Source organism: Schistocerca nitens, chromosome 4, assembly GCF_023898315.1.
Source record: "Schistocerca nitens isolate TAMUIC-IGC-003100 chromosome 4, iqSchNite1.1, whole genome shotgun sequence".
NCBI lineage: Eukaryota > Metazoa > Arthropoda > Insecta > Orthoptera > Acrididae > Schistocerca > Schistocerca nitens.
The window spans coordinates 206,231,855-206,303,943 of record NC_064617.1 but is presented as its reverse complement, the minus strand read 5'-3'; the positions used below and the strand labels follow the sequence as shown (position 1 = coordinate 206,303,943).

The window sequence follows — 72,089 nt, the reverse complement described above, 5'->3', positions numbered from 1 at the left end:
AGCATCCTCCTTTGTAGACTGATTGCATTTCCCCAATATTCTACTAATAAACTGAAGTCTACTGCCCACTTTACACATGACTGAACCTATGTGGTCATTCCATTTCATATTCCTACAAAGTGTTACTTCCAAGTATTTGTGTGATTGGCCAATTCCAACAGTGAATCATTGATATTATACTCATAGGATACTACATTTTTTTGTTTTGTGAAGAGTAAATTTTACATTTTTGAATATTTGGAGCAACTTGCCAATACCTGCACCACGTTGAAATCTTATCAAGATCTGACTGAATATTTATGCAGCTTCTTTCAGATTGTATGTCATTATAGATAACTGCATCATCTGCAGAAAGGCTGATTTTACTATTAATATTGTCTGCAAGATCATTAATATACAATACAAACACTGAGGGCCCCAACGCACTTCCCTGGGGCACACCAAAAGTTACTTCTACATCTGCCAATGACTCTCCATCGAAGATAACATGCTTTGTCCTCCCTACCAAAAAGTCCTCGATTCAGTCACAAATCTCACTATATACTGCATATGATCATACTTTTGAGAATAAGCATAGGTGCAGCACTTTTTGGAAATCAAGAAACTCTGCATCTACCTGGTTCCTTTGATCCAAAGCTTTCAGTATGCCATGCGAAAAAAGTGTGAGTTGGTTTTTACATTATAAATGTTTTTGAAATCCATGCTGGTTGGCATTCTGTTCAAGATATTTCATTATGTTTGAGCTCGGAATATATTCTAAGGTTCTACGACAAATTGATGTCAAGGATATTGGACAGTAGTTTTGTGAATCACTTCTACTGCCCTTCCTGTAGATGGTGTGACCTGTGCCTTTTTCCAAGAACTGGGTACAGATCTTTGTTCAAGGAATCTAAAATAGAATATAGTTAGAAAAGGCGCTAACTCAGCCACGAATTCAGTATAGAATCTGACAGGGATTCCGTCGGGGCGTGGAGCTTTGTTCAATTTTAATAGTTTCAGCTGTTTCTGAACATCACTGACACTAATACTTATTTCACTAATCTTTTCAGTGGTATGAGGATTAAATTGAGGCAATTCTCCAGGGTTTTCCTTTGTAAAGGAACATTTGAAAACAGAGTTAAGCATTTCAGCTTTTTCTTTGCTACCCTCAATTTCAGTTCCTGTCTCTTTCACTAGGGATTGGACACCAACTTTGGTGCCACTAACAGCCTTTATATATGACCAGAATTTCTTTGGGTTCTGTGAGTCACATGTAGTCCAAACAGAAATGTTTGATTGTCATGGACGGCTGATCTGCTACTGCAGAAGTAATGACATAGCATCTGAATCAAAACCAACAACTAAAGAATTCAGGATCATTAATGAGCAAAATATCAACATCTTTAGAACAGTATTAAGTAGAGAAATCTGGAATGAAACTCTACAGGTGCAGAATGTAAGTGAGAAGTATGGTTCATTTATTACAATAATTATATACCATTTTAATGCAGCATTCCCTAGGGTAAAGAGATAAGAAAAGCTTCAGGATCAAACACAGTGGATTACGAGATAATAAATGAAGGCTGTATGGAATGCAATTAATAGTGAAAGAAAGGAAAAAGATGGATCAAACAAAGAAATAGAAATAAGATCAATGAAAATAGACAACACAGTGATTGTTCAAAGAGATTTCAGGATTGCAGCTGGTCATCGTAAACTTCATTCCATGATGTTTCGGCTGGACAACTGCCAGCCATCTTCAGGTGAGCAGAATGAGGATTGACAAAGACGTTCTCTGCTCCGTCTTATGTAGTGCACTGATGATACTGCCACGCATGTGTTGAAGTCGCAGAGACAGAAGAGTGATGGCTTGGTGGGACATTCCGTTTGTCGTAATCCCACTCACACTGATTTGTACTTGCATTCTTCAAGTTGCCATCAGCCATCCCAAACCATGAGTGTGCTGAAAACCCTTGTGCACAGGACTCATACACTGTCAGAGATCAGAGAATTTGCCTAAGGAACTTGTACATTTAAGGATGGTGTTCAGAGACAATGGATACTCGACCCAGCAAATTAATAGGTCCTTCTCAACTAAAGCCAGGAACCGGGAAGTGGATAAAGAGGAGAACGCACCAACCAAGTCCCTAGCTTTTCTTCCCTTCGTTGGAAATACCTCCTTCAAAACAGTGAGGATTCTTAATAATTTTCATGTGAAAGTGGTTTTTCATCCACCTTCTAAGATTTTGGATCTGCTGGGATTGGTGAAGGCTGATTTGTTTCTGGGGAAGGCTGGAATTTATAAAATACCATGTCAATGTGGTATGGCCTATATAGGACAGACAACGCATACAGCGGAAGAGCGTACTACGGAACAGCAACGTTGCACTCGCTTACTTCAACCCAGTAAGTCTGCAGTTGCAGAACATTGTATTTCCAATGGACATTCAATGGAGTATGACAAAACTTTGATTTTCACCACAGCAACAACCTTTTGGGACTCCATTATCAAAGAATCAGTTGAAATACACATTGTGGAAAATCTAATGACCCGTGACAGTGGTTACCAACTGAATAACGTGTGGAATCCCATCATCTCCGAAATTTGCTTGAGACGAAGATGCCAGAAGACTTTGATAGCTGCGGCCAGTGACAATACTAATGGCAGCTGAGTCTTGCAGATCCACCAGCGAGGGCGCTGCCGCTGGGCGGTGTGGTCCTTCTGTCTCTGAGACTTCAACACATGCGTGGCAGTACCATCAGCACACTATATAAGACGGAGCAGAGAACGTCTTTGTCAGTCCTCATTTGGCTTACCTAAAGATGGCTGGCAGTTGTCCAGCCGAAACATCATGGAATGAATTTTACAATGACCGGCTGCAATCCTGAAATCTTTTTGAATAGTTGATTTGCCGGGAAAATTTTAAATTTTACAACACGGTGATTAGAGATGATAGAGAAATAGTAAACATACTCAATAATAACATATAAATGTGGCAGAGAATTTAAAATTGGAAAGAAATAATTCAGAAAGGAGGTTTACTAAGGTATCAAAAAATTGGGCAGAACCATGTTTTTGAAACCAGTCTTAGAAGATAAACTGAGGATAAATGTACAGAAACTGCAGTCCTAGATATCAGCTGGTGGTGATGAAACACTGAATCACATACTAATTATAGTAAGTGAGCAAATAATTACACCATTGCAAGAACAGCTCTTGTAGAGATGGGATTTTTCCAGAAAAACGGATGATAGCAAGATAGCAGAGTGGAGTAGTGATCAATAAAGGGGATAAGGATGACTCCAAAAATTACAGACCATCTTCACTGATATCAGGTTTCTCAGGAATCCTGTATATGCTTGTGTATAATTGGTTAGTTGGTTGTGTGGACAAACATAACATTTTTGCACCATTACAACATGGTTTTGGAAATGGTAAATCTACAGAAACAGCAACTGTGAGTCTGACAGAATATATTATAGAGTTCTTAGATGGAAAAAAAGTTGTATCTGAAGCGTTTCTGGATCCCTCCAAAACATTCAACACCAGTGACCATGAAATACTGATTTGAAAATTGGTTAACTATGACATTCGAGGGCAAGCAGGGGAGTGGATAGACTCATGCTCATTCAACAGGAAATCATCAGTTAGCCCTGCTCCAGAAACCAGCATCGCTTTAATTTCACAAAATGTGTAAGTTGTTGTCCAATTATCACAGTAAGTGCACATATGACACTGCAGTGCTTGTTGAGTTCTATTGTTGTTATAAACAGCCCTACCATTCTTACCAGGCTTGGGCGGCCAAACTCCATCGGCTCAGTCACAAATGACAGTTTGTAATGGATGCTAATCAGGATTTCTATGCTGATTCTATGATCTGTGATGCTATCATTCAGTTGGCTCTGGACAAGTAAGTGTGTCAACACTACAGTGCAAGAATCCATCTTTGGCTGAAGTGTTGAATATTGCTCAATCTTTTGATGTATCTCATGCTGCTGGTGATCAGATTGAGGATTGGTGTGATGTTGGTGCAGTGGCTCCTGTTCCTGGTCATCACATATCAGTTAGTTCTCAGGAGGAGGATGACATGGCAGCTGTACGAACATGGCCTCCACACTGTGCCGGACAGCAACATGTCAAACAACAACCATAGCAGCAGCAGTGCTCGGTGCTCCCATCTTGCCCATACTGTTTTGTGCAACAATACAGGGCTGCATGCCCTAAGTGCTGGGTGACTTGCAACAACTGCAGGAAAAAGTACCTATAGCATCTGTGTGTCATTCCCAGCCTTCTCCTGCAGATATGGATGTTAATTGTACGCCTCCAATGTTTACAAATAACAAAAAACTGTTTATTGGAGTGCAAGTGGTGGTCAAGGAGGTCAAACTACATGTGGACTCTGGTGCAGCTTTGATATTGCTAAACTCACTAACCTGTTTGTTCTTGGGATATCCAGCATTGCCTCCAGTTACTCAACATTTGATGAGTTGCAACAAGCAATATATTCCAGTTTTGAGGCAATTTACAGTTCAAACAGTGTATAAATCTGTGATTCATTCCTTATCTTTTCTGGTACTGGATGACTTTGGTGCTGACAATTTGTTTGGTCTGGATGCTTTCAATGTGTTTGGTTTTTCCATTGTGGATCCAGTGCACCTCGTTTCCGACCAGTTCCCTTACCAGTAGTTAGATCCCCTGTGTTCTGAGTTCTCACCTCTTTTTTTGTGTGTTAGGTTGTGCCATTAATTTTATGGCCGGCATTATCATGCAACCTACAGTGCAGCCATGCTTTACCCTTGCGCACCTTATTCCCATGGCTTTGCACATACAAGTGAAATCAGAATTGGACAGGCAGACATTGTTGTGGGTCATACAACATATTACATCAAATGAACAGTCCACTACCCTTGTGATTGTTAAAAACCTGAACTGTCAGCTTTGCCTCTGTGGTGACTTTAAAGTTTCCATTAATGCTCAATTTATAATTGACACCTACCCTTTGCCCCATCAGGACAAGTTGTTGGTCAGACTCACAGGGGGCCAGTTTTTCTCTAAAACTGATTTATCTGGAGCCTATTTACGGTTTCCGTTGGATGCGGCTCCTTGTGATTAATATCCTCTTTGGGTTGTACCAATATCAGCATCTCCTGTTTGGTGTGGCAAGTGCCCACACAATATTTTAGCAACAACTAATGATTTCTGTTCTGTTGTTCATCAACTGCCTTGATGATATCACTGTGATGGGTTCATCTATGGAAGAGTATTTATGCAACTTACACTCCTTGTTGAAGGTCCTACAAGTGCAGGGTTGAAATGCAACTTGACCAAGTCTCAGTTTTCTCACCTGCCCATTACGTATTTGGGGTTTGAGGTTTCTCAGGAAGGTGTAAAGCCTTTACATCATGATGTTGCCACTATCACAGCTCTGCCTTGCCCTTCCAGTGTCAAAGAACTCCAAACATTTTAAAGGAAAATTGCCACTATCACAAATTCATTCCAGGTGTGGCCCATCCTCTCCACAAATTGCTCTAGAAGAACTCTCTTTGTCAGTGGATGCCAGCCTGCGAGTGCACGTTCATGCTTTTGAAAGGTAAATTATATTCTGCTCCTTGTTTGGCTACCTTCCATCATGGCCACCACTTTGTCTTGGTTACAGATGGCCTCCAGTATGACCTTGGGCCATTCTCACACATCACTGTGGGGATGGTTCGAACATCCGATAGCTTATGCCTCAGAAATGCTCAACTCCACTCAGCAGTGCTTCACCCAAGTTGAAAAGGAAGTGTTTGCTATCATCTACACCCTCAAAAAGTTTCATGTCTTCTTGTATGGGTCTAAGTTCCAATTCATTACTGACCACACACCCAACTATGAGACACATTTTTGACAGACTGTGCAGCATGCCAATGCCTGTGCACTGTCCCAGCTTCTGATGTGACCGGATCCTAGTTTTGATCAGATGAGCTCCTTTTTTTCACTTAGATGTTGAGGTGCAACTTACAGTGAAAGATTCATTATTCACAATGTTGATAACGGCTGTTATGTTGGGTCTGAGTGGGGTACTGTCAAGTGGGGAGTTCCCCAGGGATCAGTGTTGGGGCCACTCCTTATTTATATAAATGATATGCCCTCTAGTATTACGGGTAACTCTAAAATGTTTCTGTTCGCTGATGACACTAACTTGGTAGTAAAGGATGTTGTGGGCAACATTGGCTCGGTTTCAAAAAGTGCAGTACATGACCTAAGTTCATGGCTTGTAGAAAATAAACTATCACTAAATCACAGTAAGACTCAGTTTTTACAGTTTCTAACACACAATTCAACAAAACCTGATGTTTTACTTTCACAGAACAGGTATATGATTAGTGAAACTGAACAGTTAAAATTCATATGTGTTAAGATAGATATTAAGCTGTCATGGAAAGCCCACATTCAGGATCTTGCTCAAATACTTAATACTGCCATTTTTACTATTCAAACAGTATCAGAAGTGAGTGATCGTTCAACATGAAAGTTAGTCTACTTTGCTCATTTTCATTCACTTATGTCTTATGGTATTATATTTTGGAGTAACTCTTCCCCTTTCTAAAATGATATTTTTGGCTCAGAAACGGGCAGTTCGGGCAATAAGTGGTGTAAGTTCACAAACCTCTTGCCGACCCCTGTTCACGAGTCTGGGTATTTTGACATTGGTCTCTCAATATATATATTCCTTACTGTCATTTTTTGTTAACAATATGAACTTATTCCCAAGAATAAGCAGCTTTCACTCGGTTAATACTTGGCAGAAATAAAACCTGCATTTGGATTGGATTTCCTTAACTCTTGTGCAGAAAGGTGTGCAGTATACTGCTGCATCAATTTTCAATAAGCTACCACTCAAATTAAAAAATCTTAGCAGTGATCCACTCACTTTCAAATCAGAACTGAAGAGTTTCCTCATGGGTCACTCCTTCTATTTTGTCGAGGAGTTCCTTGAAAACTCAAGCTGGTTCTTATTGTATTGTTGATTACATTTACTTAAACTTATGGACTGACTTTCTTTGGGTTCATGAACATTTATTTTTATCTGTTATTACTTTTATGTTGTAGTTCCAAGTACTGACACGTTCCATAATCTTGGAGATTTGCTCCTCAATTTGGTCCTATGGAACTTGACGTGTAAATAAATAAATAAAATTCTCATGTTATTGGCTCCCAGATCACAGCTACTGTTACTGCTGATCTGGTTTCACCTAGTTCAGCATGGTTGGCCAGACAGGCCTCTGGGCAGGGCTTCTGATCCTCTGCGCAACTGTTTTGCCCTCTGTCACCACCTTTCGGTGTTTTATGGTGTTGTTCCTTTAGCTGGGGATGGGCTGTCGCCCAGGGTTGTGATCCCAGCTGACCTATGGTGGGATGTGCTTTAGCTCCTATATCTGAGACAAGTCATTGGCCTGCTAACACCTGTTTTGGTCTGGAATTGACAGTGACATTGTGTATCTTGTCGCGGCCTGTTCTCAATGTGCTACAGGTAGCACCATGGGTGCGGCATGCGCCCATCCTCAGATTGTGTTCTACAGCTTAGTGTACCATTTCTATGTTTGTCATTTACTTGAAAGTGGATGAAAAAAGCTTTTGTTGTTTTTGGATGCACTAGTGTTTGTGTCTAGCATTATGACATTTTTGTTTTGTTTTTGACTTGTCCTATTTTACATATTACACACCCATGTACTGTACACCATGGAATCCTACCATATCAAATAAAATTCAGTTCAATTCAGTATGAATGTATTAGCATGTATGGTGCACACATCAAAAAAGTTTTGCATCACCTTGGTTCTGAGAGTTGCAGAATCTGTACAGAAAATTGGAATAGAGATCTACATAAACATCATTTGTGCCCTTTCTATTGCTCATGAAAACTACACACTGCATGTTGTACTACTGTACAGCGAGACCTTCAAGAGTGGTGGTCTAGATTGCAGTACACTCCAGTACCTCTAATGCCCAGTAGCACGTCCTGTTGCATTGATGCATGCCTGTATTCGTCGTGGCATACTATCCACAAGTTCATCAAGGCATTGTTGATTCAGATTGTCCCACTCCTCAACGGCGATCCAGTGTAGATCCCTCAGAGTGGTTGGTAGGTCACATCGTCCATAAACAGCCCTTTTCAGTCTATCCCAGGCATGTTCGATAGGGTTCATGTCTGGAGAACATGCTTGCCACCCTAGTTGAGCGATGTCATTATTCAGAGGGAAGTCATTCATAAGGTATGCATGAAAGGGGGGGGGGGGGCAAATTGTCATCCATGAAGATGAATGCCTCGCCAATATGCTGCCTGTATGGTTGCACTATTGGTCTGAGGATGGCATTGACGTATTGTACAGCTGCTACGGCACATTCCAGGACCACCAGCAGCATTCCCAAAACAGCACGGAACCTCCACCTTGCTGCACTCGCTGGACATTGTGTCTAAGGCGTTCAGCCTGACCGGGTTGCCTACAAACACATCTCCAACGATTGTCTGATTGAAGGCATATGTGATACTCATCGGTGAAGAGAACGTGGTGCCAATCCTGAGCGGTCCATTTGGCATGTTGTTGGGCCCATTTGTACTTGCCTGGTGTTGTGGTTGCAAAAATGGACCTCACCATGGATGTCGGGAGTGAAGCTGCACATCATGCAGCCTATTGCACACAGTTTGAGTCATAACACAACGTCCTGTGGCTGCACAAAAAGCATTACTCAACAAGGTAGCATTGCTGTCAGGGTTCCTCTTGGCCATAATCCCTAGGTAGCAGTCATCCACTGCAGTAGCCTTTGGATGGCCTGAGCGAGGCATGTCATTGACAGTTCCTGTCTATCTGTATCCCCTCTGTGTCTGAACATCATCACTTTGGTTCACTCCGAGATGCCTGGACACTGCCCTTGTTGAGAGCCCTTCCTGGCACAAAGTAACAATGTGGATGTGATCGAACCATGGTACTAACTGTCTAGGCATGGTTGAACTACAGACAACACAAGCCGTGTACCTCTTTCCTGGTGGAATGACTGGAACTGATCGGCTGTCGGACTCCCTCTATCTAATAGGCACTGCTCATGCATGGTTGTTTACATCATTGGGCAGGTTTAGTGACATATCTGAACAGTCAAAGAGACTGTGTCTGTGATACAACATCCACAGTCATCGTCTATCTTCAGGAGTTCTGGGTGATGCAAAACATTTTTTTTTGATGTGTGTATATACAGTACCTTTGTGTATTAACATAGCCACAATGTGTTTTGTCATTTCTTTATCACACAGCTGCTGTTAATTTTGCCACAACATATGTGCTGAATTTTAATGTCTATTTTCATTTATTTGCCTGCTTAGGGTAAATGATACTTTATGTTTGCAAACACTAGACATTTTCTGTTGTTGGAAACGTTATATTTTTATGAAAAAATGCTTTTTTCTGTATTTAACATTTTGTTCTCATCAGTCCCATGTCTTTGTGGAAACACAGTATAAGATTTCTGGAATTAAGTAAATCAATAAAAGTCACATTTCAATCTCCCCTACAAGGTTGTAACAAGGCTGCTTTTCGCTGTCCCATGATTTTTATAGATGAGTCATCACTACTATGTAACATTGTTATAACATCACAACTACCTACAAAAATGCTACAGAAGAGAAAGTTGTAGAAGACATCTACTACTAAATGATGTGCATGACGTGGTTTTTTTCACAACAGTGCACGAATCTTTAAAGTTTGAGAAGTTTTCTCTTTGTTGTATTTGATCTGACTGAAGCTCGAGGACTGAGTGCAATAAAATTACAGTGCTTAAAGATGTATGATGGCTAAATGCATAAAGGCTCTAAACTCAACATATTTTCCTACTTAGACAAGACTGTGGACAAGACAAAGTGGATCTGAGAAATGTGTAAGTGCTATTTTCAGCCAACAAATAATTCCAGACAAATTACAGAGGTTTGACAGAATACATTGTTCAAAATACTAAGTTGAATAGACTTGTGAAAGTATGTAGTACTGCGAAGGTCAATAATAAACAACTAGATATGCTATCAAATACATCTTTATTCATTACACATACAGTACAAAACAAAACGTGTCCTCATGACAACTTACGACACTAACAATTACTGCACATTGATTTCAGAACTCACCTTACACTATAGTGTGGAGGCTTGAGACTAATTATGATGTGCTGTTACATACAGCATATGCTGAATAACCAGTGGTATAAGTTGAAGTTGTGCAGTAATGTTGCTGGTTAATATTTCAAACTCAAGACAGAGTTAACACACCAGACTCTTCAGGTATTCCATCAATATGGGGTATCTGTAAGATTCAAATACAGGAAGTTTCTCAGAATGGAGGATAAAGAGCTAATAGCGCCAGGTCATCATTATATGACCTAAGAGCTGCACTAGAAACAACTGAGGTGGGTCGGAATTTATAGGCAAGTACTGTCAAATAAGTGAGCAACAAAAGACCATGTAATGTCTATGATGATTGGTAACAGATAAGTTATAACAGGTCAGCTTAATATATGTGGCATTTTAACTGTACAGTGACACATACATAAGTGAGCAGCTGCTTGCAGTGTTCTTCTATTACCTTGGTGTAATCTGCTTGGAATACCACTCTGGTGTGCTAACCTAATGGAATGTGATTTTCACATTTCATATTGGGTGCAATGTCACTGTAAATGCAGCCTGAAGCTGAAACACTTCCACCATCTATAGTGGCTCTGTAATTTTTCTCTCCGACTAGAATATATTTTATGTGCATGTGAAGGGAGGAGCTAGAAAGGTGTTCTAGTCAATTGTGGATAATCCATTAGATAAGGGTGTGTCTAAGCCTTCTTCTCAGTGTCCAGCAGGGATAGCATCAGTGATCCTTATATTCTTGAATTGGTGACTACGACAGAGTTGTCTATGACGTTCAGCTGAAATACAGGGCTTAAGAATGACATATGAAGAGAGGTCCTGTCCATGTTGGTCTTGAACAGTTTGTGTCACATTCTGCAAGCTTACAGTGGTGTCAAGATAATAAATGCTAGTAGAATTTAAGGTATGGTGACATTGCAGTGGAACAAATAGACAAGTCATTCCACAGAAGCATCGAAGATCTCCACCTTAATCATAGGCCAGTAACATGCAGAAGCTGCAAGGCTAAAATACAACAGCAGACATATGAACCCAAATGTGCAGACCCAGATTATAGTGTACATGGTAGCACTGGATGAGGTCTTGATCTGTCACATGTACCAGATTATGAATAGTGTGATAAGAGTACTCAGGGAGGATTTCCACAAACTTTCAGTCTCCCAGCATAATACCATGTGTACTACTCAAAAACAGCAAGCTCTGATGTGGAATCTTGCAGTGCATCTGCATCTTGAACTATTGGACTTTGGATGGAAAAAGAGCATTAATAATGTGGTGGCCACTATTTTTTATGTAGAATCCAGGGAAATGATGTGACAAACTATAGCTGACAAGTATGAGAGGTTCTAAATCACAAAGACTTGCATCAACAACCTTATCCAGCTAGGACAAACAAAGATACCAAAAGGAAAATCTGACAATGTATTCACCACAGGAAACCACATTTATGCCTTGGAAAACTGAAGCCCAAGTGCTCCTCTGATGACATTTTTGACTGACATCAGTCCCTTTCCAATAAGCATGAAGTGTGGCTATAGCTTTCATTCTGGCCATTTCCCAATGACAATTGCGAAGAAGCGCCAGCACGCAAGTGGGCAGAGATTGAGGAATGATCAGTCCCTTCCACTGATCCACACTTTGTACATCAGTTTTAGGTGATGGCAGTGACTCTGTCTAGCAGCAATCGGGTAACTCCAGTGCTGTGGGTTGGACTATCTTGTTTGATAGAAACTAAATAACACTGAATCTAACTGAGGAATCTGAATAAGGTAATTGACATTCTTGGTTTGAACAAATTTATACTTGCAACTAACATCACATACATCAACAAGCCACATTTAATATCACAGTGACCTTAATACAACTGTGTTGGTAGTTTCACACTCTAATTAAATTTCAGATGAGTTGTATTTGATGTGAAATATTCATCATGTTGCAGATTCAGCATTTTTGCAAGGATCTACCAATAACGTTTTGTGTCGCTGCCCTTCTCTCCATTGTTTCCATCAGGTGTGGATCCACCAAATGTTCAGTTCTTAAGAGGGGGGGCACATTTTTTCACCGTCCCTCTCTGACCCCTCCCACAAAAGACATAATGCCTCTTATAACACGTTGTAATATAATCATAATAATTTGTTTATATTAGTGATTAGTTCAGTGATTTTTCTTCCCTTTTTTGGGAGGGGGGTGGGGAAGGGTCATCAGACCCCCCTCCCCCCCATCCCCCCCGTCAAGCTCCCTCGCCAAACACTTGGATCTGAGCGTGCGTTCAATTCATTTAATTTCAGAGAATTTAATTTGATTAAAGTTCACTTGTATGATAGGGTAAGCCATGGTCCCCAGTCATTACCATTCCTCTGGTGATGTTATTCCTTAACGGAGAACCTCTGGTTGTTTGTTCAGGAAACATAAGTGATGCAAAATGTTTAAATTGGTCCTGAAAGCATTCTTGGGTGACATAATTGGTCAATTGGTTAAGTTGCCTGCAGTAAAGAGGAAATCCAGCTTCAAATCTGAATCTGGCACAAATTTCCAACAGTCAGTCAGTCACAGTCAGCACGGATTGAGTGATGGAAATTATGGAATGAAAATATTTGTAGTAAGGATACTACCACCGTCTTCAAAGTCATATGAATGCAAATAAGAAGCTTTGATGATAAAAGTAGCATAAAACCTGGATTATAAACCACCTGAAAAACATAATTTGATTCAGTAGGCCTCTGATTACTTTGTTTTTTTCCTGTAGAACTTTATGCAAGAGAGTACTGGAAAAATATAGAACACAGGCAGTGAACTTGTCACTGTGAGGCATGTTGAAAATTTTGTAGCTATCTAGTTAGTTTAATGTTTCATACTCCATTTTCATAATTTGTATGAAAATGTTATGTAACAAAACAGGTTTAAATGCTAGCTGATATGATTTGTTTGTGTGTATTCATGATTGGTAGCCATTTGGAGAATAGTAAATAGCATAATATTTAAAGTTAATACGAAGAGTGAACATACTAATCTTTTAGAATACTTGGACATCTGCTGGCCTGGCTGTGTGTCAGACATTTTATGTTGTGTAGTTCATGTAATATGCATGCTGCACACCTTTCTGAAACGTGTGAAACTTCAATGATACCTAATGAAGGATTCTTTTCTTCTAGTGTTACAGATTTAAAGTCATGATGTACTACTCTCATCACTCACTCTCTTTCTTTGTAAGTGTTTTGGCAGTCATAACATGGTGCCCACTAGGTCCTACGCTTACATAGATAGTTAGTTCATCAATGACGAAAGACGAATAAGTGTAAGCAATGGATTGTGCTTTCCAAAATGATAATGTTCCAAATCATATGACTGAAAATTACAAAGCATGTTTATACTGCAATGAAATAACGCTGCCACCAGATTTGAATATTATTATATTATTGAATCAGTGTGGTCTGTATCTCAAAAAGGTCAGTAGCAGTGGTAGTGGCGGTGGTAGTGCTAACAGCAGCAGTCACCAATGGAAATCCGTGCGTTACTTCAAATGTCCCGCCCAACTTTGACGGGACCTAACCAAGACTATACCAACGATGTATGTACAAAGATCAAAGATATACCACTTCGGGGTAGACACAATTATTATCATAGTTGAGAATATCATCTTAGTTGTTTACACTCGTGATTATCAACTGTAGCGCCGGGAAGAATTTGTTTCCGTCAGAGCTGTGTTTATTTATGCGAGCGGGAGAAGGAAATGTAATATATTAACAAATTATTATAAAAGAAAAACAAATGGCAAGTATTCGTTATGGTACCACATTATCATATTTTTTGTAGCCATATGAAAATATAATGTTTTAGTTTTCACAGCGCGAAACGAAGTTAGTACGTGTTATTAGTTGTTACGCATTTATGTGTATTGTTTTATGTAATAGAAGCAACAGGATTCGTGATAGCGGTAGTGAGAATGTTCTGCTCGACATTTTTTTTGTTAAGGACGCATAATAATGGACCTTAGTAGTCCAATTTTTTGATCTTCGATAAAGGTAGTGCATTGTCTGACGTACTGCACTCACGCTCAGCCAGTTGGATTGTTTGATTTGAAGACTAATGGCGATATGGTTTTTACAGTAAGAACATAGCTAATTCTTCTGCCCTTGTCAACCGAGATTGTGCTCCGCCACAAAGCAGACCTACCTAGCTGTCAACAGAGCGCTAATTTGACTTTATTTTTGCGGACTATATATGATATGTGTTCATACAGTTATCAAATGTTTACAAGACACTGAAGTTTTACATAGATTTTATTGCTTAATGTTTTAATCCTCATCTCTCATGCTTCCTCCACTTTCTGATTTCACCACCAGGAAGCAGTCATGTAGGCCTATCTAACTGGATTGAAGCAGTTGCTTGTAGGTGATAAGTAATTCACTCTTTAACTCCACTATATTACTCAAAGACATTGCATATGCTCTGGGAGATTGTGGAATTCATTTATGTGACTTCTCTCTGTACTAAAATTAAACTCTCAAAGTCAATCTAGAGATTTTCTTTCGTCCTAGAAGGAGCATTTATTATGAAACTTTTTTCCCAGACACAGTCACATTTTACGTTGCAGTCACAACCAACTATGTGTATGAAATAAGAGGAAGTTCACTATATGTCAATCACTGATCTCCTCTGAGTGCAGAGGCACAGTGGTTAAGCACACTGGACTCGCATTCAGGAGGATAATGGTTCAAACCTGCATCCTGATTAACATTTTCTGTGATTTCCTTAAATAGCCCCAAGCAAATGCTGGGATGGTTCCTTTGGAAGGGTACAGCCTATTTCCCTCCACATCCTTCTCTAATCTGAGCATATGCTACCTCTAATGGCTCGTTATTGATGGGATGTTAAATGCTGATCTCCTCCTCCTCCTGCTGCTCCTCCTCCACTGATGTCCTTTGATGAAACGACATTTTTCCAAAAGATTACAGAACAATTGTCAAAATGCTAAGCTTTTTAAAGAGAAATCTGCAAGATTTTTGACACAAGGTAGATTCTTGTAACATTCTTCTGTATTCCTAAACTGGTGTCTCCGTCAGTTAAGTTTCCCCAAATAGTAATTCTGTACCTAACTAGTGACTAGAAATATATGTGGAGTGTTCATTGATTTCTTCCTTTTTAATCACCTGTAGTTGTTGTCATGAATATTGCAAATATAACAACTGAGATGCTTCATTAAGTCTTGGGTGATGGATTTATAGATGAGGTAATGAATGATCTGTTAATAGTCCCTAAACTGAGCTCAGTAAAAGAAATGTTTCTTTTATTTCATTGTTTGAATAGGTAAGTTAGACAGTCTGGTATCGTATGAGAAGTGTTGCACTGTGTGTATTAGTCTTTTCATGGTATAATACTTCACTATTTACCTTGACACAGTTGATATCAGACGTTTCAGGGGCTGCTCATTCTGTAAGAGGACTATTACTGCTTTTTATTTTTGTACTTCTGGCATCTGCAAGGAGGACAAAATTTTGCATAATGTAAATTGAAGTAATCTGCTGTGTTGACTCCTTCATAATGTTATATAACCATCATAATGAGGATACTGTGGCTCACAGTATCTCATGCAGGTCTACAATAAAGAATACAAGATATTAGTAAAGAATTACCAGTGCCCCTCACCATGCCAGTTCTTTTGTAAAGGCGTGTAGTGCAGAAAAACCCAATAAACCAAGACTCCTTATCTTTTGAAGTGATTTCTGATTTGTAAACTACACTACTGGCCATTAAAATTGCTACACCATGAAGAAATGCAGATGATAAATGGGTATTCATTGGACAAATATATCATACTAGAACTGACATGTGATTACATTTTCACACAGTGTGGGTGCATAGATCCTGAGAAATTCGTACCCAGAACGACAACCTCTGGCCTTAATAATGGCCTTGATACGCTTGGTCATTGAGTCAAACAGAGCTTGGATGGCATGTACAGGTACAGTTGCCCATGCAGCTTCAATACGATACCACAGTTCATCAAGAGTAGTGACTGGCGTATTGTGACAAGCCAGTTGCTTGGCCACCATTGACCAGATGTTAGCAGTTGGTGAGAGATATGGAGAATGTGCTGGACAGGGCAGCAGTTGAACATTTTCTGTATCCAGAAAGGCCCGTACAGGACCTGCAACGTGCGGTTCTGCATTATCCTGCTGAAATGTAGGGTTTTGCAGGGACTGAATGAAGGGTAGAGCCACGGGTCGTAACACATCTGAAATGTAACATCCACTGTTCAGTGTGCTGTCAGTGCGAACAAGAGGTTACCGAGACGTGTAACCAATGGCACCCCATACCATCACACCGGGTGATACGCCAGTATGGCGATGACGAATACACGCTTCCAATGTGCGTTCACCGCGATGTTTACAAACACGGATGCGACCATCATGATACTGTAAACAGAACCTGGATTCATCTGAAGAAATGACTTTTGCCATTTATGCACCCAGGTTCGTCATTGAGTACACCATCGCAGGCGCTCCTGTCTGTGAGGCAGCGTCAAGGGTAACCGCAGCCATGGTCTCCGAGCTGATAGTCCTTGCTGCAGCAAATGTCGTTGAACTGTTGCTGCAGATGGTTGTTGTCTTGCAAACATCCCCATCTATTGACTCAGGGATCGAGACGTGGCTGCACGAACCGTTACAGCCATGCAGATAAGATGCCTATCATCTCGACTGCTAGTGATAAGAGGCCATTGGGATCCAGCACGGCGTTCTGTATTACCCTCCTGAACTCACCGATTCCATGTTCTGCTAACAGTCATTGGATCTCGACCAACCGAGCAGCAATGTTGTTATACGACAAACCCCAATCGCAATAGGCTACTATCTGACCTTTATCAAAGTCGGAAACGTGTTGATACGCATATCTCCTGTTTAGACGAGGCATCACAACGACGTTTCACCATTCAACACCGGTCAACTACTGTTTGTGTATGAGCAATCGGTTGGAAACTTTCCTCATGTTAGTATGTTGTAGGTGTCGCCAACCTTGTGTGAATGCTCTGAAAAGCTAATGATTTGCATATCGCAGCATCTTCTTCCTGTCGGTTAAATTTCACGTCTGTAGCATGTCACCTTCATGGTGTAGCAATTTTAATGGCCAGTAGTGTATGATGTCCTCACACAAAAGTTAAATATAATGGAACAGTAGACTCAGTTGGTCATGATTTTTATCCTGTGTGCAGATAACAGTGTGTATAGGGTCCATGTCAGTCAGTTAAGTATAAGCATTTAATCGTTTGACATATTTAGACATACTCTTCCATGGTTCTATTTGGAATACTCTACTGTTTCAAATATACATAAATGATATTCCACTTGCTCTGTCAGAATATGAAAGTTTTGTCATTTAAGATGAAGGTTTTGCCCTTTTTGCTGATTATACAAGTATGGGAAAAAAAATAAATCCCCTTACCGAAATGGCAGCTAGTAAAATATTTGGAAAATCAACAGATGGTTCAAGACAAAGGGACTGAATTTTGACAAGCCATGGTGCATAAAATGCGGATTTTTCACAGAACTAGCTCCACAAGCCAGAAAAATAGCTTACTCCTAGAATGAAATACAAGAAGTAAAACATGTTACACTTTTGACACTTGATTGAGAATCATTATCAAATTTTTCAAAACAAAGGGAATGAATTTTGACAAGCATCAGTACACAAAATGTAGTTCTTATCAAAGAACTATACAAGCTTTGAAAATAGTTGGGTCAGCTGAAAGTTGTGATTCCACCCATCCACTTGACCCTTGATGTAACTGTGTTGTACTCTGTTGTGGTTTGGTGCTTTTGATTTGGGTTGTTTTTGTAGTTATGGCGTGTTGTAGTATTTAACGCTGCTCACTTGTGTTGTATGTTTCCGTTGCTTGGTAGGTAATTTAGTGAGTCATTTAAAGTTGGGACCTGGATGTATCAAAAGGATAAAATGTGCAATTGCATTGGAGGAGTTAGTGCCAGTTTGCTAATCAGTTATTCTGACTTTGGGTATTGTGGCTACTGGATTCATATGTGTGTTTGGAATTAGTAATGCCACATGTATTTTATGGTTGGAGATATATATTGTTTATTTCTTTTTGTCAGTCATGGCATGAACATAAATTTATTAGGGTTGGGTTGTTTGGGGGAGGAGACCATCGGTCTCATCGGATTAGGGAAGGACGGGGAAGGAAGTCGACCGTGCCCTTTCAAAGGAACCGTCCCAGTATTTGCCTGGAGCGATTTAGGGAAATCACGGAAAACCTAAATCAGGATGGCCGGACACTGGATTGAACCGACGTCCTCCCAAATGCGAGTCCAGTGTGCTAGCCACTGCGCCACCTTGCTCGGTCATACATTTATGAGAAGGCCAATGGGCAAAGGTATGTTCTCTATGATCAAGTTCCTACAGTTATTTGGAATGATTGTGAATAGTTTTGTTTTCTTTTGTTTTTTGGTGTTTGAGTGCTTTTTTTGGGGGGGGGGGGGGTTGGGGGGTGTACATGTGTGTACGTGTGTATTTGACTAACCCAGGTATATGTAATGGTGCCTGTAGTTGGTAAGTATTTTTTTGTTTTTTTTATCTGTTTTGTATTTTGATAGGTATGGTATGTGTGTTCATGTTTATAATTGTTTGTGTATGCCAAAATTGGTGGTGATGCAAATTTTCATGAATTTCAGGGTTTTTCTTGTTAGTATTTGGTAATTGTGTTGGATTATGGTTGGTAGGTATTGTGGGTAAACTGTGGTTGATTAGGTTACATTTTTTATATTTGTTGTGTACATGAGTTTTGGTTTGGAACTTCCTGGCACATTGTACTGTGGATTTCATTTTAGATAGACAGGATAATTGAACGTTTGGATAATGTGTAATGGAGTTGAAGATTTGAATGTGTTGTGTTTTGGTGCTACTGGCTTCATTTTAACTGCCATATAGGCTAGTGAAATTTGTGGTTTTGGAGCTATTTGTGTGTCCATGGTATGGAGGGCTTCTTGTGAACTATACAGCAAATGAAATTTGCGGTACTTGGTTTTTAAGTTGTGAGGGGGTTACTGCTATTGTGGTCTTCATCTGATCTATGTAGGTGATCCAAAATTTATGATGCCAGTGGTGTTCCTTAAAAAGAGAGAGAGAATTTTATGTTCTTGAGCTTTGGGTTAATATTTGTTTTGGAAAGGTATTATTCTCATCATCATATATTTAGTTATGGGTCAAAGGAGACAGGTGGACTCACAACTTTCATTTTTGCCAAATAGAGTATATACAAGAAGGAAAAGGTGTTAAGTTTTGAGACTGCAGATAGATTACCTTAATTGAAAGACCTCCTGCAGAGAAGCAGTGATGTGCTGTAATTCAGTTATGTTCGCAGTACCCATGGTTATTGCTATAGCTGACTTAAACAGTGGATGAACTAGTTTATAATGCTCTTTTCCATTACTTACAAGTTATGGAATTATCTTTTATGGGAAACTCAACTTATAGGGATAGTATTTTTGGAATACCAAAGTGTAAATGTAACACAAGGGCCGAAACATCTTCTACAAAGACTTCAGGTTGTTAACATTAGTGCAGAAAGGAATCGGGTAAATGGGTACACATGTAGGCCTGCTGAGTATCTTGCCAAAACATATTGAATGGCATGTAAGTAATGTGGTAGACTTTAACACTTATAGAACTTCTTGGCAACCCCTCCTACTCCATCAAAGAGTATCATCAGAAACCTTCTTCAAATTTATTTTATGAGCATTAACACTGTAATACAATGACATTTTGTAATGTTATGTCATTTTATTGTATTACACTTCGATCAAGTCTACATCTTCGAATTCTTCACACATCCCAGAGACCCTTCCACATCTGATCCAGGGAATAAGACTAACGTAATGTATCATAATTGATTGCCTTACATTATTTATTAATCTGAAAGTTGCTTGTTCATGGGGCAGAATTTTAAAAAATACCAACTGTTTGCTACTTAATGTGTTTGATGGTGAGCTTCCAGATGTTCAGCCATTTTATGCATAAAATCCAGAAGTGCACTATCAGTCAAATATGCAAAGAAAACCTGAGAGATTGCTTACAATATTTTCAACAGTGAGTTTTTATAAGTTATGAGATTGGTCAGTAGTGGTCAGTAGTCCTTTACTGTTGCTGCATCTTCCTTGTGTGAGATTGTTTGACGACAGCGTACTTAAGTCCATCTGAGTTCCTAGTCTCCCTGATTTGTTTTTACTTTTTTTTCTTGGAATATGTACATTCCAATATACATTAAATTTTTAATTTACATCTGGCAGATTGTGTGCTTCTTTCCTGTCTATATTTCACAAATTCTTCCAAAGTGAAATTTCTTTTATATTTATTGGGCTTGCGGCTGTCCACTTCTCATTATTTGTGTAGCAGCAGTAGTAGTAGTTTATTCATCTGTGGATCACTTTTGCAGGGATATTGGACATTCCATGAAATTACAGTTGCAGAAAGAAAAAAAAAGTAAAAATCATAAATAGGCTAACAGAAATTAAACTTGTACAGATCTTGCTAAAAATCGTCTTATTTAAAAGAAAGCGACAGATATTTCAGGCTTCTTTACAAAATAAGTTGTTGTTTTATCACAGAAGTTTTCCGTTATCTTTGTTGCTTTATGTAATGTATCAAATTTAATTTTGTTTCTATCCTGGAGTTTCCAATGTTTAATTGTGTTTTAGCATACTAAAATAAAGTCACATGTAATAGTGAGGCTTTGTGTGTGTATAAAAAAGAATAGGAAAGCTTCATGCAAAATGGGTTTATCATGATTTGGCTGACATAAAATTAAGTATGTAATCTGAAATTTTCTGAAAGCTACACAGAGCTGATACTTTTGGGATTCTAGCTTAATAATGTGTTGTTGCAGCAAAATTTTCTGTAAACTGGTGTGAACTTGCGTGTCTCCACTCATTGATTTTTGAATATATCCTAATATAATTATATATTCTATAATATCAGTTATCCTCAGAAATTCAGACAGATATGTAATGCAATATTATAGATATATTTCACTTATGCCAGGATTCACACCCTACTTGGAATGAATATTCTGACACTTACAGATTTTATGCCCATGTAATTGTTGTTACTCTTGATAAGCATCTTGTCTGGATTGTACTCAACAAAATTCTTATTGTACGTTATAAGGGTCAAGAGGAAAACAGAACATAAGTTATCTCAGTTTTGACTATTGACATAATGTTAATGGCTGCTGTGATGTAATGCATATATTCACAGTTTTGCTGTTAGTTGGTGAAGCCGACGAATGTGAAAGCATAAATACGGGGTTGTGACGGACTGATGTGTAGCTTAGCCTGAGGTCTAGGTTAGTTTGGAAGGTGACAGTTTGGCTGTGAGTTGGTAAATCAATGAATGTGAAAGTAATAAAAAAGCCTGATTGTGGTGACAGACTGACATGTAGCTTTCTGTTTGAAAAAATCACCACTGCTATCACATTATAGTCACCATATTATTTATGGTGTTTGTCGTATGTTTCTGATGACTTGTATCAAATATTCCTCTTTATCCCATTATAAACTATACGAACTTTTCTGATGATGATTTTCTCAGATCTCACTAGGCCCACCAATTACGTACCCAATAAAATATTAGCTAGCATGATCTACTTTCTCATCTATCCCCCTACTTTTCAACCTCTCCAACTTTCATTTATAAGTGCCAGTGTTGTTAGTTACAGTTCTGTTTGTTACTGTAAATTTCTAGAAGCTTCTACAAACTTGTTTTCATTCTACTTGAATAATTTTGCATGTAAATGTCCTATCATCCATTAGCTTAGCAATACCAAAGACTGGACTCTACAACAATATTGACATTTCTATTATTATTTTCATCTCCCTTCCACCCTATAGTCCCTAATGGTAACTTACTCCATACCCCAAAAACATTATTTTGTGTGTAGGAAGCCGTGTGTGTATATAGTTTGAATTATTTGTGTACTGACTTTAAACTAAAATGTGTGTAATATTTCACAGTGCCAAGATGGATTTTAAACTAAGATAGACTCTTCATATTTCTATTTTATTGATGAAATTCTGCTTCAGCTTATTTTGCACTTAAATGCCCACTGCACTGGTTTGTTATATTTCAAAAGTACTAGCATATAGATAAATGACAATAATATGTTGAATAATGTTTTAGGACAGTACAGCATAAGCTGCAAGATAATATGTTCTGTGAAGTAGCTGTAGTAAAAAATAAGTTGTGTCATTATATTGAGTTTAATGAACAAATTCCTTTTGTGTTCTTCGCTTTTGTGCATTTATAAACGGTCCATTTACTTGAGAATGGTGGTTTTGGTGTGAAAATAAAAAATACTGAAGTAGCCAGGATACAAGAAAGGTTTTCATTGAGAATTTTCATTCCTTTCTAGGTTGCTGAAAATAAGTATTATTCTGGCACAAACAACCTGGCAACTAATTTGAAGACACAGTTTAAAAACTTGATGTATATAAAAATAAATGAAAAAGTATACCTGATTAGCAACAGATAACAGCCAAAGATTCAGCAAATGATTTTTTTTTAAATTCCTTACTATGAAACTTTGGCTTGCTAACAGTGTGTGCAACTGAACAAAAAACTAAGTATAGTATTATTTAAGAAGACCACACTCCACATTTTTAATACTATGATCTCTCCTTTTAGAGTGTTGTCTAAAAACAAGCAAACACTGAAGATGCTTCAATAATGGTATCATATAAGAGAAAATTGTATATTATTGCACAATGTATCTCATGCCCATTGCTTAATAAGCTTACCCATATGCACAAGTTGATCTTTGCTAGTGCTGCGTATACTGCATTACAAATGTGACCACAAGGATTGATGCTCATCTGCTTGACAGGAGATTCCTTTTTCTTATTCTACCGAAGTATTCTACCCATGAAAGGATGACAAGTGATCTAGTGCTCTACCTTTTGCTTTTGTTTGAATTGCAGCATTGTTGCTTATCATGGCTGGTTTGGAAACTGAAAGTTTGCATTTTACCCAGCTACAGCCAGTGTGGCAGACCCTATTCTGTGCGAACATTGCCCACGTGTGGAGTATACAATATCAAAGGACATTCACTGACCTTGGCTAGTAACATGTGCAGTTGAACTTCATAAGCTGCTTTTCTTGGTTCAGATATCCTCTGTGATGTTCAAGTTGCATGTCTTTACATACTAAACAAATAGTTTGATTTAACCTTGCTCAAGATGCAAAGCCGTAATACATTTACGGGTATAGATCAGTGAACAATCTCGCTGAAATTAGATTGCATACTGTCACACAGGGTAAAATGCGTGCTCCACAATACTGTATGTGCCATACTAATAGGCATTGAGGATATGGTTAACATAATGAATTATTTTTATACAATAGGTTATTTCCTGAATAAAAACAGTAGTTGGGGTTGCAGCTCTCTTAAGTATAACAACATATTAATTTAATGTCACTTACAAATATACGTATTATTATTATTAGAAGGTAATATTATTTGTAATTTAAGTCGCATAAAGGCAGACAGGATTTTTACTGATGCATTACCAATTTGGTACAACCATTCTCTCTCTCTCCCGTAGGAGACCTATATGTGGAAGTTTTTCGAAATCTGTACTAGGGTGCAAATTGATGATATTTATGTGTATAGGGCATTGCCAAATGTGGAAGTTATGGTAAGTGGAAAAGGCAGGTTATTGACTGCCGAACTTTCGAGATAAAACTGTAAATAGCAAAGAGTCAAAAATTTGTTAGTTGAACTTGTTGTAAGTGTGCGTATGATTGCTTACTAAATAGTGTAAATTATTATAAAATACGTGGGTAGCTTCACAGAATACCTTTCCACATAGGTAATGTTGGATAAGCTATATTACTTTTTTTATCACATGAAGTATGAACAGACAATTCATACGTTATGTTTTTTCATGTTGCATATAGGGTTTGCTTTCAATTCTTCGGAAGCTCAAGTCCTCTCCTGAGAAGGAACTCCGCTTATTGTTGTTAGGCCTTGATAATGCTGGAAAAACAACGCTACTCAAAAAACTTGCATCTGAAGATATATCACACATCACTCCAACACAAGGTTTCAACATAAAGAGCGTTCAGTCAGAAGGCTTTAAGTTAAATGTTTGGGACATTGGTGGACAACGAAAGATTAGGCCATATTGGCGAAACTACTTTGAAAATACAGATGTTTTGGTGAGTAATATATTTAGATATTTATACATAAACTATGAAATATAAATGTGCATGTGCAGACTTACAAGTGTATGTACATTCACAATATGCAATTGACTTCAGCCTAAAATTTCAGCTAAATTTTCGTCGGCAAATTATCCTTACCAGTGCAGTGTTTCTTCCAGATGTACACCCTCCTATTGTAAGAAAACACACATACTTGAGAGTTAATCAATAAAAGTCCTGAACATTTAATGAAATATATTTCTCATAGCAGAGTACTGACACATAGCTGTATGATTTCTCTGCAGGCTGTCATTCTTTATGGAAGTCTTCCAGCGTTTACACTGCACACAAATTCCTGTGTATTGATCCATGATTTTTACATAAGAAAGGAATATCTGTCCTTACAGTGTCTCATTGAGTGGCTCAGACGTATAACAGATGGTGGAATTGAGATTTGCTTAGTATAGTGAACAATGAACAGTCACATAATATATGTCTTTTGTGATTGTGATTCTTACAGTGTTAACTTAAGGCTAAAGACAAGTGTTGGCATTCTGTAGATCAACAAATTATGCTAGTAGATTTCTTGATTTTTCTTTGTTCTTATTTCCATTACCAAGCACGAAATCAGAATTGTATAGTACTTACTTCCTGTGTATTTAGCTCTTCCATAAGAAGACTGCTTCATTCTAAGAGAGACTTTGTGAGGTGGAATGGTGAATTACCTATTCACACCATATTATTATTATTATTATTATTATTATTAAAGCCTTCTTCGTGTGTGCTTTTATTTCCCCTCTTCCAAATCATTATGACAGTTTGCTGTTGTCAATTGGTCTTTCGAGTCTCAACTTCTCAACACCTCTGAAAGTAGCTGTTGTTATTTGGAGTCTGACTGCCTCTCTGGACCATGATGATATGTAGCAAAAGCTTTTGAAGTGGAATGTAGCTCAGGGGAAAACTCAAATGTGGTACATGAAGTTGGACCAGTCCCTGGGTTCACATACGTCATTGGTATTCCCAGTTTTGAGGATGTGATTCTTACTTTTGTAAATACCCCCTCTCCTGAAAAGGAACAGGACTGCTACCCACATATAAATTATTACTTTCCTTGCTGGTACCTCAGGCATCAAAATTTCTACAGAATCATTTCATGATGAGTGCCAAGTGTTCAGCCATATCCTTCAAATCTCGTGCAGAGGAATCATCCCTGGGGAATGATGATTTGGGATAGTGGAATGCTGTGTTTCTGTCTTGTGTGATTCATTTTTGGGGAAGGTAGTTCTTGATACCAATGGTGGTGATTAGTATAGATGGGTCCTGTTGCAGAAATCCTCAGTTAGATTTCCAGTGACCACTTCTGATTTCCACTTAGCCTTGTGAGACCATATGAGAATCTGCATAAATGAAATAAGCAAAAAATTATTACATAAACTGACAGTCTATTACATGAGATCCCGTTTTGATCAAGGTGGGGAGGGTAATAGTGATCTACAAATGCCTCAGCAAGATTGATGCGCAAGTGTGATTTTCTGAGAATGGATTGATGATTGTGGTATGGATCTGTTGGGGTTCTGGATTTTCTTAGGTTGTGCATGTAAGTTTTTAGGCCTGACAGTTTGAGCAGGTTAGCAAGATGGGATTTGACAGCTGAGAACCAATGATGATGTTTGCTGGAGGCTTTTGTAGCCATTGTGAGAAGAGTTATTCCAAAGCAGAAGTATGAGGCAAAACAAGTAGCATTGTGTTTGTTGGAGGACAAAGACTTCATTTTGGGAGATGGGCTGCAGTAATTTTGAATGGCAGAGCAAGAATATCTTATCAAGAGAATGGAGTTAGTTCATAGATTGCATGTGCTTTATTGATGATGTGAATTTGTAGCTCTAGGTTAATGAGAACTTTGAACTGATGGAACTCAATTGGATCATCCACTTATGTAGCATGCTGCCTAACATAGAGCAGTTGATTGTTACAGCTGGTTTACAACCATGATATATGAGTTCTTCTCTACAACATTAGTTTCTCTAAACTGTGCAGACAGAAACTTTGCCTCCAACAGATCTGTGTCTGCTCACACAATGTTGACCTTGCTCCTGTCATCAGCCTGCCTTTACTCCCACTCCTCTTTTCACCTCATTTAAACATGACCAAATAATTTGCTACAAGTAGTTATCCTCAGAAATTGTAGTATTAGTAATAGTTTTAAAGTGAAAAAACTGTTCCTACCTTTTGTAACTGTTATGAGGCATACATGAAAGGTAAGAAGTGTCCAGTTCCAAAGTAGATATATTCATTAGAAATAGCTCTTATTGGTAGTTTTAGTTACGTACAAAGCTGTGTATGTCTACATGATTGTCATTCACTTCTTAACACTTTCCATGTGTGGTAATAGCGTCTGCATCAAAGTCCCTATGATTAAGCTTGTTGTCAATGGTGGTCTTGATATCATCATCTTCAAACCATTGTCCACTGAGCAATTGTGTGAAGTGCAGAAAGAGGTAATAGTTGCTAGCCACGAGGCTGGGGCTGTAGAATGAATGATCAAAAATTACCCAATGGAAATCTGTGTTACAGTGGTACAGGCAGTGAAGCAGTATGTGACTGCACATTATCATGGAGGAGGATTATTGTGGACAACAGTTTCCAGTGCTGCTGATTTAGGATGGAGATGCCAGTTTAGCGAGTATTTTGCCACAAAACGCAAGCTGTAATGTCGATATCAATTATATCACCATTTTTTGTCCACTTACTGCACAATTTTAGGGAACTGGATGTTATGAGAGGGACCCACCTGTTGTTAGGACAAGAGGAGACAAAGGTGAATGAAGAGGGATGTCCAAAAAAGTAGCTGCTCAAATATAGTATGTTGGTAATCAATATGTCGGCTTCAGTCCAGAGATGACAGAACAGAATGTGAATTGAAGACGGACTGATGCGAAGATGAATGAGTAGGAGAATCCAAAGTACTGTGAAGAATTAAAAAGGAAAATAAAAAAATCAAAAAGGGGGGAGGGGAGAGAGAGAGATATGAAGATATTAAAAAACCTCAGAGGCACCCTGTTTGCCACTTGGGTGTCAAATGGTTCAGACCATTACATTGCCAAGGCTATGACTTTCTTGAGTTAAACCTTGAAATATGATCATCTATCCCACTTTTGTTTTTAGCTGCCTGTCTTACCTCCATAACACTCTTGTCAACCGATGTGACATTCCCACACCATTATCTGTCCACCCCAAATTTCATACCGCTACTATTGTTCCAACCAGTCCCACTGTAAGACCTGCTCCATGCATCCACCCACTACCACTTAAACTCCAACCCCACCCCAGGTAAATTGTATAACATCAAAGGCAGGATAATACATGAAACTAAACATTCTGTGTACCAACTAATGTGTTCACAACATGGCTTTTTATTTGGTAATATTTACCAGTAAACAGTGAGTACATGAATGGACGCAGAGCAACTATCTGCCTTTTTGTATGTCCGTCCTTGTGCCTGGAGGTCTGGGGAAGTATGGCTGTTCACTATTTCAAGAAAATGAAACACCTACAGCCGCCGTTATGATGTCATTTATTGTGTAGCTACCAGTTTCAGCACTTCAATGCAACATTCTCGGCCTACGTTGATGCTGAAGGGGTTTTCACGATTGAACACCTGGTTTACGCAGACTACTACAGACATCACAGTTACAGGTAGTCCGCGTAAATCAGTTGGTGGCCACTGATGCATCGTATATATGAATCGTGATAACCCCTTCGGCGTCAACTAAAGCCAGAAGATAGTGCATTCAAGTGCCGAAACTGGTAGCTACACAAAAAATGGCATCATAAGGACAACTGTAGATGTTTCATTTTTTTACTGTCTGCTTGGCTGCTGAGCATGCTCTACAGCAGCGGTTCTCAACCTTCTCAACTTTGTAAAGAACAACTAAAGATAATAAGAAGAGGGTGTGACATAGTTCGTGAACTCCATCAGTGGATTCATATCCGCAAGTCAATATGGTAAGCTGATTGGAGAATGTCCAGGTGACATTCATGAACACAAAAAAAACCTGTAAAAGTTCAGAGGTGTCTCGTAACAACACCAGGAGGTATTGCATGAACAATTGTAGACTTCATATGGCTATTATGGCTGACTGCAGCCAGGATTGAGGTGTCCATTAATATCAGGTGATGCATGAGAGGGGTGTTTGCGATTGGGATTTCAGTTCCAGGGGTACTGAGGAATACAACCACTCCTTATCTCTATGTGAGCTTCTCCATGCTCAAATTGTATGCTAAAACATTCAAAGAGACTTCTCCTTTAGAAGTTTTACTAAATTTGACTAACCAGCATTCAGGGTTATTGAAAAAGATTGACCCAATTTAATTGATTTGTATTTCATTATGTGTAAATTGTACATGAACAGTGCACATACCAGTCAAAAGAGGAAGTTTTAGACAAAAGAAAAAAGCCCACAAACCACAGGTTATAAATATTCAATGCCGCCCTCCCACCTTTGCTGCCGGGCAAATATCTAAGCGGTAACCAGACTCGTCCACCATGCGAGGAAGCATGTCTCGTGTTACTGAGTTCACCAGCAACAGTGACACGGTTCCATGGGTTGTTAGTAAAGGTGGGACATAAACAGCTCCTTGACAGTATAAATGTGTGAGCCTCCATCTTTTTAAGCATCACCACAAAATTTAGTACGCTATTGTTTGTCATTCTCAGGGAGGGCCTACCCCAGTTGTAAGCAATAGGGCTTGTGCAGTATTGTAAACACTGTCTTACAACTCCCCATACAGTTGGTTGATGTATTCCTAGTTCCATACTAGCTCTATTGATTGACTTACATGGACTATGAACAAAACTGTCTTGTATTCAGCTGATGTTATACTCTGAGACACCCTTGTCAGCCAGGACTTTTTTCCTTTGCAGAGCTTTGTTGAAATTGCTTAAACAATGGCTTATGCATTTCCTAGTTGGTGGTTCAGTACCGAATCGGAGAAAAAAATGCCCACTCCACTGCAGCTGCCAACTCACTTCTTGCAAACTTAAGAACACAGAAAACTTCCTGCGGCATTATAGCCTCTTGTTCACAGCTACCTATTGCCACGAATACCCTAGTTTACACAACTATCACAGCTCTTGCAGCCATTTACGCAGCTAGTGGTTAACAAAACAAATCTTTGACCTTCCTCTTTCCTTTGGTATGTAGGCTGTTCATGTTATTTTCATATGATGTGAAATGCAAATTAATTAAACTGTGTCTGTCTTTTGGAATAGCCTCGTATTGTCTAACAACTGGAAAGAAGACATCTTAATAGCAATTTTAAAATCAGTAGTGAACCTTACTTCTCCCAGTAGTTATTGTAGATCCATTCTCTCTGGCTTTGTAGTAAAGATCCAGGAGTGCACAATCAGTTGACATCTAGTTCTCTCTTGCACAAAATAGATAGAGCACTGTGGCATTGCTTTATTAAAATATTAAGATTTTGTTTATCACTTGACTGCTTTGTTACTTGGTAAAAATACATACCATTATTAATACCTTTCTACTCTCCAGATATATGTCATTGACAGTGCCGATCGTAAACGCCTAGAAGAAACTGGACAGGAATTAGAAGAGCTGCTGATGGAAGAAAAGCTTTGTGGTGTACCATTACTTGTCTATGCCAATAAGCAAGATCTCCTCCATGCATTACCAGCATCAGAAATTGCTGAAGGCCTAGGACTGCATACTATTAAAGATCGTCCTTGGCAGATTCAAGCTTGCTCTGCCACTACTGGCGAGGGGATAAAGGTGCGCATATGATGTTTTTCCATCTCTTTGTGCTCGAGGCCAGTATCTGCGTCTTTCAGTCAATATTCTATTTACTGAGCAAGAAATTGCAGCAACCACTTATTAATGTTGTCAAATTTATTTTATTACCCTTTACAGTTTTCAGGTGTTTTCATGTCTATGTATGGAAAGTGCACATCTAGATTGTTACTATGAACAAATAGCAGGTCTGATATTTGTTCTCAGCTCTCACATTTTCAGCACCTTTTTCAGAAGTGTGTCTGCCAGAATTTTAATAGAATGCATCATAATCACGGTCTGCACATCTTTTACTAGTGAGATTTCTATGGAGTAACTTCTGTCTGATTGGAACAGGATGCCACAACCAGTTTTGTTTCACATTATCGCCTTGCACAACGTTTACTGACAGGTTGCATTCAATTTTGCGCAGTATTAAGTTGTTTGTAAATAAACTTAATTTTAGAAACAACAAGCTACAAAACAGCTTTATACATTCACAAAGTATTATGTTGTTCATAGATAAACTTAATTTTATAAATTAGAGAATACAAAACAGATGCATACATATGATTAGTAAACAAGTATATTGCATAATATTTCAGTAACTATACGTATGGAAAGTGTGGCGGCGTAGAGCGTTTTCAAAGTTCCACTCACTTTGTGGTGAATCTCTTCCCAAATGCATGCCTCCTTAAAGTTACTGAATTGCAGTTCTCAGCCAGAAAAAGCTATAGGAAAAATGCAGCTGTACACCTTGTAACCACAAGTCGCACTAAAAATTATTTTGTCGGTGGAAGGAATAGTTAAATGAAACTATTTATGTGCGTAACATTTCACTCTATTACAGTAAGCTTGCATACACCAGTTACTACCAGGCCTTATTCTAAGCTGTACAAAGTCTAAAAAGCACACATAATTCATAACTGTAGCCAGTTTATGGTAATTATTAATGATATTTCCCAGAAAGTTTACAAACAGATTGTTTCTGTTAGAATAGCTCACTCAAAGGTTGCTATAATCAATCTCATGTAACAAAATGTTCATGTTCGCAAGTAAGCAACATACCACATGAATTTAATTATTTAAAATGTCTCCAAAAGCTTCTGAATTTCTCTCTGTGCATTAAATCAAACTCTCTTCAACTCTTGACAGCACTTCTCAAACATTTTGGTACCAAAATGTCACAATATTAATAATTTTCATCAGAGCACATATCAGTAGGTCTGATTACAATGAGATCCAAGCCCCGACTCTACTCATCTCTCTCCACAAAAGAAGTTTCTAGTTCCCCAAAATACACAAGAATATGCTTATTTCTGATTGGCAGAGAAACGGCGCAGCCACTTGGAAAGCAGCTTCAATTCCACTCAGTCCTGCACATATATACAGAACTGATCAAAATAAAGTTTGAAAACCCACAAATATAAAATTAACTCCCTTTTAAGAATACTACTATACCAACACCATAATCTCATTTCCCAGTACCATAATCTGACAAAATAATTTATAACAAATTCCTCGGTACGATTTAGTAACACAAACATTGTTCTCGAATATTCCTCACATGACCAATTACTTCAGTGTACAGCATAATAACTTTACATAAAACATTATTTCACATTCACATCTTCATTCACTCTCATAACTAAGCACAATATTAGTACTAATTAATAGACAATTTGAAAATTAAACAAACAGAATTGCAAATAAAAATGACAGTATTTTGACTGCAGCTCAGAGAATGTCAGTCAGCTTGTGACCTGTACCAGATTGCATAGAAACTACATACTCAAGCATCTGACTCCACCAGTCCTGCGCATGACTCATACTGCATGTCTGTTCACTGTTGTAATGTCCCATCTAAATAGGTAAGGTACTATGCCTCAAAAGAAAGAAGAAAATGCCAGTGTTGAGAACAATCATTAACCTGGGCATATAGTATTGGTGCAGGGCAGGAAGCTAGGTCAGCACACAGTAGGGCAGGGCAGCACAGCACGACACAGTACATACTGGGGCACAGACAGCCAACACAGCTACCGTAGGCCCTTACATGCAACATGTACGGGCAGCTGCTGGTCTGTAAAGGAGTCTCACTATACAGTTGTAATTTGCACTCGCTGGTTTTTTGTTCTAGGGCAGGGGAAGCCAAGAATTTGGCTAGTGCCAAAGTGCTCAGGCTTGCTTCACATTTCCCCCACCGCCAAATCACACTGTCTGAGCACAAGAAGGGAGAAGAGGGGAAAACTGTGAACACACCACATTTAAATGGTAGCTGCATATGAGTTGGTTTTATATTTCACATTTCTCAACAATATAGATCACAAACAAAATAAATTTTTAATTATTTTTGGCATGCTGAAGACATAATTAATTTTTATGTTATACAAACTATCGACATATGGACAGACGAAGACAATTTCACAAATTTTTGCAGTCAAGCTGCCACATTATGGTGACTGATGTAGTTTCACAATTGAAAAAAAAGTCTTTTGCCCAAATATCGTGACTTCAAGTGCTGAAACGTGGAAATTTTACATAAGGATAGTAATGTAGACATGCTGGACAATTTTAACATAAAAATATTTGTTATTAAAACTGGAATTACCTTACAGGTCAATCATTTATATCTGCATATGCGCAGGGGCACTTTCAACTGAAATGGCAAGTGGTCTAAAAAACAACTCGAAAAAAAGATGTAAGATTGTCCTCAAAACCTTTAGAAAACCATCCTTGTACCTCTTTCAGAGCCACAATGAATTCTTCAAATGCCAGCCGCTGTGACCGAATGGTTCCAGGTGCTTCAGTCTGGAACTGCGTTGCTGCTACGGTCGCAGATTCGAATCCTGCCTCAGGCGTATATGTGTGTGATGTCCTTAAGTTAGTTAGGTTTAAGTAGCTGTAAGTCTAGGGGACTGATGACCTCAGATGTTAAGTTCCATAGTGCTTAGAGCCAAGTCTTCAAACCTCACATTTTCTTTAATGCAAGTGAGCTTAGGGAACTGGACTGTCTTTACCAGAATCTGCCCCTTCTACAATGTGATTTTCTTTTTTAAATGTATCACCATCAAATCGAAAAGAAATTACCTTGCAATGTTTTACTGTAGTCAGTGTGAGGTCAATCCACTTAAAATCTGCAAGCCTTTCCAGATGTTCTAGTTTTCGTTAATGCATTCCTTTTTCCTTCATTAATTCAATAATATCCAGTTTTAAAACGAAAAATTGTTCAAGGTATGCCCCTTAACTTAACCAACATACTTTACAGTAATATATGAAGACTCCTAACTCTTCATTCATTTCCATTGAAATCAACTGACAATGAAATAATGCCCGCGACTTCAGAAATTTTACTGTTCATACCGCCAATTTCTTCACGCCCTCCAGGCCTGCAAATTTAGCACAAAGTACTTTTTGATGTTCAAAACAATGAATATATCTGTTGATCATTGTAATTTTCACGTTTTCATTATCAATTAAATATTGGAATTCTTTCTGCAAGATATTGTAATGTCGTTTCATAGCAAATGCGCAAACCTGTCTCTTACACAAATTGAGGATTCTCCTCCCTCTCCTTTGTCATTTCCATTTATTTTAAAGGATTGCAATGATAGATCATTAGACTGCCTCTTTTTGTGCAAACAACCACTGGACATGTGAATGTCCTTCTTGCCATGAGCAAATAGTGAACTCGGAGTGTTGTGCCAAGCAAACAATACAACACCGCAATGCTGAATGAAATGTCACATTTTTCTGTGTACTTATGAGAAGGACCGAGCAAAGCAGTGTGACAGCTTGGGGCTTGGCCCACACATGGTGTGAAGTTTGGCATACTGTGGCTAGCCCTGTTCTAGAGGGTATGAGTCTTTTCCATTGTTTAAGGATTTAATGTGATCTTTCACAAAGCGGCAAGTTTTGAAGACCAGGGCAACAACATTTTCAATTATAGATTGTTGCGAACATGACAAATGGTTGAGTGTGCTTTTGGATTGCTGGCAGATCAGTTTAGATTATTCAGGAGTCAAAGTTAAAGTAGAGACTGTAGACAACTTGGTAAAGGCTGCATGTATACTTCTCAACTGCATGTCATTAAATTTGCTGTTATCGGAAGGAGAAAGAGACAGTGAAGAACTTCGAGAAAAGCCTAAAATCCAGCTGTGCCCATTGCAGCACACGTGGACTGTAGCTAGGATGCATACCTTTGTAGCAAAAAACAGCTTTAAAAATTATTTCATCAGCCCTTTACGAATCATGTTGTGGCATGTTGCAAGTATCAGAAAAGGACAGTATTAATTTAAATTTCTTTTAATGTTATTTACCAGCACTGTTTGATTTATTGTGGCCATTATTAAGTTACAAGGAAACACAGCTGTTATAAGTGAGTAGTGTATTTCTTTCACTTGTTTAGTCTTTGAGTGTGTTCTTCATGGAACCAGGATGGCTCGTGTCATACAGAAGAGGTTCTTTACACCCTAGTCCTATCAATTCATCCAACATCATAGCAGCTAGCTGTAGAGCAAGTCAACTGCACCATTCAAGAGACAGGAAACTGCAGCACTGCCACAACCCTAGCACAGTCAGTGTAGATGCTCAGGTTTATATGGTAGGACGCTTCACCATTAGAAAGCACGTGCTGCAGAGAACTAGGTCACTCTGCTCTGCACTGTCTGTGCCACCTATGGCCAGGTGTACACCCAGCCTTAGACATATATGTTTTATAAAATAACTTGAATGTGCACCTTCCATAGATTGACATGAAAATATGCAGAGACATAAATTTTATAGCATGAATAAGGACTGGTTGCTTCAGTACATTGCTCATAAATATATGAAACATTCATGGTTTTCTGAAATCAGTTGTAGAAAAAAAATCATGTCATACTGTATTTACTTTTGTTTAAACTCCAGTTTAATTTGTATTGGTTACCAAGTATTTTTATCACCAGGAACTATGTTTTTTGCACTTACTCTCCTTTTTTCTTTTCAGGATGGAATGGATTGGGTGTGTAAGAACATCAAAAGGAAATAATTTTGCCAGTTAAAATGTATCCATCAGGTACACTGATACGCAGTTTTAATATTGAGTCAGTACAACAGCCACATGAGAATGAGTCCTCAGTGCAATTGAGATCTCACTTTTGATTAATTGTTTTAGTGTTCCAAGAGTTGTGGACCATTAAAGGTTTTAGGTGCCTTCTTTTAGTCGTAAGCCAGTTGTTGGTACCCGTAATGAATTTTATTTTTGTGTTTTTCAGCAAGGTTTAAAGAAATGGTATTATGTAGTGTTATGTGCTGAGATTTAAAAAAACACATTGTTGTAATGGGAAGTTTTAATTTAATTTTGATAGAAACTGTAGATCTGCTTTCAAAATGATTGTATGGTGGGGGAGGGGGGGGGGTCAGTTATGTAACGAAAATATTGAAATGCTTAAAATATGTAAGTCGACCAACATTAGACATGCGATGAATAATTGACTTCACTCTTCAAATTTTTGTGCTTAGTAATATACTTGAACAAATCTTATGTTGCAATGCATTATGTGTGGGTTCACTAAAGCTGAGAAATAATTTCATACTATGTGAAAGTTGAATAATGTGCTAGTTCCAAAGGGAACTGTAATTTTAATCTAGTGTATCACTCCTCTCATGACACTGTAATAGTCCTCCTTGTAATTACAGTACCATATTCAGTGGATGTAATGAACATTTCCTTGTCTGCCATTTTAAATTGGAGGTTCTCATTAATTGTGTAAGATAACTCCTGATGCTTTCAAGTTTTAAACTTGGAATACATTTAACTGACTAGGTGCCTCACAATAAGAGAGGAAAAAAAATCAAACTTCAAAGCATATCCATTACATTAATTATTTAAAATTTTAGTGAGATAATTCTTGAAAGTCAGAGCACATAATTAATGAATTATTCATCACAAAATACATTTATGTAGTTTAACAATTAGGTCAAATGTCTTCAATCAAAGAGCAAGTGATAAAATTATTGAGCATTATAGTTTTATCCAGAGATATTTTTAATGAATCTATATCATTACGACTTGCACATGTTAGAGTTTTTAAGAAGTTTTAATTTCTATGAATGTTTCCATTTTATGTGAAGAATCTCAGTTTACAGTCTTCTGTAAACTAGTATTACACGACAGATGCTTATTGCAGAAATATTGTCAGTGCCTTGCATCTTTTTCCTGAATGAAATTTGCTTTACAATGCAGTTGTTAGAGCACAGAAACTATCTAGTCATCCGTCCAAAACTGCTTGTGATATTGTTTATTTTCTCATGAGTAAAAATGTAAAGTAGCTCTATGATCTCATATGATATACAAATATTTATATATGAACATGTGATGTAATAAAGCGGTTTTGCTGAATATCTGTTCTCATTATCATTGTTATTCTTACATAATTTTTTGTTCTAATGGAACAATTCAGACTTAGGTTTACTTAAATAATTTTTGGTGAACGCCAGGGTAAGATCAGTAGTGATGAAGTTGTGAAAGTCCTGAGCGTCTTTAAATGTAACAATTAGGAGGGCTGGTAGTATACTTTCCTTACCTGAGGCTGTTAGTGAACATACAGTATGAAAAGGTATGTTCAGAACAGAGATAAATCCAGTTTAAGTGGTGCAACAGGAGTGATTGCTTACATGCCTCTGCAGCTTTTTTAATTTGTACAATCTCATTTTCATGATCCCAATATGAGTGATACATAGAGGGCTGAATAACTTTTCTAGATTCTTAATACCTGTTCTTGAAAGTTTGTAAACTGGCTTTTACAAGATAATTTATGTCTTATAACCAAGAGTCTTCCAATTCACATTTTATTAATGTTTCTGTGACCTCCTCCTGTAAGTCATACAAACCTGTGACCATTCGTGGCACTGTTCTATGTTAACATTCAGTAAATGCTATTGGTCCTACAGGTAATTGGTCTCGGTCTATCATGCTCTGGATAATACTCTAAGATGAGATGCACAAATGATTTTTAGGTAGTCTCCCTTGTAGACTGACTGCATTTTCCAGCTATCTTGCCAATGAATCAAAATCTGCCACTTCGCTTACCTAAAGCTGAGCTTTTATGATAATTCCATTTCATATATCTACAAACTGTTACACAGGTATTTGTATGACTTCACTGATTCCAGTTGTGACTTATCAGAATTGTAGTCAGAGGATACAAAATTTTTTGTTTTGTGAAGTGCATAACTTTAAATTTCTGTACATCTAAAGCAATTTGCTACTCTTGGACCACTTTGATCTGACTGAATATTTCTGCAGTACTTCATTATAGATAACTGCATCATTGACAAAAAGTTTGAGGTTACTATGAATATAGTCTGCTGGATCATTAACATACAACATGAACTACAAGAGTCTCAACACAATTCCATAGGGCTTGCATGAAGTTAGTTTTACTTCTGTCAACAACTCTCAATACGAGATAACATACTGCACCCTTCTTACCCAATCACCTCAAGCCAATCTCAGATTTTGTTTGATGCCCCACATAATCACACTTCTGTTAGTACACATTTGTGTGAAATTGAGTCAAATATTTTTCAGAACTTAAAAAATAATACATCCAGCTTGATTCAAGGCTTTCAGGATATCGTGAGCAAAGCACAATTTGCATTTCCACATGCTCAACGTTGATGGAACCCAACAGATGTAAGTCAGTGAGACTGGAGAGTAGTTTTTTGTATCATTTCTGTTACCCTTCCTGTAGACCGGTGCGATTTAAGTTTTTTCCAGTCACTGGGTCCAGTTTTTTATTTAATGGATCTACAGTAATTGTGGTTAAAAGGTGAGCTAACTCTGCTGCAAATTCTGTATAGAATCTGATAGGGATTCTGTCACCCAGGAGCCTTGTTTCATTTTGGCTGCTTCTCAGTGTCACTGATGTTAATATCTGTAGCACTCATCTTCGCAGTAGTGTGAAATGTAAACTGTGGTAGTTTATCTGTATCTTCCTTAGTAAAGGATTGAAATAAGAGTTTAACATTTCTTCTTTTGCTTTGCTACACTTAATTTCAATTCTTGTCTTTTTCGTGAGTGTCGGGACACTAACTTTGGTGCCACTGATAGGCTTTACTTATAACTAGAATTACTTTAGATTTCGTGAGAGGTCTTTTGATAAGATTCTTCTATGGAAGTCATTAAAGGATTTGCATATTGCCCTCATTTACTAATTATTGTTGTCACAACTACCCCATGTTCCCTGATAACATTTTCAGTATGGACATTTTCAAAGAGGTTAGGTCTACTTATTGTTATTAGGTTCAATATATTACCATCATTAGAGTCCCGGAATATCTGTTCTAGATAATTTTCAGAAAATTTTAGTAATGTTTCACAGAATGGTTTGTCATGTCCACCACTTAGGAATCTGTGAGTATACCAGTTGGTGTTGGATTGTAAGGTCTCATCCAATAATGTCAGTATGATTTGGGAACATGTGGAATAGTGGATTGAGATTTTCTCCAAATTTTTTGGTTACAAGTAGGAGTGATTCTGGTGGACAATAGAAAGGTCCAATTACAAGTTTATGCCCACCCTGGTGGATAGTGAGTGTTGGCTAAACACTTTCACACGCAGGTTTCCACTCTGCCCTCATGGATTTGAGTTACTTGTCTGCTGGGACAAATGCACCTCTTCCTGTTACCCTATCCCTTAAATATATGCTTATATATGGCCCAAAAATCTCACTGCTGTCAGTTTAGGTTTTAACAATTTTTCTGTACCAAGTATTGTATGAACTACACTACTGTTTATGACTGCTTCAAACTCTGGTTCTCTGTTGTGAATGTTTCATCAGTTGATCACTACGATTTTAATTGTTTTTCATTGAATCCTGTGTTAATACTTTGCAGTCTCTTAAAGCTATCATGGTCTGTAATACATGGAGAGTCACCTAAAATAAACGCCCTTGTATATGCTCCACACATAGTCAGCCACCTGGGTAGCAACTTCTGTTGTGTAGTGCACCCCTGATCCATTTAGGGTGACCCTACAATGCCTACAATTCTCAGCCCTATGACATCAGTCCAGGAAGTCTCAGCCTACCTGTCACATAACCTTTGAAGTCTCTGATTCAAGCCTTCTGCTCAGGTCTGAAACAGAGGTACCCAGTCAGTTTTGAGAGCTATGCTACACACTGTGAGCTTTGTTGTAAATTTGTGAAGAAGGCTGGTCTCCTCAACTCTCCCTTCCAGTCACTGAAATGATCCTCAGATCCCAGATGTCAGGTATCTGTGGTTCCACTTATCAATCTGCAGTCAGTTGCACCCTGCTCCCTCAATGGCTGCCAGAACAATCTTCAAGATGTTGAATGAGACTCCAGCCATACACAGGATACAACTGCCTAAGGGGAGCCATTACTCACCATACATTTGAAATGCTAATAGTAAACATATCCCTATTCTGCACTTGCTTCCTCATGACAGAGGTCACAACAGGCTTTCCAACAAGTGAAGTGTGTCTGGCTCAGTTTCAGTGCAAAACAGTACCTTACATACCATGGTTAGGAGGACCTACCACTAACACACCAGTCACGGTCAAATGGATGAACAGTTATAGACCCTGTACTTGCTACAGAGGAAATACACTGAAGATCCAAAGAAACTGGTACACCTGCCTAATATTGTGTAGGGTCCCATGAACACACAGAAGTGCCACAACATGATGTGGCGTGGACTCTACTAATGTCTGAAGTAGTGCCGGAGAGAATTGACACCATGAATCCTGGAGGGATTGTCCATAAATATGTAGAGTTTGAGGGGGTGCAGATCTCTTCTGAACAGCACGGTGCAAGGCATCCCAAATATGCTCAATAATGTTCGTGTTTGGTGGACAGCGGAAGTGTTTAAACTCAAAACAATGTTCCTGGAGACACACTGTAGCAATTCGGGACTTGTGGGGTTCTGCTGGAATAGCCTAAGTCTGTTGGAGTGCACAATGGACATGAATGGATGCAGGTGATCAGACAGGATGCTTACATATGTGTCACTAGTCAGAGTCATATCTAGATGTATCAGGGGTCCCATATCACTCCAACGGCACATGCCCCACACCATTACAGAGCTTCCGCCAGCTTGAACAGTCCCCTGCTGATATGCAGGGTTCATGGATTCATGAGGTTGTCTCCATACTCGTACACGTCCATCTGCTCGATACAATTTGAAACGAGACTCGTCGAGCCAGGCAACATGTTTCTAGTCATCAACAGTCCAGTGTCGGTGCTGATGGGTCCAGGCGAAGCATTAAGCTTTGTGTCGCACAGTCATCGAGAGTACACAAGTGGACCTTCGGTGCCAAAACCCCACTTCATGATGTTTCATTGAATGGTTCACACGTTGACACTTGTTGATGGCCCAGCATTGAAATCTGCAGCAATTTGCAGAAGGGTTGCACTTCTGTCACAATGAACGATTCTGTTCAGTTGTTGTTGGCTGTGTTCTTGCACGATCTTTTTCCAGCTGCGGCGATGTCAGAGATTTAATGTTTTACAGGATTCCTGATATTCGTGGTACACTCGTCAAATGGTCATATGGGAAAACCCCCACTTCGGAGACACTGTGTCCCATCGCTCCTGTGCTGACTACACCAACACATTCAAACTCACTTAAATCTTGAAAACCTGCCATTGTAGCAGCAGTAACTGACCCAACAACTGCAGGAGTAACACTTGTTGTCTTATATAGGTGTTGCCGACTGCAGTGCCATATTATGCCTGTTTACATATCTCTGTATATGAATATGCATACCAGTTTCTTTGGCGCTTCAGTGTTGTATCCATGTGAGAGCATAGTACTTGAGATACTTATGGTGTCTTTTGTATATAATTCATAGTATTTTGCCCAACACCCACATTCAAAGCAGCTTCTAATCGCTTATCAGCCGTCAGAGTGACTTCCAGCTGCATATGAACAGCAACTAACCCATCCTATGCACGAAAACTGCACTCACAGTGGGGCTGCAATCTGCCTGGGACAGTGTTTACCAGAACACTAAATACTGTAATTTCAAAGCAGCCCCACTGGCATTGCTTTATTTTAAGGAACTGTTATACTGTGCTGACTGCAAGTCCCACTTTAATACCTGGTACTACAACATTCAAGCAATTGGTTGGTGGAAATAACAAGAGAAAAAACCTGTGATAAGGTTTACAGATTGCTCAAAGATAACTCTATTTTTTGAAACCTTTGAACTACCAAACTCATTTAACTGTGTTGAAGACATTGCTATTACATGTTGACAGTATTAACCACTGCTGAAGTGGGAAACTAAATGGGATGCAATATGACAGATGTGATATGTGCAAAACACAATATTGCAACACAGTGGTTGAATTTGTATGAGCAGAGGTTACCGATCGTTAAATTTCAAACAATGACTTAGAAAAAACAGGTCAATGAGCAGAAAAACATGGAAACATTACACTAACGATATAAGTACCTAAGGTGGAAATGATTTTCTAAAAAGATGTTGCTGCCACAGTTTACAGAATGCACAACTGTTGCGCACAAATTACTGTGGAATACGTTGCACAAAACATTTGTAAATTTCCAAAGATACTCAGACATATAATCCTTTTCACATAAATATACAATAAAATTATGAAGAGATTGTTTTTGGGCAAGGATAATGTTGTAGAAACATTATAAAAAGAAATTTAGTTTACAATTCACGATATAATTCGAATTTTGCATGGGGCTCACAAATGTTTAAAAATGCACAATAATTATGAAAGACACAAACCTTGACGTAATCAGTGAAAGATTATGAGAAATTTTAGAATTTCAGATCATACTAATCAGGCAAATGTGGTCTCTGACATAGGATAATCTGGAAGTCAGCGTATATTTGTAAATAAATGTGCAGAGTGCACCCATTTCTTACTAGGGTGAATTTGTGACACCTTGTACACTAGCATGTCAAAGATGAACAATACAGCATCAGAATAGTGCAAATTGTGGATCATAAACAATTTGTGTCTTTTGTTGAAGATGGCTAACAATGTAAAATAAGGTAATTTTTAAAACATTCTATTAATCCATCAAAAGAGAGAGAGGGGGGGGGGATGACACTTTACAACTCTGGCTTTTTATGTATTTTTGCAGTTAATTATAATGAAATCTAAAGCTGTGAAGAGAGAAAAAATATGTCAGGGAGGAGGACTGGTTTAAGGTCCAAGTGACACAAGCCACCTCTGGGGTTGCCAAGCTGTGAGGGTGCCACAATTGTAAGATTTATATACAGAATGCATTACAATTAGTAGTGGCCATTTGTGGCACTAAGCTGAGAGGGTTGCCCAGGTGCAATATTTGTGTACAGTATGTTTTACAATCAATAGCGAAAACTAACACGGGTGAAAATGTACAAAGTAGTAGTGGGGCAAAGAGGGTGTCAAATAATAAGTTGCTTGTGTGGATATACGTTCTCAAATGGGCCCTGGACAGGATCACCTAAGTTAATTATTCAGAATACCATAGCTGACACTATAATAGTCACTTCTGCCAGTGACATACGTTCTTCCAGTTTACACGTAAATAATACTATACATAAACTTCTGCCATCAGAATTATGCAACAGTTCAACAAACACATACAGCGCAATAACTAATATAAATGAAAGCTCTGGTCTCCTTGTTCCTCCAGTTGTAGGACTGCTGCAGTATTACTGAAAGCAAAAGGCACAGGTAGTATTGAAATTAGCCTGAACATAGAATCAGGAGTTATTGTCCTTATATTTTGCAGAGGTGGGTTGTATGCCCTTTTATCAAGGTTCTAGAAGTGTTCATTTTATGCATAATGCAATATTTTGTTCCTTGATTGGGTGACCAAGGTTTCATATGCATGCGTGATGGGGACCTGACATCCCACATGCAAAAAATTACATGAAGCAAACACAGTGTATCCAAATAAAAAGGAATGTAGTCTAATTCTGAATAACAAATTCATGTTCGGATTGACAATAATATGTAAAACTTCTTAAGAAAAGTTTCTAATTCCTCCACGTACCTATGCTTCATGTCATTCTGCAGCAAAGTATCACTAATTAACAACTGGAAAAAAAAATCGCATGGTATTACCAGTACAGGTGTGCTTTGAATATGAATTCCACACCTGGGATCTTGTTCTGTGTCTTTCAGTGTTTTCCAGTAGCGACCATCATGTCTTTTACCATGTACTTTACTTCTGCTACCATGCACTTGCCAGCCTTGGCCTGAGATAATTTAATGGACAGCTTGATTTCATCATTTGTATTATGAAGTTCCAATATTTGTCTTTCACAAATATAAGAATGCTTCAATTTGAACAATACGTTGCCATACATCTGCTGCCACAGATGTTGCAATAAAATTTATATGTTTACATTACCACTTCAGTACAAAATTGTGGGATATTTCAGAAATTGTGGTGTAAGAATAGTTCAAAAGAGGAAAAGTATATTACATCCCATAATATGATAGAAAGAACTACAAAGAGCCAAAGGAATATACTTACCTACTTGGCATCACAACAAATTGTGAATAATTTAATCTTTCTGTTGTGTTTCTCTCTGTTCTGTAAATACAGAGGCATATGTGACTAAGTCGTAAACAGTGTCAAACGTAACTTGATAAGACCATAGTTCAGGTAGTGCTTTTGCTGCAACAGTTTTGAATCCGAGATGCTCTGTTGATAGCACAGACAACAGACACCAAATTATTTTGTTTAAAAGACCAGCTTTGGTTTAAAATGTATAATTTATTTGTGGAAGTAGGATGATATGCATTACAGCTCACTGTGAATATATTCTGTTGTTGCTTTGATGTCTTCTTCATGAAATGTTCCACAGTTGGCAGGGTACTGAATCTGTAAGAAAAGGATTTCAGTTATTCTTCAAGAAATGAAAATACGCTAGACTCTCGCTAATTGGCCCTCAGTAGTATGGCCTCTCGGTAATCTGGCGCACATCCAAAAACACATGCACAATTAATTATCATGCATAACAATGCTTACTTAAACAATGCTTTATATACTGTATTTGAAATTGTAGCTTTCTTTACAGTTCGGAATTAAGTCTCTAAAAGGAAACACGTTACGCTAGACCTAAAGCAGAAACACAGAATTTTAGATAAGTTAAATCGAGGTTCTTCACAGAAAGCCATTGCTGCTGAGTTGGACGAGCAACTATTTATGACATCAAAAAGGAAGAATATGTTATTCGACGGTACTCAACACGAATGGATAGTGAGTTGGGAAAATGAAAGGTTATGCGAAAGAGTGACAATGAAGAACTGGATGGAGCTGTTTATAGGTGCTTCATACAATAACCCAGTAAAGGAATTCCTGTTAGTGGCCCGATTATAAAGGAAAAAGCAGCTGCATTTAACAAACAACTTGGCGGTAGTAACTTGTTTGCAGCGAGTGAAGGTCAACTTTCAAACTGGAAAAAACGACATGGCATTCGGCAGCTGACAGTCAGTGGGGAAAGTCACTCAACTAATGATAAGGATGCTGATGAGTTTGTAAGCAAGATACGGAAGATAATAGTGGAAGAGGATTTAACTGCTGATGCCTTGTATAATGCTGATGAAACAGGACTCTTTTACAAGTTGCTTCCTTCAAAAACATTAGCTGCCAAGAATGAGAAGGAAGCTCGTGGTTACAAGCAACAGAAACAGCATGTAACATTAATGGCATGTTGTAATGCAAATGGGAGTCATAAACTACCGCTTATGGTGATTGGAAAATCCCAACATCCACGTTATTTTCAACACACTGGCATAAATACTCTACCAGTGCAGTATTGTGCTCAGAAGAAAGCATGGATGGACAGACAAATATTCTCTTGGTGGTTCCAGCACTGAGAAAAGAGCTATAGAAGAAAAAACTTTCACTGAAAGCTATCCTTATAATTGACAATGCTCCCAGTCATCCTTCAAATGTTTCTCTAAAGTCCAATGGTATACAAGCACTCTTTTTCCCACCCAGTGTGACAGCCCTAATTCAGCCCATGGACCAGGGAATTTTGGAATAAATTAAACATCATTATCGACATTCACTGCTCGTCTCCTTGCTGAACGAAAGTGAAAACGACTCTATCAAGACTATGCTGAAGGCTTGGAAAGAAATTAACATATGTGATGTTATTTTCCAAGTAGCCAAAGCATGGGATAAAGTGGGGAGCGCTACCATAATGAAGAGCTGGAGTAAATTGTGACCATCCACTGATGCCGAGTTGGATCCAGTAGTGAGTGACAACGATGAGCCAGTCAATTCGGAATTATCAATTACTTTGTACACTGATATGTTTCACAACCTTCTAGAAGGAGAAGAAATTGATGATGAACATGTTACTAAGTGGCTGAATGAAGGAAACTTTGATACGGACCAAAACTTTAACAGATGAAGAAATAATCAAAACCGTGCAAGAAAGTAATGATGAAAGTGATAAAGAAGAGGACACAGGAGGAGAGAGCATGAAGATTTCTCACACTGCTGGTGTGAAGCTGCCAAGGTCTTCCTGGAGTAAATTATGCAACAAGCAGATATATGCAGTACCGATGTAATGCTTGTAAAGCGGTTGTGTGATAAAGCATGCCACCATTGAGTATCATCATTGTGACAGTTAAAAATTAGGGACATCTTTCATAGTGAGTGATATGACTGTATAATTATGTACAGTATACACTCAAGGACTAAGTTTTCTTTGAAAATTAATGTATTTTTGGATTTAATAAAGTATATCCGCTATGTTTTAAAATTGTATCCTTCGGTTTAATAAAGTACAATACACTATATTCTCTATGTTTTCAAAATAAATAAAAAACGAAATAAATGAATAAAATAAATTTCAGATACTCAATAATCCAGCACTTCTGCTAATCCGACACCCATAAGTGCCAGGAATGGCCGGATTAGTGAGAGTCAAGTGAAGTATTTTATAAGAGAATCAATGACTTGGCTTTATTGTCCAAATTCTCAGAAAAAAACGTCATTCCACAAAGTGCGTAACACCCAGCGCACTTTGGTCTATTCACCGTTCATATGATCTTGAAATGCATCCCTGTTGGGTTTTGAACATATCTGAAAACATTCTAAGTTAATTTCTGAATGGCTCATAAGTAGATGTTTGAATGTGCGCTTTGTGTATGTGATGTCCCTGCCAGGGGAATCCCCGTCTCATCTATAAATAGGAAACTTTCCCACAGACCAAAGGGTAAGGGCTATATGAGGTGAGCTGAATAAACCCAAGAATGCCAATCACTGTTTGTTTATGTGGTTGATTGGGTGTGCCAATGATAAGTGTTGTTATAATTATTAGTAAAATCCATAGATTCAGACTACCAGAGTGGAAAGAAACAACTAACAGGAATAACAGGTAAGAAATATTACATATTATCTTCTCAGTGTCTCCAAGAAAATGAAATTTTGACAGAAAATTTTTGCCAGAATGTTGTGCTATGAAGGGCCAGTTGTACAGTTCCTGGTTAGCCGCTGCTTAAGTTCTGTCTTCAGAATAGCACAGAAAACTCATTGTACAAACATGTAATAACAAGTAACTGGAGAATAAACATGGGATAACTGAACTGGTGATTCTGTCAGGGTTAGTGAAGCCAATTAGAAAATAAGTTTTGAAATGGCAGGAATAGTTACAGAATTAGTGATGACAAGATTGTTTTTTTAGAATGAGGAAGGAGAAGAAATTGGGACATGACACAAATTATATGTAAGAATATGACAAGTCCAAATTTGTATAAAAAATTTATACTACTGCTACAACTTTTTGATCCCATGCTTGAGAACTGGAGCATATGAACGAAATGTAAAACTATTTCCTAACATAAAACTTTTTGTTTGTGCTAGGCCTAATAGGCATTTGATGTTGATATTTCATGAATTACATTCGGGTGTGTTATTTATGTAAATGAGGCAGATAAAAATGACGTATGTGCCAAAACAGTCTCACTTATTTGGCATGGGTTACAATTGCTGCAATATTAGAAAGGCCTATTTCATTTTATCCAGCAGATATTGATAACAGATGTAATCAAAACTAGAAATTGCACCATTCTTGGGAACTACTCATATTAACAACTTTTTCAGTATTAGTCAACAATGTTTTGATTTTTCATGTAGAAAAACAATTGACAAACTTTGATGAGGTAATAGATTCTTTCATAGAAAGGAAAGCTTGCCGTATAAAGCTGTAGCAAGATTAAAGACAAAAAAAATGCTGGGTCTTAAGGATTGAAGACAAGTGTACTGTCTTGCTTGTCTCTTGTCTTTACTGGTTGTATGTTTTTTAATTTTATGTCTTAGTAAAGAAAAAGTTATTAGCTAATAAGCAATAAAGAGTGCAAATTTTCTGAAGAGTTGTTATTCTCTTGGTCACAAATCAGCCCAGCCAATATTAATTGTGTGTGTGGTTTTTTTTTTTTTTTTTTTTTTGTTAGGGGAGTAGGATGTCAAACTGCCCGTCTAGGAGCAGGAGAGGCACCATAGGGCATCTTAATTTCCACTGTCCTGAATATAGATGTGGTGGCTTCTGTTACAAAATATACATGCTTGAATCCCACAAAGCAAAATACAGTGACATGTGATAAAAGAATGCTGTGTGAAGAGGCGTGTCACTGCACTTCGGCATACTTAAGACCCAATAACATGTCTTACATTTCCTCAAACATATATGTTTTATATATCAAACTCTTCAGAAAGATGTGGGTTATAAAATTAAATATTTTTGAAAAATCGATTATTTTTCTATCTTTGATGTCCTATTGCAAATGCACAAGGGAGGTGGTGGTGTCACTATCAAGCTTTTACCCTGGTTTGGAAATATTGTAGATCTGGGGGTGCATTATGGTGATTACTTTTTAAATAATAAACAGTTTACTTTATTTTTTCCACCTGTCCCATCATTTGTTTGCCCCTTTAATTATTCCGAAAAGGCCCACTTGGTGCTTTATTTATTTTTTGTTATAAGTTTAAAAAAAATGGATCACTCAGAAGGGAAGGAGGAAGCAAAAGGAAACTTAATGTGTTGAGAGGGTATGTTGCGTTATTTCAGTGATAGCCATCAAACTTATATTGTTATAATTTTATATGACAAAGTTATATTGCAGATTTACTTGAAAATCATCAGCAGTCTGTGCTTCCCAGTCATGACACAATTTCAAAAACAGCTGTTGATGTTGCAGTGTTAGTGGCAGCTTATGCGTGGGGCATAATTCCTTAGTGTGGCAATGCTGGTCTCTGGCTGTTGGTGTGGGGTGACATAGAGTGTTGCAGGTATTCCATTACTTGTTCTCAGGTGGCAGGCATAAATGTGAAGGAGTACAGTGTGTGCAGTGAACAATATGTGCATGAAGTTATGTCAAACTGACAATGTCTTCTGGTCGCTTCGCTTTTTTTTGTTGGACACACATAATGATGACGACTTGTTGGTGTAGCATCAGAAATTGTAACAAAATTAATATCATTATCAGGTCCCCATCTGCATCCATTATGCAATAGCGAGATTATTATAAAATACATCTGTATGACTCTTGGTTTTACAGTGATTATTGACGATAAGGGTGCTCTTATATGATTGACACTCTTTTGCCCAGCACCCGTCTCTAAAAGTGCTTAATGTTATATTCTTTAAAAAAGAATGGCTTCCATTGTGTAGTACACCATATTGCACAGATACTATGAGACAAACCTAAATATGATTTATTCAAATCATGGTGAAGAAATGATTTTTTTTTTTTTAAATTAATATTTAGATAATACTGTTCCTAGTCACCTTGTGGATTTCTCAGAATAAAATTCAGTCATCAGTTGCAAATATATTTGCTCAAGTGTATTACAAATATAATACACTGTAGCAGTTTTGACAAATTAACTTATCTTCAGAAGCTTAGAACTGGTTTAGCAGATGACAACATCTTCAAAGAAGCATGTACATAAATATGATTCAGTTACTGTAAATTATCAATCTGTGTTTACAATAGTCACCGTATACATTATGTACATTTATGGACATATGGCATTATGAGTCTATGGAGAAGGTACTGACATTTTCTAAACCGATACTAAACTTCTGAAGATGACAAATTAATTTCTCAAAACCAGTAAAGTGTATTAAAAATATATTTGCAACTGATGACTGAATTTTATTCTGAAAAATATATAAAACAGTTGCTGAAAATTATAGCCATGAATAAAATACTTCATCTTGTGTACTAGGTGAAGTGGTGCTGTGCTTCATGTACTGTTGCTCTGCTTTAAATTTTTTGTAGCCTGCCTAGATTTCATCAGACAAATGCTGGGATAATTCATTTGAAAAGAACAATGCTGATTCCCTTCCCTAACTTTTTGTGTTCTTTCTCTAATTACCTTGATATTGGTGATGGCAGAATATTAAAAACCAAACCTTCCTTTCTTCATCAAGTATAATTACTGTGTTGCACTCAAAAATTGTTGTGATAAAATTCAAAACACACATTCAGAATGAGCAGGGTTCATGTGACAGACATTTATGGGCATTTGAAGATTGCCTATCTGTGTTAATATCAGGATAGTTCCTTAAAGGCCAGGATCTGTTTGTTCTCATATCATTTTCAAAACAAAATGGATGCATCATCTTGAAAGATATTGTTGTTAACAAGGCATTTATCACTAACAATAAAAAAGAAAAAAAGGTACAACTTTCTGCCGACACATTTTTCCACCTCTTGTAGATACTGAAACAAAGATGGAGAAAGGCCTTTAGCACCAGACATATACATGACCAAAAACTGATCAATATCTTAGTTTTTTTGAAGCAGAGGTTCCTGCATCTGTCAAAGGAAGGAAGGAGTTAAGAAAACATGAGTATTACAAGATACATTCGGAAAGGCACACAATCTCGTGCTCTGAGAAGAACAAAGGACAATATACAATTATCCTCATGCCTCAATTAACATAGAATATTCATTGTGGAATGAAGGAACCTCTGGTACAGAAGCCTATCACATTGGTCATGTTTTCTTTCTGTGAACAATCTGCCACTATCTGGTAAGCGAAGGTTGCAAATTAACATTTTGGAATTTGAGACTTTATCTTCATGTATGAGATAATAAGTGTCCTGTGGCAGTAGAAGGTTCCATTTTTATTTATTTATTTATTTTTTTTTTTTCTTGTTTTCTCTCTTTGGAACAGTGTAATCCGACTAACCTTTCACATTCTGTCGAAACTGTAATCGTTAGCATTCAGTAAGGAAATTAAAACCTATAAGCTGGGTACATTGGTACTCATTTCAAGAGATGATATGAAAATGACATGCATAATCATCTACAGCTCTATTGTTTGGACCGTGCTGGATTCATGGTGTTTAATGCACTGGACTCATAGTTGGGAAGAGCAGGGTTAAAATCTCAGTCCAGCTATCTGGATTTGGGTTTTTCATGGTTTCCCTATATTGTTTATGAGGCATGGTTTCTTTGAAAAGGACACTTGCATTTTTCCCTATCCTTGCCTTTATCCTTGAGCTTTTGTCGTCGACAGGCTAGTAAATCCTGATTTCCATTAATTTTTTAGTAGCCCCACTGAGCATCAATATAGGAATTCATCTATCTGTGTAACTGCTACAACATCCAGTGAGGACACTGCAACCCAACTGGGATGAGGTCTATAGCAGTTACTGCATGATCTGGCTGCCAGGACTGATAAAAGGCCAGTAGGCGCTTACTAAAAGCTTCTTCAGTTTTTACCAGTGTCAGTATTATACAGTGATCTCACTGGGTCCTTTAAAAATAAACTGTGAACTTCTTTTGACTATGTTTGTTTTTCTGTTTGGATGTTGCCTTTATCCACTACCACTGGACTTTTTCTTGGGCTTGGATGATGAAAGGTTTTCTTCACCAGACTTTTCAGCATTATCCTCCGATCTACCTGTCAATACTTTTTGAACCATTGTGGAGTGCATGGCAGGGGCACTTCTCTTTCTGACACAGGTTAGGTTATCTTCCTATTCCATTTGCTTATGGAGGGCAGTAAGAATGACAATTTCAATGCCTCTGTGCTTGCTATAATTGATCTAATGCTCTCTTCACAATCCTTATGTGAGAAATAGATAGGATGGTGTAGTATATTCCTACATTCTTCACTTGATATTGGTTCTTGAAAGTAGATAGGTAGGTTTTTGTGAGATGGTTGGTGTCTGCCTTGAAGTGTCCGCCAGCAGGTTTTTCAGTATTTTTGTGGAACGCTCCCAAGGGTCAAACAAACCTGTGGTGCTCTCTTTTTTGTATACATTCAGTACCCCCAGTCATTCCTGTTTGGTTTGGGCCCCCACACTCTTGAGAAATATTCTAACACAGGAAGCACCCCAAATTAAACAGATTAAGTCTGAATAAAAAAATATTTTATAACACAGAAATGTGCCCGTGCCACCTCTCATCAGTGTCATTCATCAGTAAAACAGTGCATTTGAGTTCAATCAGTACTTGAAAGATAATGAATCTACAGACAACAGAAGCACAGCTTTCTGAAGAAATGTGTGCAAGAGTCATCAATGAGGTTGTGTTTAGCAAAAGACATAAACATTTGCTTGAAACAATATATGTTAACACTTGCAGAACTTAGAATCATGGTTGGTTCTGAGCACTATGGGACTCAACTGCTGAGGTCATTAGTCCCCTAGAACTTAGAACTAGTTAAATCTAACTAACCTAAGGACATCACAAACATCCATGCCCGAGGCAGGATTCGAACCTGCGACCGTAGTGGTCTTGTGGTTCCAGACTGCAGCGCCTTTAACCGCACGGCCACTTCGGCCGGCCCTTAGAATCATATTTCCCAAAACAGAAGTAGTTGTCTTGTCAGACTTCCTTCTCCTATTTATCATCAAAGTACATATGTGGATTTTCAATGAAGTAATTAAAATACATATATTGTTTTGAGAAAATTTTTAGCTTTATGCCTTATAGTACCTCTGTTGTGACTCTTGTGAAACTTTTACTTTACTTTACTCTACATGTGGCAAGGGCCTTATTGACCATATGCCTGCTCTGTGAGCCTCTTCCACTTCTGTCTGTCCAATGTGCTGTTTGTCCAGTTGCTGTTGCTGTTCATCCTTGTTGTGTCCCCCCCAATGTTATCCCACCATCTGATTCAGGGTCTCCCTCTTCCTCTCGTTCCATCTACTGTTCTGCTGAATGCCATTCTGGGTAGTCTATTCTCTGTCATTCTTGCTATATGGCCTGCACAATTCAACCTTCTCCTCTTGAGCACTTTGACGACGTTAAGGTGTTTGTACAGCCCTCTTAATTCCTCATTCCTTCTTATTCTCCATTCCATGTTGTTTTTGTTGTATACAGGTCCAAAAATTTTCCTTAATACTTTTATTTTGAATATTAAAAGTTTTGCTTCATTTTTCATTCTAAATATTAATGTTTCACATCCATATAACATCACAGGTATAATGGCCAATTGATATAAGTGGATTTTGAAGTTACTGCTAAGTGATCTTTTTCTTAGAATTTTGATGAAACTAAAAAGTGTCTTGTTTGCTGTTGCTAAACGGGCATCTATTTCTATATCTGTTCTGTTGTTATTACTAAAAAGACTTCCTAGGTACTTGAAGTGGTCAACAGTCTTGAAATTGAATCCATCTACAGTCAAAGGTGCATCTTTTCTGGTTTTCTTACTTATAGGCAGATATTCTGTCTTTTCTTCATTAATGTGTAATCCTGTTTTCTCAGCAATTTTGTAATAATGTTGCATCATTCTGATTAATTCTGTTTTGGAACTACTTATTAGTGGTACATCATCTGCATAGGCAAGTCTTGCAATGTTCACATCCTGTAGCTGGATCCCTTGTGGACTGGTTTTAGAAAATTCTCTGTTGATCTTCTCTAGGACAAGGTTAAATAAAATAGGTGAAATGGCACCCCTTTGCCTCAGTTCAGGTTACACCTTAATACGAGGGCCGTTCAGAAAGTAACCTCCGGTTGATTTAAAAAAATACACCAAGTTAAATAAAAATATTTTAATATATACATCTTACAACTACATCTTTGCACTATTTTTCTACATAGTCTCCATAGCGATTGAGGCACTTATCGTATCTCTTCACAAGCTTTGAAATTCCTTCTGCATAAAAATCACCCGCTTGTGCCTGGAGCCAGCCTGTGACCGCATCTTGCTGTCACTATCTCGTACAAGAGAGTCTTAGAAATCTGTGGAAAACCAGTAGACAACTCTGACATTGAGAAACGTCGATTTTCACAAACTTTTGCATCAACTGTCTGAACGAGTTCGTCAGTCACCAATGATGGTCTACCACTCCTCTCTTCATCATGAACGTTTTCTCGTCCACTTTTAAATAAACGTACCCATTCACGGACAACTCCTTCACTCATAACTCTTGGTCCGTACACGGCACAAAGCTCACGATGAATAGCTGCTGCAGAATATCCTTTGGCTGTAAAAAACCTTATGACAGCACGCACTTCACATTTGGCGGGGTTTTCTATTGCAGCACACATTTCAAACTGCCACAAAAACTAAACTAGCGCAGGTACGACGTTCACTCGACCACGGCTTGATGCGGACTGACCTGTTGAGTGCGTGAACGCACAGATGGCGTCGCTACTCCCCCCACAACCCGCACTGTGACCAATCGGAGGTTACTTTCTGAACCGCCCTCGTATTTTAAGTTTCTCCTACCGGTGTCTTTATGTGACATAAAGTTTCATCTGTATACATTTTAACTAATCTGATTAATTTTGATGGTATTTTAAATTCCTTCATTATATTTAGGAGTGTCTGTCAGTGTATGCTATCATAGACCTTTTTAAAATCTATGAATAATATGTGGACATCTACACTGAATTCCCACCCCTTTTCAGTTACTTGTCTTAGGGTGAATAAGTGGCCTAGTGTAGATCTGTTTCTGCGGAAACCGCATTGGTAGTCCCCAATCAGTTTTTCTGTTATTGGTATCAGCCTGTTTAATAGGCACCTTGATAATATTTTGTAGGTGACACCCAGTAAGGCAATTCCTCTGTAGTTATCACAAACAAGTGGATCATTCTTCTTAAATATGGGGCACACAACTGCAGTTTTCCAATCTGTAGGAATGGTTTCTGTCTTCCAAATTGTTTCTATTAAGGCCTGTATTTCTAATTCCAGTTGTGGGCCTCCATTCTTTAATAACTGAGCGTATATCTGGTCTTCACCACAAGCCTTGTTATTCTTTAATTTCTTTATTGCTTGCTGTATTTCATTGATGGGGTAGTAACTGTATCAATTGTATCAGGTTCTTCCAATTTAAAGTAAGAGTGTGGGTCATTTCAGTTGAGAAGTTGTGAAAAGTATGTCTTCAATCTTTTTTGTATGTCACTTTTGTTGGTCAATATTTTCCCATACTAATCCTTTATAAAATGTTCCCTTTTATTGAATTTACCAAAGGATTTTTTATATTTTGATACATTTTCCTTGTCCTATGATGATGGAAATCATCCTCCACTTCTCTGATCATATTTTTATAATACTCCCTTTTGTCTTAGGGTTCTTTGCATTTGTTGGCCGAGTTTATAGTATCTTTCCTTTGATGACCTATTGTCCCTTTCTTTAATCCATGCATTCTTTGCGTTTCTTCTTTCCAGTACTTTTTCATGACACTGTGTTAAACCAAATTTTATTAGGTCGTTTTCTTTTACCTATGATTTTGGAAGCTGCTTCTTGAATACAGTCCTTCAAGTGTTTCCATTTGCTTTCAACATCCTGTTGTTCTGTATTGGTCAGTCTCGGTTTTGTTAGATTGCTCTCAATTTCTTTTGTAAAATTTTCTTTTATATTTACTTTCACCAGGTTTCCTATGTTATATCTTGTAATTTCTTCTCTATTTCTATTTACTTTCCTTTTGAGTTTCACTTTCATTTTTGATATGATTAACATGTGGTCTGTGTCACAATCTGATCCCCCTAAAAGTTCAGACATCCTTAATACTGTTTTGGAATCATTTCTGGATAGCTACATGATCTATTTGATTGACTAACTTTCCATCTGGTGATATCCATGTTCCTAAATGAATGCGTTTATGTTGAAATTTTGTGCTGCTTATTGTGAGACCATTTGTCATTGCAAAGTTTATAACTGTTGGTCATAATTGTGGGTTAGATGGTATTGTTTCTTCATTGAATTGTGCCTTGGTAGTCTACATTTATTTAACTTCAAATATCAATTGTACACAAATACAGAGTTTTGCAAACAACAGTGCTGGTTGGTAGAACACACACATCCCGTTGCATTAAAATAATTTTTATTCAATTTCAGTCGTTTGTGCTGGAATACTTCCCTTGATGAGATGTATAAGTGTTTTGCAAGCAGCCCTACCAACAAACTGAAATCTGCCACTTGCTTTGCCTATTACTTTGCCTATCTGAGGAACTTGTCTCTCTATTGGTTTATGAGGATGCAACATGTATCTCCAGTGTGTGTATCAAGTTTTGTGTAAATAAATGTTGAATGCTTTCTCTTTTTTGAGTGACTGGTTCTGATTGTAAAGTGAGAGTACAGGTCCTAAGTGATGGGTTTTGGCATCATCACTTATCCTACCAGAAACTACATCAGAATCATCTACATGTGCAGTGTCCTAGACAATCATCCCATGAGGAGACTGCTTAGTTGGTAAGTATAGAGGTAACAATTGGAAATACGTGTAAGGGGCAGTGAAATGAAAACAATAAAGATGGAAGAAAGTAATTCAACTGTTTATTATTTCAAAAGTTATCACCACAACTGTTAATATCTTTAGGTCACTGTGAGACAGGGTGGTCAGTACCTTCAAGGAAATATATTTATGGTTGCCTACAGAATCGTAATTATACCATCATGCACCTCTTTGTCCAAAGCAAATCGTCAGCTACTACTGTGTTTCTCCAGGGCTCCAAAAATATGAAAATCACATGGGGAGAGATCGGGACTGCATGGAGGATGTGCAAGGGCTTTCCAGCAAAATGTCTGCGGCATACCCTATTAACCTCAGCAATATGTGAGCAGGCATTATCCTGCAACAGAATGATGTCATCTGTGAAGCCACTGCTCACTGACTTTTGGGTACATGGAGCCACAATTAATGCACAGTGGTGTGTGGATACTGTCCAAAGACTCAAGCGTGCTATCACGTCCAAACACCAGGAGTGTTGACAGATGGCATCATTCTGTTGCAAGATAATGTCTGCCACCTGTCAACACTCCTGGTGTTTGGACTTGATGGTGTGCTTCAGTTTTCAGACAGTGTCCACATACCACTGTGTTCCTAAAAGTCAGTGTGCACTTGGTTGACGGATGGCATCATTCTGTTGCAGGATACTGCCAACTCACATGAAGGCACTGACCATCTTTTCTCACAGTGCAGTAAATGTATTAACAGTTATGGCAGGCCCAGATATGGGGAGGAGGGGGGGGGGGGGGGTCGGCAATCCGGGGTATCTGCCCCAGGTGGCATGTCAGAACTGGAGCACATAAATGAAATGTGAAACTATTTCCTAACATAAAACTTTTTGCTTGTGGTAGGCCTAATAGGCATTTGATGTTGGTATTTCATGAATTACATTCGGGTGTGTTATATATGTAAATGAGGCAGATAAAAATGACCGTGTGTGCCAAAACAGTCTCACTTATTTGGCATGGGTTACAATTGCTGCAATATTAGAAAGGCTTATTTTATTTTATCCAGCAGATAGTGATAACAGATGTAATCAAAATGAGAAACTGCACCATTCTTGGGAACTACTCATATTAACAACTTTTTCAGTATCAGTCAAAGACACTTTGATTTTTCATGTAGCAAAACACTTGAAAAACTTTCATGAGGTAATAGATTCTTTTGTAGAAAGGAAAGCTCGCTGTATAAAGCTGTAGGAAGATTAGAGACAAAAAAATGCTGGGTCTTAAGGATTGAAGAAAAGTGTACTGTTTTGCTTGGCTCATGTCTTTACTGGTTTTATGTTTTTTAATTTAATGTCTTAGTAAAGAAAAAGTATTTTTCTTAGGAGTCCTTATTCTCTTGGTCACAAATAAGCCCACCCAGTATTAATTGTGCGTGTGTTTTTTTTTAGGGGAGTAGTCTGTCAAACCACCCGACTGGGAGCAGGAGGGGGACCACAGGGCATTTTAATTTTCTCTGTCCTGAATATAGATCTGGTTGCTTCCATTACAAAATATACATGCTAGAATTCCACAGAGCAAAATACTGTGCCGTGTGATAGAAGAATGCTATGTGAAGAGGTGTGGCTCTGCACTTTGGCATACTTATGACCAAATAACATGTCTTACATTTTCTCAAACATATATGTTTTATATATCAAACTCTTCAGAAAGGTGTGGGCTACAAAATTAAATATTTTTGAAAAATAGATTTTTTTTCTATCTCTGATGTCCTATCTCAAACGCTCGAGGGAGACGATGGTGTCACTATCAAGTTTTTCCCCTGATTTGGAAATATTGTAGATCTAGGGCTACATTATGTTGATTACTTTTTAAATAATAAACAGTCGACTTCCTTTTTTCCATATGTCTTCATCATTTGTGTGCCCCTTTAATTATTCTGAAAAGGCCCATTTGGTGCTTTATTTAATTTTTGTTATAAGTTTACAAAAAATTACATAAGACTGGCCAGTTAATAAAGAATTATTGCTGGATGTTGGGTTTTGGAAACTTACTTTCTAATACTTTTTAAATTTTGATCCTAAGCCATCGGCAACAAATCATTCTGGCATCCTGTGAAATGAGGCTTAAGATGAACAATGTTGAGACATATGTAACAAACTGCTGATTCCCTTTGTAGCATTTCACACTCTTTAATTGAGATTAAAAGTTAATGAGAATGCTGGATGTAGGTCCAACTCGAAGATTAAGAGATTGGCACGACAGTGGTTGACTGCATCAGACCAGTTAGATGACACAGAAAAATAAATGACTTACCTAAGCTTTTTTCATATTGTAATGAGTACATTTGAACAAGAGGTCAAATAAAGTTTTGGCACATGTTAATTGCTATTTTTGAATAAGTGTTTCATGTTGCTACAATTTTGTTTCCGGTATATAATGCTGGTGACATGATTAGAAAAACAATTATGGAGGTATGAAGGAACTTGGAAACACATTGGTAGTTTATTTTGATTTTACTTACTGCGCAATCATGACCTTCAACAGCAGCACTGTAAAGCTTCCAGAAAGAACTCCCATTGTTGCTTGACAGGATCCATATGGCAACCATGCTAAAAGACAGTAATAAACAAATTAAGTTGCAGTACCAGTACCTATTGAATGCAGTACTTCTATGATAAGAGTATTACATCAAGAATGACAAAAACATAAAAATTCCATTCATTACATTGACAATCTTACGAAAACGATAGATTGCTACTCACCATATATTGGTGAGTAGCAATCTATACCTTTCATAATATTGTCTTTATTCTATCCTGGATTTTCCACTGTTCCATTCATTGAATTCCTATTTAATAAAAATTCATGAGTAATGAAACAGAAGTTCTAAACAGATACAGGCAGTGTTGTAAACATCTGTTCAGTATCTTAATAGTTTGAAAGTTTAACTTTCATTATAATCACCCTGTATTAGTTTGCAAATTTACTTCCGGGCTGAAAATCAGATATTCTTATGCTGCACCCACATAACAACTAGTGCTAACTGTACATTTCCTCGTCAAATATTCGCTTGTAGTCACGCTTATTTGATTTCGTTACTGTATCAATCAAAGGAGCTGTTCTGTGAAGGCCTAGTTTCTTTGTGGCTAACTTTTCGTGGTAATTTGCTTTTCTGTTCCCAGAATGAGATATTCACTCTGCAGCAGAGCGTGCACTGATATGGAACTTCATGGTATATTAAAGCTGTGTGCTGGACCGAGACTCGAACTTGGGACCTTTGCCTTTCGCAGGTGAGTGCTCTCCCAAATGAAGTACCGAAGCACAACTCACGACCTGTCCTCACAGCTTTACTTTTCTGTTAGTATTTAAAATAGAGTCAACATAGTTCATATTTACACTGTGCACAAAAGCCGATTCTCACACAGTAAACAGCCAACTGCAAACACAAAGTGACATTTGTGGAAATGATTAAACTCAAGCAGTAATGTCTGCCATCAAGGTCACTTGATTAGAATACAAATGAGGCACTGAGACCCATAAGGGCCTAAACTACACAGCTGTTGAGCCCCCATTTAAGTGAATATTAGGGAAACCAGTGGTATAACTTTTCATGAATTTTCATATATATACAGTGTGGGCCTACAGCACAGATAAACCTGACTCACCATAAGATCAACAGATTTCAAAAGCAGGAATAAATGCTACACTCTCACAGCTGACGGTGATGTGATTTAGGCCCTTATGATTCTCAGCATCTCAAATGGATCACTGTATTATGAAATTCAGAACTTAATATACCATAATTCATTCAAAAACCCACAAAATAGGTTTACTGTCAGTACAACTTTAACATATACTGATGTCCGATCTAATTTTACTACAGTATATAGTGAGTGAAGTAGCATATCTGAGGAATGTGCTATCATCTAGCAGGATTTGTGCCAAGAGAACTGGGATGAAAGTCTTCCATAGTGTGCTACCACCTGGTGGCACTGGCTTAAACTTCTAGTTGAGTGGCAAGGCCTAGCTGTGCACATCGTCAACCTTACATGTTGTTTATCAAATCCCTATCTATTGGTCCAGAAGGATATTACGTCATGCGAGTTGCGCATGTGCAAAAGCACCTTAAAATGTGAACAATTGAAGGTTTGCTTGTGACCCTCATGCCAAGTTTCATGGAATCTAGAGGAGCAGTAGCATGGTAGATTTAAGTGCCATATCTTTCAGATTGCAGCATTTATGCTATGTTTAACAGCACTGAAAGAAAAATAACCAATAAATCTGCAAGGTGTCGAAAGTTAGAGTGTTCACATGATCTCGTGCTCTTACACAGCAGCTGGCACTGACTACTTGGCCATTTAGATTTAATTTTTACACATTTTCTCTAAAAACCACTTAAAGTGCCTCCGATAAAGAGATTGCAGTGCTATATGTGTCGTATCTGAACTAGTGCTCCATCTCTAGAGACCTTATCATCTACTGGATCTCAAACCCTAATCCGCCTTCCCTCCGGTTAGAATCCAATGAATTAGTCTCTCAAAATTCATTGTGGGAGAAAGACAACAGTAAACTATTTCTTATGGATATAATTACCTTAGAGAGTTATTATTTGTAACAGTTTTCACAAACTTCACAAGGAAGCAGTATACATAAATATGTTTATAAGAAATATCACACTGATCTTCAATATGAAATCAGAAAGGGTCTTAGAAATGCATACTAGACTACATTAAAGACAGATGCACATGTGGGTTTCTGAAATGAAACAGCACTCATGTCATCACAATAGTTTTCAGCGAAGGGAATGGGCAAACACATTCGCGAATATCTGGATATGGGAGTTGTTGAGTAATTTGACAAACATACACACAGAAAGATAAATGTTGTAGATCAGCTTTCAAGGTTGTGTTGTTCTCCATAACATAGGAGCAGAGTGTAGTCAGTCTCCCCCCCCCCCCCCTCCCTCTCTCTCTCTCAGTCTTTTTTGATTAATATTTTATTTCTTTTCTTTTTATTCCTCTTCACAGCAAAAATGTCTTATGGTAATCTTCTCATATGTTTTTTCAGTAGATACAATCATAGCATCTATCTGTAACATAGTTATCATAGTTTTTTAACAGTACAGTGCTGTTCAGACCTTTGAAAGACAAACTTAATCATAACTTACCTGGATAATTTAGTGACACCAGGCTTCAAACCCCCTTCTGTTGCAGTATCTCTCTGGTTGACAGTACATATTACATACTCCTCACACTGAGGGTGCCTTGTTGCATACCAGTAAGCTCTCCAGACCCTCATTGCTGGTTCAATTATGTGACCACTTATTGTGTCTGTAAGTTTGTCTTCAATCTCCTTTGGACTAAGGTGTGATAAGCTGAGACCTTTCGCCTGTCCCAGCTTGAAGACTTCCTGTACATAATTAAGTGAGTTACAGAACATACTCTTAGTTTCATATGGCAGGTATTTACACTTAAGATACTTCATCCTCACTTCCCAAAGGCTAGCCATTTATGTGTACAAAGAAACAAAAGCTTTTGCATAGTCATCTAAAGCTGTTCACCATGATCTTCCAACTAACAATGCAAAATGACCTTATTTTATTAAATAAATTATAGTAAAGTGACTCCCAATAGAAGTTTATTGTTAATATAAAACATAATGGAAGCATGATTTTTGCATTGATTATTTGTTGCCACTGGCATGAGCATCTTTTCCATGTTTAACAAACATACAAAAATGAAATCGCACTAGTCTGTTATCCAGCTCAAATGATGCAGCAGATGACATGCCACACCTTCCTGCCGCACCATTTTGTTGCACCAGTAAGCCTATTAAAATCTCAGTGGCCTGCTCCAATCACTCACATGGCACCATGTGGTAGTGTGTCTTCAGTTGTGGCCTACAGAAAGGGAATTGCCACAGGCTACATATGTCACTCTTGCAGCTATGATTAATCTGCTCTTGGAACGCCTACCACTGCAGGAACATTGCTGGATCTTTGTTATGGACTTTGTTTTCGAACTGCATCTGGAACCCCTACTGCTACACAAGATGACTTTGCTTGGTATCTGAACTTTTCTCTTTGAGCTCTAATGATGTGGCCTAAGTAAGACGTTATTCTGTAATAATTGGTAGACTTTATACAGCCTGAGCTGAGAGTGCTCTGTCAACATTATAGCACATAACTGGCTTTACATTTTCAATTATTGGCTCATATGGTGTGCATGTTTGTTTATCAATTTTGACAATTTCTTCAGTGGCAATAATGACTGACAAATGCTAGCAATAAATGATGAGATTCTACAATAATGGTGTTGGTGAATAACAGAGCTATAAATGTGGATTAACTCCCCACACCAAGGGCTTGAATCAGCATGCAACATCAGAGTGCAAGCACAACAACCAATACAACTTGTTTACCAGTTGTTGCTACTGTCATACCAAGCATATGATCAGACAATGAAGATCAGCAAGAATACATTCAGCTCTTCCTGCAGTTCGTTGACTTTCAGGTACTCTATCCAGAGCTGGAACATGGATTTTTTCTCATATGGTCAAAACATGGACTATTTTCATTGTTGTATAAATTGTCAGTACTGGTAGATGATTTGTCACCTGTGTCACATGGTTTCAGAGAGGCTTGAAGTTCTCCTATGCGTAATGAAGCAAGCTCTAACTTAGTAGTCTGGGTAGATGACTTACATTGATTAAGTAGAAAGCGCAACTAATATTCTTAATTACCTTTATAAAATTAGAAATGTATAAAATATTATGTAACATGAAAATTAGAATTGAAAGCTCAAAATGGAAGAAGGTGCAAAATCAGCAAATAAGGGTCATGATTCGTCATTTTTGGCTTTAACTCAAAAAATGAGGCCAAATTTTCTTAAATCAACAAACTGTATGTGACAAAATGAATTTCAGCATCCATGAGAAATATCTACTATTTTTTATTTGAGCTCTTTTCATTCACAACCCTTAAAGTGAGATTTTTTTTGAACTGTGGAAAAAGGATTTGACCACCACCATGAAACTTCGATAATGCTGTATAGTAGCAATAACAAACATATACCTGAAGATAAGCAACAGCTGGTTTTATGTAAGTTGCTGAGTCAATTTTTAAACCAAATTGTTTCTTAAAAACTGCATTTACGATGCGAGTGAGGGATTCTGATGGTCTTGCAGGATCAAACATCACAGATTTAGGATAGCCTTGCGCCTTAAGAAATCCATTTCCCATGAATTGTGCTGTTGTTAAGTACCTGAAAAACAAAATTTATATACATTTGTCATGAATCAGCAATAGGTGTCTTATCTCATAATTTAGTAGATTTTGGGATATAATTGAGTTTGATTTCTCAGATCTGTATTTTCATTTTTTACCAACAAGTGCGGCAGAAAATTGATTGCAGGATTCCACAGGGAGGGGTTTCCTTTCTTCATGAGGACTTTAAGACACTTGTAGAGGCAACATTGACTATCATGTCGCTTTGAACTTACAAAAGTGACAAGGTATTGCAGGGTAAATTATTTTTCTTGTTTAATAGATATTTCCAGTTTTCAAATAATTCATGGGGTAAGTTTTTTATTATATTAAATTTTAATTTATAATCTGCTTCTGGTAGTAAAATGGATGAGCCTCGAAAATGTTCGTAATCACCAAGTATAAGTGTCACACATTGTTAGAGTGCTGTGCATGAAACAAGCAGGTGGTGAGGCAATACTCAGTAGCCAGAGGCAATGCACTAAGCAACACACCAGCCATTAATGTCATTCTTGTGAATCTTCCTGTAGTGTGCACCTAAGGCTGCACAGTGAACATTTGGTACTTGACTGCATTGTTTCTGTATGTGATGGCTATGTTACTACTATGCTGTTTATTATGGGTGAAATAAGCAAATAATCTATTAACAACCATTAGCAATAGTGTTCTGCAGACTTTTCCTGAGAGGTAATGAGAAGTAGAAATGGCATCTCTGCAGGGGACATGGCAAGGGAGAGAATGGCTGGAATTTATGGTACAGGACAGAGAAAGAGAACACACTTGTGGTGCCACAAAGTATTCCCACTGCCTCTCTATGGGCAGTGTATCATGTTCCCACCTTCTTACATGCATCCTACAAATAATAATCTACACAAGAGAAAACTGCAAAAGTCATTATTTTATTTATTTAATTTTTGCATTTGATTTAATATGTTTCACTTTTTATCTCATTATGAAAAGAGAAATCGGCCCCTTCACAAATCTGACATGGATTTAAAAGGCAAGTAGAGTTCTAAGAGAAATGAGTATGAGAATAAGACAGACACATGGACTAAATTGGGAATCACGTCTGCTATTTTCACCCAGCTGCTAAACAATGACCATGAAAATCAAAGATAAGCTTCAAACTGCCATTAATTTTTGATTTTGTCTTGCATATTCATTTTAGTGTACTCCACTATAGAGTGAAAGATGTCAGTTGTGGAACAACGTGTCACAGTGACATATTCACTCTTGGCTATTTACTGTCTACCAGCTGAGTGAGGTGGCACAGGGACTACAGCATTCATCTACAACTACACACATACACAGTGAGCCACCGTATGGCACATGGCAGAAGGTACCCTGTACCAATACTAATCATTTCCTGTAGTGTTTGATCACAGTCACAGTGAGAGAAAAATGACTATCTATATGTCTCCACATAGCCGTGAGTTTTTGTATGTTATTTAAGTGGTCCTTAGCAAAATGTATGTTGGACACTGTAGAATCATTCTGTAGTCAGATTCAAATGCTGTTTCTCAAAATTTTCTGAATAGTGTTCCTTGAAAAGAACTTCACTTCCCTCCAGGGATTCCCATTTGAGTTCTGAAGCATCTCCATAACAGTTGCACATTGTTCGAACCTACCAGTAACAAATTTAGCAGCCTGCCTCTGAATTGCTTTGATATCTTCCTTTAATCCTGGTTTGGATCCCAAACACTCAAACAGTACTCAAGAATAAGTTGCACTAGCATCCTATATGCAGTCTCCTTTACATATGGACCACTCTTTTCAAAAATCTCCCAATAAACGGAAGTCGATCATTCGCCTTCCCTACCACAGCCCTCACATCCTCTTTCCATTTCATATCATTTTGAAACATTACACCCAGATATTTAAATGATGTGACTGTGTCAAGCAGGACACCACTAATTCTGCATCTGAACATTACAGGTTTGTTTTTCCTATTTGTCTGCATTAACGTGCATTTTTCTACATTTAGAGCTAGTTGTCATTCATCACACCAACTAGAAAAGTCATCTTATATCCTCCTACAATCATTTCTCTTCAACCCCTTTCATACATCACAGCATCATCAGCACACAAACACAGACTGCTGCCCACCCTGTATGCAGATCATTTATGTTTACAGTAAATACCAGCAGTCCTATCATAGTTCTGTGGAACACTCCTGATGATACCCTTGTCTCTGATAAACAGTCACCATCAAGGACAACATACTAGATTCTGCTACTTAAGTGCCTTCAAACCACCCACATATCTGGGAAACTATCCCATATGCTCATTTTCAGAAGAACTAGGATTCAAATCTCCATTGAGCCAATTTTCCTTGGTTTCCTTTAAGGCAAATACTGCAATGGTTCCATTAAAAATGATATGTGGTTGATTTCCTACCTCACCCTTCTCCCATCTGAGCATTTTCTCTGTCTCTAATGACTACATTTTCAGTGGGATGTAGAATCCTGATGTATGCACATGCCCTGCAAACCAGTGAGAAGTGCACAGTGGGGGGTACTTCACATTGAACTGCATAGTAGGTTTCCTTCTTGTGTCATTTGTGTGTGGAGTGTGGGAAGAATGACTGCTTAGAAGCTGCAGTGGACACCATAATTAGATCAGTCTTGTCCTTGTGGTCTTCATGAGAGTGATGTATAGAGGGCTGTAGTAAATTCCTAGATTCATAACTTAATTTTTGTTCTTGAAACATGGTACAAAGACTTCTGCAGGACAGTTGGCATATACCTTGTAAGTACTTGCCAGCTTCAATTTTTCACAGTTTCGGTATGCACCTCTGCAGGCAAAAAAAGAAAAACCACTGGTGACCGTTGGTGCATCTCTTCTTTGCATATGTTCCGTATCCTGTGTTAGTCCTATTTGGTATGGTCCCATACACTTGATCAGTATTCTAGGAAATGTTGTGACTGTTATATAATCAACCTCCTTTGCAAACCAGTAGCATTTTCCCAGTATCCTAACAATGAACCACCTGATTTACCTACGAATGAGCCTATGTGTTCGTTACATTCCATATCCCTAAAGATGTTATGTCCGGGTATTTGTATAAATTGCTGGTTCCAATTGTTACTCTTTGGTATTGTTGTCATTTGATACTATGTTTCTGCTTATTGTGAAGTGCACAATTTTACATTTGTAAACATTTAAATCAATTTATCGATATTTTCATCACTTTGGATGATTATCTAGATCTGAATGGAGTACTTTGCTGTAGACAACTGCATCATCTGTGCAGTGCTGGTTTAAGGAACAAGCAACACATGCTACTGATTGGGGTGCCAAGCTGAGAGAGGTACCAGATGTGCTACAATTGCAAAATTTTTCTACAGGACATATCACAATTTGTAGTGGTCACTTGGTGTGCAAAGATGTGAGGGGCATCGGAGCGCAAGATCTGTATACTGTGCACTTCACAATTAGTAGTGAAAACTGACACAGGTGAAAGTGTATGAATGTAAAGGAGGGAGTGGAAGGATGCCAAATGATAAGTCTCTTGTGTGGAAAAATGTTCTTGAACTGTTCCTGCATCTGTGAGAAGTCTGACTATTAGTATTGTTTGTAAGGTCCTTAATATACAACATGAGCAACAAGGGCACCAAAAAACTTACCTGAGACAGTTTCTTCTATATCTGTCAATGACTCTCCATCCAAGGTAACAACCTGTGTTCTCGCTACCAAGGAATCCACAGTCCACTTACAAATTTCATTTGGTATCCCATCTAGTTGCACTTTCATTAATAAATGTTGAAGTTAAGAAGTATTGTGTTTATCTGATTGCCTTGATCAAATTTCTACCTCCATTTGTTCTATTTTACAACATGTGCTGGTATTGCAAGCATAACACCCGTGGTCTGTATTGTATGACACAAGAAGATCCAACTACACAATGGAATTCAAACTACACAGCATGCTCAGATAATGCAGTTGTATAAAACTAACTGAGTGAGAGACACAGGTGTCAATCTGAGCGTAGGTCTAACATCAACTGGAACAATAATAATTACAGGCTTGTCTGTCTCCCACACAGTAACATAACTTTAATGTTGCTTTTTGGATTTATATAATTTGGATATATTGTAGAAACATGCAGACAACCATTAGCATTTTTATGGGATATAGTTTTGCACTGCTGGCATTTTTAGTTATTGTCAATAACCAACACAAGTCACTTAAATTATTTGCACTAATTGTATATATTTCTATAATTCATTTTGACCCACAAGATTCCTATTAGTAATTTGATTAGATTAGATTTACTTTCATTCCAATTGATCCATAGTGAGGAGGTCCTCCAGGATGTCCAGGATGTACAGATATGTCCACAAGACTCATATTTTTGAGAAAATATGTTCCAGTTCCAATGTGAAACGTCCTGATTTAAGCCCTTCACTGATGAGCTTGCCATTGGCCAGCTGATGAATTAAAGTAAAATTGCAATTTTGCCAACAGGTATTACATACCCCAACTGTTTTAACAAAGCTATGAAATTACAGGTTTCAAATCTGGAAGATTTTTGTAGACAAAGGCACACATTTCATTTTAGAAAATTTATATATTTCCTTCCCTTTTTTGTTGATCTTCGGACATTTATTCTTTCAGCAACTTTTTGCTAATTTAGGTACTCAAAGTTTTAGTGAATATTGATGATAGAGAATATTCTATGACACTTTGTAAAGACTGATGTCTGATGTCGTTAAGCTAAATATTGCAGCAGATGAAAAACATGGATAAAACTGAATTTAAGCAGTTCACAGAATTCTGCACACCAACATCACTCCACAGTCACAGCATCACAAAACTGCTGATATGACCCTATGTCCCAGACTTGCCAATAAAATGTTGTCACAAAGTATAAAATGTCTCCTGCTATCTTTGGATAAACAATTCAGTTTTGCAACTGCTAATTTTAATAATTTGTGTAAATTATCAATAGTATCTCATTGCTGTCTTGATTTTAGTAACAAAGGAAGAGAAATTAGGGTTTAATACCCTGCCAAAAATGAGGACTCTAGAAATGGAACAAGAAATGCCCAATACATCAGGCACACTAATTTCAAAGGAACTATTCTCCCATTTGTGTTAAGTGATTTAAAAAAAATTGTAGAAATCTGTACCTGAATATCCAGGCAGGGATTTAAGCCCCACTGCTCCCAAATGCAAGTCTGTCTTGCCATTGCCCTCAATCAACTTCAGTAGTAAAGTTGTTGTGCAGGGAGCAGTCAAACAAAAACAAGACTGATGGAAAAAAGTAAGTAAACTGTTTATTATTGCAAAAGTAATCACCATAACTGTTAATAAATTTATCCCACTATGAGACAAGAAGGTCAAACCCTTCATGGAAAAATTTTTTGCTGTTGTTTGCAGAAACATTCAATTGTTGACCTCTTCATCCGAAGCAAATCGACGGCCAAGAATGTTTTTTGTCAGGGCTCTAAAAATATGCAATCACAGGGGGAGATATTGGGGCTATTTGGAGGATGTATAAGGTCTTTCCAGGAAAACTTCTGCAGCATAGTCCAAATGCCCCAGCTTATTGACAGATGGCATCATTCTGTTGCAGGATAATGGTTGTCCACATGCTGCCAAGGTTGTTTTGACTACACTGGAGAAGTTTCACTGCAAAGCCCTTAAGCATCCTCTGTACAGTCCTGATCTCTCCCCATGTGATTTCCGAAGAAAGACTTTCATGGTCATCAATTTGCTTTGGATGAAGAGGAAGACACCCAGGCACCATCATGATTCAGTAGGCAATTGCAAACATTTTTCCCAGAAGGCATTAAGTGTCTTATCTCACAGTGGAATCCATGTATTAACAGTCATGGCGATTACTTTTTAAATAATAAACAGTTTACTTACTTTTTTATATCTATTCCTTACATGCTCCTTATATGAAATGAAATTATATGCATTGTGCTGACTTTTCAATGGCATCAAATGCTTCTTGAGAAACAATAACTCATAAAACTTTTAATTATAATGTCTAGATCGCTACAGCTTCTTTACCAAAGCTGACGTGTTTCAACAGCACTTTCCTATTATCTTCAGACCTAATGATAACAGACAAAAAGAAAAATTAGGAAGGTCAGTGTGTTAAAATGTCGGTACTATATCGAATAAAATATGTAGAACATACCAATAGTCATTACTCCAGTAGCTCACTAACTGAGCAGTTGGTGTACTTAATACTGCACAGATGTCACAATTTGTGGTATAATGAACTGTCGTAATGACTGATTGGTATGTTGTGTGTATTTTATTCTATGTGGGGTAGTTTAACACACTGACCTTTTCTCTTTATCTCTGAAGTAGAATGTGAAGTTTGATTGGAACTGACTGCTTTATACAGGGTGCCCCAGGAGGAATAGTCAGTATTCAGGGATATAATAGGAAAGGTCATTTGAAGCAGAAAAGTCTAGTAAATACAGGCTCTAAAATGCCTACCTTAAGAGGTATGGAACTTGTTCATCTACAGTGCCAGTACTGCAAATCAAATCTTTTCCACTGCAAGCTCTTTGCTTTCGATACTTTGAGAGCTGTTAGTAAGGACGAAAACAAGAAAAATGTCCAGTAAATGTGGGCTTTAAAGCATGTATCTTAAGAACTATGAGCACCTGTTCATATTCACTGTTGTGGAACACATCTCTTCTACTGAAGAAATGGTCATAGCTCTTAAAGTATGCTGGCTGGAGTGGCCGAGCGGTTTTAGTTGCTACAGTTTGGAACCACGCGACTGCTACAGTTGTAGGTTCGAATCCTGCCTCGGGCATGGATGGGTGTGATGTCCTGAGGTTAGTTATGTTTAAGTAGTTCTAAGTTCTAGGGGACTGATGACCTCAGAAGTTAAGTCCTATAGTGCTCAGAGCCATTTGAACCATTTCTTAAAGTATTCACTTTAGAGCCCATGCTGGCTGAACTCCTGTTCTTGTTGTGGTCCATCGTACCACTTCTCAAAGTATGGATAGCAAAGAGCTTTATTTCGTGGTACCAGATCTTAACTAACGTAGTTCTTAAGGTAAGTATTTTAGAAACTATGTTTACTAGACTTTTTTGCTTCGAATGACCATTTCTATTGTATCCCTGAATAGTGACTGTTCCTCTCGGGACATATTGTATAAATAAAGTTTAATGATCTAGACATTATAATAAAACAGTTTTGTACTTGACTGAGATTCATGATTTAGCCAAGTAAAATTTCACAAAGAAAGTAACTGACCTTTTTTGCGTAGAAGGATCTGAAACGTGCGCGATCCACTCAGAGACGTAGGTCGCCAGACTGCGCACCCACCGCTTCCGGAAGCTGGCGTTTTCCAACGACCTGTATATGCGTTCCGTATCGAGATTTCCGTCTTTGTCGGTGAACAGCCTGAACGTGGCCTCCAGGCCACTGGTTTTCCACAGCGTCTGGCCCAGTTCGGAACTCATGAAGTGCTCCCAGTAATCGCGGAAAGCTGCCAGCACGGGGGCGAACAGAGAGGGTCTGGCGCCGCCGAGGCCGGCTCCTTCGGCCCTCGGCGCTTCGCCACTGCTGGCGGCCTGCATGAGGGCGGGCAAGAGACCGAGCAGCCCCTGCAGAGGGTTGCCTCCGCCTCGTGGCTGGTCCTGCTGAGTACCTCCGGCCAGGCTCAGGGCGAGGTCCAGCATGCTGCTCCAGTCCACTTGCCCCTGCTGCTGCGGCCTCCGTTCGTCTCGGAGGTCGCGGCCTTGCTTCACGTCATTGTTGTTCTCGTCGCTGTGGCCGGACGTGAACGCGCCGACCAGGTCGGCGATGAGCTGCGGGTCTATGACGCCCGAGTTGGGGCTGTCGCCGTAGGCGTCCTTGCCCGCGGCGCCGGCGAGGGCCGAGCCCACGGTGGCCACAAAGTCCGAGTCCTTGAGCAGGTCTCCCAGCTGTCGACCGCCCCCGCCCTGCATGAAGCTCTGCATCATCGCGCCGACGGCGCCTAGGGCCCCACCGACGCCGGAGCTGCCCCCCTGGCCTTGCATCTGCTCTTTCAAGAAAGTCTTCGCCATCTCCACGAAGGGGTTCTCCTCCTCCGCTGCCGCCAGCAGCGCGGAGGACGCTAGGAAACACAGCACGAGTCGCCACAGCCCGCCCATCTCACTCTGAAGTCTCTCTCGTTATAAGTCACGATAGTTTTTCTCCGCCTTCAGTGCGTCGTTTGCGACATCGCTCGGAGGTTGTGCGCCAGCGTCTGCTCGTCAGCCACGACTGCCGGCGAGGGCGGGTTGGGCCGGAGCCGGCTGTAGCGGTACCTGCTTCCCTCTGGGGAGGGGGGGACCGCACGGATTCCTGAGCAGTGAGGCGAGTGCTGTCAATGACCTGGGCCGCCTCCTCGGGGCGCAGCGGAGCTCTGCTCCGGCCGACAGCTGAGCCGCAGGTAAAAGGACTCCCCCTCCAGCCGGCCGCCGCGGGCGCGTGTGTGCTCCTCGTATTCGCCGCCTGCAAACGGCACGTTTCCTCATTAACGGCGCGTGGCGATAACTGGCGCCCGTATACTGCCGGCTAGCGGCGATACCCCACTGCGCCTCTGTTGCAGTGTCGTGCGTCATTTTCGCACGCTATCTAGATTACCAGCAGGAGAATATAGCGTCAAGTAGGTCCATCCGCTCTTTCCAAGTTACTAACGCAACCCACCGGAATTCAAAAATGGTTCAAATGGTTCTGAGCACTATGGGACTTAATTTCTAAGGTCATCAGTCCCCTAGAACTTAGAACTACTTAAACCTAACTAACCTAAGGAGATCACATGCATCCATGCCCGAGGCACGATTCGAACCTGCGACCGTAGCGGTCGCACGATTCCAGACTGTGGCGCCTAGAACCGCTCGGCCATCCCGGGCAGCCCACCGGAATTTAAGACAAGACTCACGCTCTCCTCGTATTTGTCATCGTCAAAGATATGAGCTTTCTGAAAATATCGAAACGTTAGGGACTGACAGACTTCAAGAAGAATATAATACACTCCTGGAAATTGAAATAAGAACACCGTGAATTCATTGTCCCAGGAAGGGGAAACTTATTGACACATTCCTGGG

The 72,089-nt window shown here is 38.5% G+C and overlaps 2 protein-coding genes across 3 annotated transcripts; one reads left to right on the top strand and one right to left on the bottom strand.

The window, feature by feature from the left end:
* Positions 1-13,642: 13,642 nt before the first annotated feature.
* Positions 13,643-36,708, top strand: LOC126251614 (ADP-ribosylation factor-like protein 3). 2 transcript variants are annotated; one of them, XM_049952154.1, is made up of 4 exons: positions 13,643-13,707; positions 24,099-24,359; positions 29,897-30,133; positions 35,115-36,708. In XM_049952154.1, the coding sequence occupies exons 1-4, from the start codon at positions 13,660-13,662 to the stop codon at positions 35,154-35,156; spliced, it is 588 nt and encodes a 195-aa protein (XP_049808111.1). In that variant the 5' UTR covers positions 13,643-13,659; the 3' UTR covers positions 35,157-36,708. The 2 variants fall into 2 exon arrangements, with proteins under 2 accessions (XP_049808111.1, XP_049808112.1); XM_049952155.1 differs by lacking the exon at positions 13,643-13,707 and adding an exon at positions 13,755-13,910 and having other exon boundaries at positions 35,115-36,706.
* A 7,157-nt stretch (positions 36,709-43,865) lies between these two features.
* LOC126251621 (uncharacterized) lies at positions 43,866-71,378 on the bottom strand. Its single transcript, XM_049952163.1, has 5 exons — positions 70,267-71,378; positions 62,844-63,033; positions 60,939-61,180; positions 58,293-58,380; positions 43,866-43,993 (listed from the first exon to the last, which is right to left on the bottom strand). The coding sequence occupies exons 1-5, from the start codon at positions 71,148-71,150 to the stop codon at positions 43,913-43,915; spliced, it is 1,485 nt and encodes a 494-aa protein (XP_049808120.1). The 5' UTR covers positions 71,151-71,378; the 3' UTR covers positions 43,866-43,912.
* Positions 71,379-72,089: the final 711 nt, after the last annotated feature.

What these genes read in the sequence shown, in the direction of transcription:
- LOC126251614 (XM_049952154.1), top strand. Translation starts at nt 13,660, where the DNA reads ATGTCCCGCCCAACTTTGACGGGACCTAACCAAGACTATACCAACGAT. An exon ending in ACCAAGACTATACCAACGAT is followed by an intron (nt 13,708 to 24,098) that starts GTATGTACAAAG and finishes TGTTGCATATAG; the next exon opens with GGTTTGCTTTCAATTCTTCG. An exon ending in CTACTGGCGAGGGGATAAAG is followed by an intron (nt 30,134 to 35,114) that starts GTGCGCATATGA and finishes TTTTCTTTTCAG; the next exon opens with GATGGAATGGATTGGGTGTG.
- LOC126251621 (XM_049952163.1), bottom strand. Translation starts at nt 71,150, where the DNA reads ATGGGCGGGCTGTGGCGACTCGTGCTGTGTTTCCTAGCGTCCTCCGCG. An exon ending in CAGCTGTTGCTTATCTTCAG is followed by an intron (nt 61,181 to 62,843) that starts GTATATGTTTGT and finishes AATTATGTACAG; the next exon opens with GAAGTCTTCAAGCTGGGACA. An exon ending in TTGAAGGTCATGATTGCGCA is followed by an intron (nt 43,994 to 58,292) that starts GTAAGTAAAATC and finishes CTTTTCTTACAG; the next exon opens with ATTCAGTACCCTGCCAACTG.